The 71,403-nt window shown below is 47.3% G+C and overlaps 1 protein-coding gene across 4 annotated transcripts; it reads right to left on the bottom strand.

Annotated features, from left to right (window-relative positions):
• Positions 1-42,285: 42,285 nt before the first annotated feature.
• POSTN (periostin) lies at positions 42,286-70,751 on the bottom strand. 4 transcript variants are annotated; one of them, XM_090258041.1, is made up of 23 exons: positions 70,614-70,751; positions 69,271-69,369; positions 67,231-67,295; positions 65,456-65,613; positions 63,697-63,861; positions 62,738-62,884; positions 62,115-62,256; positions 60,828-61,040; positions 60,193-60,327; positions 58,914-59,062; positions 56,866-57,002; positions 56,153-56,283; positions 55,648-55,778; positions 55,439-55,541; positions 55,260-55,327; positions 54,514-54,559; positions 51,639-51,719; positions 49,412-49,501; positions 48,645-48,734; positions 47,947-48,024; positions 47,273-47,356; positions 43,725-43,766; positions 42,286-43,043 (listed from the first exon to the last, which is right to left on the bottom strand). In XM_090258041.1, the coding sequence occupies exons 1-23, from the start codon at positions 70,730-70,732 to the stop codon at positions 43,006-43,008; spliced, it is 2,511 nt and encodes an 836-aa protein (XP_090114167.1). In that variant the 5' UTR covers positions 70,733-70,751; the 3' UTR covers positions 42,286-43,005. The 4 variants fall into 4 exon arrangements, with proteins under 4 accessions (XP_090114167.1, XP_090114169.1, XP_090114168.1 ...); XM_090258043.1 differs by lacking the exon at positions 47,273-47,356; XM_090258042.1 differs by lacking the exons at positions 49,412-49,501; positions 51,639-51,719.
• Positions 70,752-71,403: the final 652 nt, after the last annotated feature.

The following is a 71,403-nucleotide window of genomic DNA, read 5'->3' as shown; positions in this document are numbered from 1 at the left end:
GTCAAAGGAAACTATCTGTGCCCAGGAGACGTGTCTGCAGCCCCTGCGGCCATGTTAGCGTGACTCTGGCCCCAGCAGCGTCTCGGTGGTGTGGTGGGAGACCGTGAGACCCCCGGGGAGGAATCCCGGGTTCCCGCCCCTGTCCTGTTAGTAACTGTGTGTTTGCTCACTGATGGTCACTGGGGCGCTGCTCATGTGATTCCTTTCGTATGCCTCTATATTTCTAGTGTCATATGATCTGAGTTGTATCGATTACACGTGAAAGAAACACAGGCCCAAACATGGATTATGCCCCATTTGGACAACGTGGAGAAATTGCTTCAGGCCGTTAAGCACAGAAGGGTAAACAGAGGCCTTCACCTTTCTGCCAATGCCGGCAAACCCGCGGTGAATAGAAGGCCCTCACTGCCTGCAGAGAGAACGCTGTAAACTTTGTTTCACCGACAGCCCTGTTCTCTTGACATGCGTTTTGTTTTTGCTGCTGAGGGTCTCTGGGGACTTTTGTGCTCCCCGGAGAGATGCGCCAGGTCCGGCAAAGCCCGCAAGGGGCGTGCGGCCGTGGGGTGACGCTGCCAGGGCTCTGCCCTCTCTGCCAAAGCCTGAGTGACGCCGTGGGTGCTGGAAGTGGGGCTGGGGGTTCACCTGCAGCGTTGACCTCAGACGACGGCATCGGGGTCATCTTAGCTGGGACCTCGTTTTGTAGTCTTCAACGTATAAACTCTTCTCGTACGGCGTTTACAACCCGTTTTATGACTGTGTTGGAAAACACTGGATAAAATAATAAGAATAATCTGAAATCTAGGTCTTCGGGCACAGTTGTAAAACCTGAGGTGGTTTTTGGGTGCTATGCTTTTTTATTTTTAGATAACTGGAAAGCAGATCGTGAACAAACACTGTTTCAAAATGCTTGCATTTCATGATATATGAGCCAGAAATGCAAAAGGGTTGTTTGATGTGCAAAGATCCATTTTAACATTACAGGGAAAAAACCCCTCTTTGATGTAGTACATCAGGAGCGTCCCTAAGTGTTTTCCTGTTGAAATAAGTAAGACTGTCACGGGCACTGGGCTGTAGTTCTTGGCTCTTCGGTGTGTGGGTATAATCGTGGTCTTTTTCTTCTGAAGCTTTAGAGAGTACTTCAGACATAGAAAGTATTAAGTGTTACTTTATACCCAGAGCTGTGAGAGCAGGCTTGGATAAGAAAAGTGAACTGCTGAGTAAGGTTGCCTTGAAGGAATTTACACTCTCATTGGGGTGCATTATTAACACAGATTAATCAAAAATATTCTCAAGAAGACAGTGTTAGGTGTGGACGACAGGGATTCTGGGCTATGAGGATTCAGTTAGGTCTCTACCCAGTTTCCTTTTAATCTACGTCCACTTTTGGAACATACAACATCTAATATAGGCGAAGGTCCCAAATAATTGAAATTTACCACTTTGACATTTTAAATTATTTTGATGAGATTTTCCCAAAACATAGAGCCTATTCTCTTCCTCAATAAAAATCTCTTCCTGACGTATCGAGCTCATCATTAGGGACATAGATATTTTGAACTGGAAATAAATTTAGAGCCCAAGTGGTCTAATCTCTTCGTTAGATACTCGCAGAAACGGAATCTCAGAGGATTTCCCCCAGGAAAACCGAATCTAAGTTCTGCTGACCGTTGAAACTTCACAATGACATCATAGTGTGCTTTTGATGTTACATCCAGAGTCTTTGCTGTAAGTGATCCTTGACTGTTATGCTTTTATTTTTTTCCTCTTCATGACTTATGGTTTTTATTAGAGTTTTCTCCACTGTCAGCCCGACAGCAGTCACTCTCTGGGACAGTCAATACGCCCGGTTTGGACCGGGAAATGGATTCTAATTGTCTCCAACTTAAAACCGGTCATAAACATGAACAAAGGAATACATTTTATTCCAGGGTCGTTGGGAAGATTTTGGCACGTGACTTCCTGTTTTCCTCTTCACTTCGACCGCCCTTTCGACATTAACTTTGACCCCTGCACCCACTTCTCTTTCTTTGTCTGTGGTAGGAACCCTGAACGAAGCCGGCGGCCTCCGGTAAGTCTCCGCCGGAAAGGCGTCGGAAGGGTGTGCGGTCCTAAGACCTGTGCTGCCGTAACTGTAAAGTCTTCAGACTCATATGGCATTTTAACATACACAGGATTTTGGACTTTAAATACTTGTTAACTTGTTAATTACAACTGACATACAATATTGTGTTTCATGTATGCGACCCAGTGCTTAGGCATCATGTAACCCGCTAAGCGGTCGCCCCAGTAAGTCTAGCGCCCACCTGCCGCTGTGCGTAGTCCTTACACGTTACCGACCACCTTCCCTGTGCTGTGCTCTGCGTCCCCGCGGCTCTTCCATGACGACCACTTAGTGCTTCTGACCCCCTTCGTCGTTTTCACTCAGGCCCCCCACACCCCCCGACCCTCCTGGCAACCGTTAAAGTGTTCCCTGTGTCTGTGATTCTGCTTTTGCTCTGCCTGTTGCCTTGGTTTCTGTTTCGGATTCCCACATCCAAGCAAAACCAGACGGCGCGGCCTTCGGCTCTGCTGCGCGTCACTGAGGACATCTCCCCCCAGGCCCGTCCACGCCGCGGGCTGAGCCGTATTCCCCGCACGTGTGCGCTGCTTCTGCACCCATGTACACGTGGGTGGGCGCTCACAGTGCTTCCACGTGTTGGCGGTTGCAGACGATGCCGCTGTAAACCTGGGATGCACGTGTGCGCTGCTTCTGCACCCATGTACACGTGGGTGGGCGCTCACAGTGCTTCCACGTGTTGGCGGTTGCAGACGATGCCGCCGTAAACCTGGGATGCACGTGTGCGCTGCTTCTGCACCCATGTACACGTGGGTGGGCGCTCACAGTGCTTCCACGTGTTGGCGGTTGCAGACGATGCCGCCGTAAACCTGGGATGCACGTGTCTTTTCAATTTAGTGCTTTGGGTTTCCTCGGATAAATACCCAGAAGTGAAACCGCTGGGTCCTTTTTTGTCTCTTGTTCTGTAGCTTTTGTTTTAAAGTCTTTTTTGTCTGGTGTAAGTACCACTACCGCGGCTTTTTTGTTTCCATTTTCATTAAATATCTTTTCCCATCCCTTTCCTCTCAGTCTGTGCGTGTCTTTGGATCTGAAGTGAGTTTTTATAGACAGTATATGTACGGGTCTTATTCTATTATTCATTCAGCTTCTATATGCCTTTTGATTGGAGCATTTAACCCATTAACATCGAAGGTAATTGTTGATAGATGTGTAGTTATTGTCATTTTATTATTTATATACTTTTCATTTTTTCTTCTTTTTAAAAAGATCCTTTCACCTATCTTGCAATACAGGTTTGAATGGACTCTTGTAGCTTTTTCTGGTCTGGGAAGTTCTTTATCTGTCTAATTCTAAATGACAGCTTTGCTGGGTAGCATAATCTTGGTTATAGGTCTTTGCTTTTCTTCATTTTGAATATTTCGTGCCAATCCCTTTTGGCCTGCAAAGTTTCTGTTGAGAAATCAGCTGACAGTCTTATGGGAGCTCCCTTGTAGGTAACTACCTGCTTTTCTCTCACTGCTTTTTAAGATTCTCTCTGTCTTTATTTAAGCCTTGGCATTTTAATTATAATAGGTCTTGGTGTGGGCCTCTTTGGGTTAATCTTGTTTGGGACTCTCTGAGCCCCCCGGACTTGTGTGTCTGTTTCCTTCACCAGGTGAGGGAACTTGTCCATCACAATTCTTTTACATAGGTTGTCAATCCTCTGCTCTCTCTTTTCCCAGCACCCCCATGACGTGAATGTTGGTGTGCATGCAGGTGTCCCAGAGGTGCCTTACACTATCTCTGTTTTTTGAATTCTTTTTTTCTTTTCATTCTACTGTTTGTGTGTTTTTTACTTCCTTATTTTCCCAAACTATGATTTGATCCTCTGCTTCATCTACTCCACTATTGATTCCCTGTGATACATTCTTCATTTTGGTTAACGTATCATTCATTTCTGGATGGTTCTTTTTGATCTTTCCTATCTCCATTTTTATGTTTCTTATCTCTGTGTTGAAGTTTCTATTAAGTTTATCTACCCTTCCCCCCAGTTCCTGGAGTATCCTTATAACCAGTGTCTTGAACTCTGCACCCAGTAGATTGCTGGTCGCATTTTGTTTAATTCTTTTTCCAGAGTTTTGTTCTGCTCTTTCATTTGGGCCACGTTTCCCTGTCTCCTCGTTTTGACAGCCTCCCTGTGTTTGTTTCTATGTATTAGGTAGAGCTGGCCTCGGTGGCATGGCCTAATGTAGTAGGCGTCCTGCAGGGCCCCATGGCCCTCATTGATCACCTTAGCTGGGCACTCCAGCTGCACCGCCCCCACCACGTGGGCTGTGTATACCTTCCTGTTGTAGCTGAGCCTTGATTGCTGTTGGCACAGCGGTGGGAGGGATTTACCCCCAGGCTGATTGCCTGTGGAGACTGACTGCAGCCACTGCGGAGGATCAGCTATGCAGGGACCCACCCCGGGGACAGTACTGGGCCCACTCAGTCCACCTCTTGAGTGTGTTGCTCGTGGAGGTGGCTTGGTGGTGCTTCAGCGTGGTCTGACAGTGTCCCTCAGGTGTGCTGGCTCTGGGGTCTCTGGGGACGTGCAGGCCAAGATCAGCTGCCACCTCTGCCCTGCTCTGGGGCACCGGGCATGAAGTACAAAGCAATCTGCAGATGTTACTGCTTGTGCTGGGCTTGGAGGTGCCCAGGAGAGGCAAAGCTGCAAGCCAAGCCTGGCTGCCACTGGTGCCGGGCCTGGGGCCACTTAGCAAGGGGTATGGGGCCTGCCAAGGCCAGACGCTGTTTGAGAGATTTTAGGAAAGTCTGAAGCATGAGCCAGGACAGGCCATTTGTATGGAAAAGCCACTGGAAACTGTGTGGATGGGCCCACAAGCGGGTGGGGTAGAGTCTCAGACAATCACCAGGGCAGGGAAAACACTGATAGAAAGGTTCATGGAGACTGAGATATAGCAGCTGCCCGGTAGATCCGTGCTGGGAGGGCTCAGCAAAGGAACAGTGGCCTCTGCCAACACTTCTGTCTGCGATAAAGCTGCCCCTCCAGCTGTCACCCTGATGCCAGATAATTCGGTTCCTCTCCATGTGTCCCTAGTATCTCTATAGCTGCTGACCCAGCGCTGGAGCTCAGAACTAGTGAGTCTGAGTATGTGTGTATGTGCTGTAGGTGGGCCCTTTGAGAGAAATGCCTGGGACTCCTGAAGCCTCTGTCCCCCTCACCACAATCCCTGTGATTTTTACATTAGAAGTTGTGGAGAGCCCTGGCTGCTGTGGCTCAGTGGACTGAGCGCCGGCCTGCGAACCAAAGGGTCGCCGGTTCGATTCCCAGTCAGGGCACAGGCCTGGGTTGCGGGCCAGGTCCTCAGTTAGGGACATGCGAGAGACAACCACACAGGGATGTTTTCTCTCCCTCTCTTTCTCCCTCCCTTCCCCTCTCTCTAAAAATAAATAAATTAAAAAAAAAAGTTGTGGAGACTCTCTTCCTGGCACTGGAACCCCGGGGTAGGGCACCTGGTGATGAAGATGATGGCAATAAACTAGTCTGGTACTTATTTATAAATAAAAACATTAAGTCAAACTGCAGTTCTGCTTACTTGACATTCTCAAGTATGGCATACTAGAATTTTTTTTTTAACCTTGGCTTCAGCTAACACTTTTTCTTCTGAATTCTAGCAGGAAGCCTTTGCCAGGAAACAGATTCCACTGTCCAACTTCTAATGAGTTACTCTAATCTGTGAGCCAGTTTCTCTTTAGCCTAGGTAATATTTTACTAGTAACATTTTATAAGCATAAAATGTTTAAATTACTTCTTCTCCATTTAACCAGACCTAATAAATTTACCTCAGATTATAAACTAGTTTAAGAGTAGTTTCACAACAAACTTCTCACTTTAGAAGTTGCCCGTGGGTGTGACATGCACTGGAATGAGGGGAAGCACCACAGCAGGTATGTTTTGCTTAGTTAGTAATAATCATTATAATTGATTACTAGTATTTGTTTCCTTAACGAGATTGTCTTGCACTTGACTTTGGGTAAGTGAAAAGTGTCTGTAGAAATTTCGTTTTGATAAATCACAGAACATTTCATAATTTGATATAAAATTGGGAGCTGGTGGTGGGAAGAGAGGTAAAACGGAGAGAGAATGAAAATTTTTATTAAAATGGCTATTTCTGCAGAGGCTGAGATGAAAAAAAACAACTTGAGTGCATGAAAATAGGTCACATACGTGGGTTTTTTTAAAGGTAGAAAACCCCAGAAACCCGGAGAGTCACTAACTCAGTTATTTCTTCCCGCTGCCTTTGTCAATGTCTGACTGAAAACAATCCCGGGAATATTTAACTTCAGTATAAATGTTTGTGTCTTCCTTTACCCACATTCTACATCCTGTCCCCCGCTGGTCCTGTGGGACGTTGCTTTATGGATTATTGTCTCTATTCTATATCTGAAACAGCTTTCTTTCTACAACTTGTTCCTCCCAGATCATAGGTACACTCAAAGTGCTCTTTCAAAAATCAAAACTCTGTATCTCCAAATCTGATTTTGTTTCTTCTTCTAACTTTCTGTACCATCAGTTGAGCTATCTCTTCCTTTTTTTAAATTTCTGTTTCCAAGTCCATACGTGTTTTATTTTCTTTTTCTTGTCTTATTGCATTAGCTAGGATTTCCAGTAGCCTGTTGATGTGATGGGTGACCTTAGTGATGTTCAAATGTTGAACCAAGACTATATCCCTGGGCTGCCATGGCATATAATATTTTGTATATGTTGTTATATTGAGGGGATTACATTTATGTTCTTGAGAGATATTGGTCTGTGGCTTACCTTTATTGTAATGCCATTGCTTTTGGTATTAGGATATTTCTGGCCTCCGAGGATGAGTTAGGAAGTATTTCCTCTGCTTTTCTGGAAGAGATTGTCAAAAATTGACATAATTCATTTCTTAAATGTTTGCTAGAATTCCCATGTGAACCCATCAGGGCCTGGTGACTTTTGTTTTCAAATATTATTAATTATAGGTTCAATTTCTGTAATAGATATAAGCCTACTTCTTTCTGTGTAAGGTTTGGTAGATTATCTCTCTCAAGAAATTGGTTGATTTCATGTAGGTTATCAAATCTGTGAGCATAGTATTGTTCACAATGATCCCATATTGTTCTTTTAATGTCTCCTTTTTCTGATATTAGTAATTTGTGTCTGCTCTCTTTTTTCTTAGTTAACCTGGCTAGAGGTTTATCAACTTTATTATTTTTAAAGAATCAGCTTTTAACCAAATTTTCTCTATTGATTTTTTATTTTGAGTTTTATTCATGAGTGCTTTAATTTGTATTATTTATTTTATTCTGTTTACTCTGAGTTAGATGGTTAATGTTGCCCCCCCATACATGCATTCAATGACATAAATTTCCCTCTAAACCTGACTCTGCTGTATTCCACACATTTCAAGTTTTAGTTTTATTTTAATTTCATTTAAAACATTAACATCTCTTGAGACTTCTTCTCTGACTCATGTATTATTTAAAAGTGTATGTAGTTTTCTGTTGTTTGTTTTGTGAATTTGACTTTTTCCCCATGGATTATAATGATTCCCAGTGAAGAGCTCCTATTTCCTGAGAAAGCAAAGAAAACTTCTGGGGAGAGAGAAGTCATCCTCCAATCTGTGTCAAATCCTTGAGCACAGAAATGTTCTTGAAATTGAAAAATAAACCATCACATCTCTTTCAGCTGGCAGGAGAAATGCCAGACAGGGAGAGGTTTTCAGTGGAAACATTTCAGGATACTAACTGGAAAGTAACCAACCTGGTTCCTGAATTCCTGAGAATTTATCGACATGCTTAGTTTCCTCTTCTTTGGAAAAACGCTGTTGCGTGCTCTCCAAACTGGACTCGACCGCTCACGTTGTTTGGAAGTTACTCAAGTTAAGTAAATGGAGCCGGCGTTGGCTTGTTTGTTCACGAGAAGGCTACCTGTAGGGAGAAGGACCCCCGTGTACAGAGCTAGAGACGCCCCTTCCCCTCCAAGGAGGGGCCTGTCTGACGCTCTCACTCACGGACGTGTGACCCAGAGCAAGTAAGTAAACACCCAGTAGTTAGATGAAGGCTGTTTGACTTCCTGGGCTGCCCGTTATTCACGTGTGTGTCCCCGATAAGGCAGAAAGGAGGTTATTTTGATACTAAATGACCAGAACAATTTTCAGTATCTAATAGTTAAAAACCCCATATCTCAGTTGTATAATCACTTAAACCTTTTTTTTCTGAGAGAAAAGCCAGTTGCCTGTTTAATCTTAGCTTTTAACGCCTTGCGGATTTTGAGTGAAAGATAAAAATGCAGTCTGCACCGCAGATTTTTAGAAAAATCAAAACAGAAGAGGAGGAGAAGATGGCCGCAGAGTAGGGAGACGCCACACTCACTTCCTCCCAGAACTGAGCTGGAATTACAACTAAATGACAGACAATCGACCTGAATCACCCACTGAAGACCAGCTGAATGGGAGTTTTATAACCAGGGGTTTAGAGACGTCACCCCGAGGCTGGTAGGAGGGGCAGAGATGAGGCCAGGGCTCGCCCTGCACCCACGAGGGGCAGCTGGGACTCTGGAAGGATATGTCAGCTGCAGAAGTGCCCCCCTATGGAACGTGGGGGCCTGACCCCAATGCTGAGCTTTTCAGCCCCGGGCAACAGAGCCAGGAAGAAGCACCCGCGTGACATCTGGCTGGGGTAATGCCTGCCAGGGAGAGGTGGGAGTCTGCTAGAAACCCAGGGGCCCTTTCAAAGGGCCAGCACACAAAATCTCATCGGCAGCCACTCGCCCTGGGCTCCGGCAGAGGGTGGGCAGCGTGCAGCAGACGAGAGTCTAGTGAGGACACATTGGGCTGTATGGCTTTGGGAAGAGAGATGGAGGGACAGCCACCAGGGTCCCTTTCCCACGTCACCCACAGACGCCACCTTTCCTAGGTTGAGCACCCCCTCCAAACTGCGTAAGACTGGGGGACGGCACACGCCCCAGGTGACCAGGGACACTGCGTCTCTGACCCCACAGGACACCTGCAGCATAAGGCCACCCTGCCAAGGCCCGGCAGCTCTACCTCGTACACAGAAACCCAACAGAGGCAGCCAAGATGCGGAGGCAAAGAGCCAGGCCCCAACGGAAAGAACAGGAGAAACCCCCAGAAAAAGAACTACATGAAATGGAGGCAAGCAAGCTCCCAGACACAGAGTTCAAAGCCAGGGTCCCAGGGACGCTCCGGGACCCCCGCGAGACCGCCAACGGCCCGACGCGTCCGCTCCCAACGGCCTCGTGCAGAGTTTGAGACACGCACTGACCTCAAGGCGTGAAAACTGCTTTGAATCACTAAGTAAGAAAATAACCGTTCTGCCTGGGAAAGCAAGAAGGCTGATAAAATCACCACGACGTGACTATAGTCTGGAGCCGGGGTCTGCAGGCCCGTCCAGGGCAGAGGAGCAAGCCCAGGGCACAACCAACCCACACTGTCAAAGCGCTGTTTCCCGCAGCAGCCCAGGGCCTCCCAACAGGGAGAGAAAGTCCCCTGGAGAAAGGTCGGGGCTACACATCCTCAGCGAGGTGCTCTGTGGCCAAGCAGGGAAAACGAGGAGTTTAAGGAGAGCACAGCTGAGAAATATGAAGTTAATAAATTAACAAAATGTGGCCCGTGGCTATGAGTCACGTGGCGGCGCTTTCCTCCCTGAGCGGCAGGAAACCGGGCGGCAGCTGCACCGTCCCGAGGAGCCCGGGGAGCAGCTGCAGAACTGGCAGCCGCGGAGGGGCTGGGAAGCCGGCCCAGGGCTGAGACTCCCGGGAGCGGCCGTGGGAGCACGCGATCACGGGCCTCTTTGTCTTGACATGAACATGAAAGTGACTTTAATGCTTTATTTTCAATCAGCAAATGATTATGATGCGTCTTAAATATGAATATAATGTTAAAGATCCTTTACGTTATAAAAGTGTATTTGAAAAATGCAGATAAGCAAAAAAGAAGAAAATCACTTTCCACCGCACTACGAAGATATAATCACTAACAAAATTTAGTAGATATCTTTTCCAAATACTTTTCACTCAGAAGCCAACTTTTACCCAGATACAGGCATGACTGCACAGTGTCCGATTTTCCCTTTTTTACCTCTGGACATCAGGCCGTCCTTTAAGGACAGGCTAAAACGTTGCCGATGTAACGTGTTACCAGAACAGTATCGATGGCTTATTTGTGAGGTGATCTGCCTTGTTCTTCTTAAGAGACACCTTTAATTTTTATTCTTTTTGGGAAGAAACATAGTGTTAGCCAAACCTAATACAAGATTTCTTTGTGATTTGTAACTACAACTAAGCTTATAGTCAGCGCAGACTCGTCATACATCACTCCAGATGAGGGGGAGAGTCTGAGGCATTTGTGGCATCTATTTTATCTGAATATGATACAAATAGCTTATTATTTGCTCACCTTATTAACCCAATTAAAATAATCTCTGCTCCTTAGTGGGGTCAATTGGAGAAGGGTTTCTTTCATCTGAAAATAAAATTTATATATATTATTAAGAACTTAGGGGTGTGTTTTATAGACTCCCAAATGATGTTTTACTCTAAGAAACATGTTGCCCTGGCCAGGTGACTCAGTTGCCTGGAATGTCCCATAAACCGAAAGGTTGTGGGTTCGATTCCCTGTCAGGGCACATGCCTAGGTTGTGGGTTTGGCCCAGCTGAGGCGTGTATGAGAGGCAACAGGCTGATGTTTCTCTCCTTCTCTGTCTCTCCTCCCTTTCCACAAATGATTGTTAGAATGGCACCTTAATTTTCATGGAGAGAGAGCTGGGGACATAGGCAAGAGTCACAGATGGAGCCAAGTTACAGTATTCTGTGCTTTGAGTCATAACTCTGTGAACTTGGAAAGGAAGTAAAAAAAATTTCCTCAAGAGAACCAAAGGATTTCTTCCTCGGTTATGGCGTGCTGAGAAGGTTGAATAAATGTAACCCCCAATTTTTCCCATTACTAACATCCAAATTTCTCGGACTTTCTTGGTCCACAATCACATTTAAGTAACCAAAATTAACTGCACATAATACAAAGCCCTGAAGAACTGGTTTCTATCTTAGGTGAAGTTGAGCAAGTGAAATAAGGTTTAATATGTAAACTATTTTTTACACCGAATACCCACAAGCGCTTACACCCCTTGACGTGAGCGGTGGAATTGTGGAGCGCCTAGTCCACGCTGAGCAATTAAAGCAAAGACAAGAAGCAGCGGTGAGTTCGGAGCCATACATGCGGAACTCAAAAAAACACAGAAAGCAAAGGGAAAGAAACAGCTCCCCACGCAGGTATTTGAGCTATTGATGAAATACAATTAGGCATTTCAAAAACCAGAGTATTGACAAACTTTTCATCTTTTGTCAGACGGGTACAGGTCTCTCCAGACCGCGCTGGGAAGCCCCCCTTAAAACCAGCCCCGAGGAAAACGGCATTTGCAGCCGCGCGCAGCCACCCCCGCACGCAGGGCGGAGTCTCGGCAGCAGGGGAGGCTGCGGGGTCCAAAGTGCTAGCCACGCACTGGGAACATCAGTGCTCATCTAGAATTTCCCTTCAGTCAGGCCTTTTCTTTACGGATGGACTGGCGTCCAAGGGCGTGTGGGCATGACAGGCAGCCGGAGCCCAGACCGAGGCGTGCTGGGGGGCCACTCCCACGCCAGGCGGGTCGCCCTCTTTGCCAGCGCACGCTGCTGCCGTCTCTGACTCTGCGGCACTGTGCCTTGCCTCCATGCGTGTCCTTCCCACAGCCCCCACCGTGCCCACAACGCCCCTCCTGCACCTCCCACCCAAGCCACTGCGGGAAGAACTCATGATCACCCTGAAAACAGACTCAGATGCGGAAGCCAGCGGGGCCTCATCTGTTCCCATGTTTTGGCCAACTCTTCAAACTGAAGGGGAGCACTTGTCTTGGAAATAACAAGCAACGTGAGATCCCCTGGGAATCTAGGTCATTTCTTGGTCCTTAATGGGAGCTCGGTCAATGATCAGTTGGTGGTCATATTTATTTCTACGAGTTGGATTTAAAATCATGTTATTCAGAAAACCGGGTTCAAGCTCCTCCTGGGAAATACATAATTAAAGCTTTCAGCTGGAGGAGAAATCTTTGTCTCTCAGAAAGGAATAAAAGTGTGCTTTCGCTTAAAGTTATACTGAAAAGTCAGTTTTATGAACATTTGCTGTATTTGTTATCAAATGTATTTTTCAAAAATGACCTATATAATAAAGGAAAAAATTGTCAGTGTCTAAGTTAACCACCACAGCCAGACTTTAAAACTGCTGCGTAAGTATGTTAATTGCAGGCTTGAATTGATAGAACTACCAAACACAGCACAATTTAGTTACATGGGCCAGAACTTACTGATAAAAATGGCAGGAAACAAAGACAGGACAGGCAGGATGCAGGGCAGAGAGACCAGTCATGCGGTCCAAGTGTGAAGCTCTGAACCCCCAAATCCACATGGGAATCATACAGACGGGGGTGAGTGTCTGAAAGCGTAAGGTCGTTACCTGCCATTCCAGCTTCCAGTGTGTAAGTCCCAGGCTTAGAAACACATATTCTTTTTCACACCCGGTGAAGTTATTTAGCACATGGGCTTGTAGTCACTTTGCCCGGCCATGTCTCAGCGCATCTCTTGGTGCCAGAATTCTGCAGCAAGGGGGTGACGGCCTCATGGTGCAGCGCCCTCTGGAGTGAACATGGCTCTCTGGGCGCGCTGAGCTCCCGGACTGGCCCTGCGTGGAACGGAAATCGGTGCCGTGGAATGTCCGTCGCTTCTCTCCAAGACTCGAGCTAGAAGAGGGGCCGATGTGCAAGAAGACCACACTGATCAGGTTTCGCGCTGAGAAGAAAGGGAAGTAGAAAAAGCGGGGAGGCCATCTCCACACTTGCCCCAGCCTCCTGCGCCAGCTGCATGCCCCTCCTTCGTCCACCTCGGTAAGTTCTGAGCCCGGGCACTTGGCCTGGCCTTGGCCCAGGAGCTGAAGAAGGAGCGGAGTATGAAAGGAAGACCCCACTCCCCCAGGCGCTGCCGGCCTTCCACTAGGGTCATCTTCTGCGTGACACCAAACGTCACCTGGGTGCCCGTGGGACCTACTGCAGGCACAGTCTCTTTCCTCAGGGGTGATGGCAGAAGGGGACGGACTGCTGGGGAATGCGCCCGAGCTTTGAGGATGAACCTGTGTGTGTGTCGAGAGCATGTCCTGGTACAAAGCTGGGTCCCTTCCCATGGGCCCGCGTGTCAGCTTGGGCTAGAAGTTTTATAAGCTTCAAAACAGAACTGACCCGTGACACATAAAAAGTCATGGCAAAGGGGTGAGGTTATTAGCAAGTCACTTAGGAACAGAGTGTCCTATTCCTTTCTGGGGAATGAGAGTCATTCTTAAAATGACTGTGAGTGAATGATACCCCTAAAGAAGCCCTGGAGGCTCTCTGGGTGGAGTCAGAGGCCACGAGCCTGCGCAGGACAGATGCTGGGGGCAGAGAGAAGACGAGGAGCAGTTTGTGGAATCGAACCCCCTCCGAACCACTCAGACTTTTATTTTTTTAAAAGAACACTATGCAGGCTAAACTTAGCCCCAAAGCTGCCAAATTACAGCCTCTGCCATGGTGTTAGGGAAAACCAAGCTCTTTAAATTACAAAAATGATCATCATCATCATCGTCATTATTAGCCATGGAGTATTATTAGTGCACACCCCATATTTTCGCCACTGAGAACCCGGTCGCCCTTACCTAAGCCTAACCTGTCTTCCCTTCTGGACAGCCACGCTGTTCTGTGTCTTCTGACCACGTGCCCGGAATGGGCCCCTCCCTCCCAGGACGAGGTGAAGTGGTGACCTGGCGTGACCCAGTCGAAGCATCGTAAGTGCCCAGGAAAGGTGACTGGTTTTGTGATGAGAACATCATCCAATTAGACCGAATGAGCTTCAAAAACCTCTTCTTCCCACTGTCTGTGGAGCCCAGGCTTCTGTTCCTCATTTGTGTGCAAAACTGAGGTGGGGTGAGGGCCCTGGGGCATTGGGTCCCCTCGTCATCAGACCGTGAAGATATTTAGTGTGAATGCTCAGTATTTGCCGGGCAACTGAACGAGCAGCATCACCACCCGCAAATCTGGGTTGCCGTGGCAACTTAGCATCTTCATGGCGCGATTTCCTACACTCTAAAGTAAAAGGCATGGTCTGGATCCGTGATTCAAGCCGTTTGCAGAAAAGAATAAATACCCTCCCGGGACAGAAAGGGTATAAACAACCAGAAACAGTCTCTCACCAGTGGGAATTTATGTTTTATTTTAAATATAGACACCCTTTTATTTTCATACTGTTTAGTTTAATATAAAAACGGTTCTCAAGTAAAAATTGATGTTCCAGGAAGACGGGCATCTTTATTCTCTAGTTTCAAGTAACGCTTGGACCGTCACCCCCGCCCTGGAGGTGCTGACGAACGCAGACGGGACTGTCCGTGGAGAGACAGCCGTTTAAAGCCTGTCCGTTTGTACTTCCGAATACTTGACCTGCGAGACACTCTCTTAACCATCTGTGAGTAAAGCGATATGATTGAGTTAAGGAAACATCACCAAAGGAGCGCTTCTTGAGAATTCGGCGAAGCCCTGCTTCTTCCCTCCCTGCTTCTCATTCACCCCCTTCACAGACCCAACCGCTGTTCTCACGCTGTTTGGGCTATTCAAATTATAATATGCATTTCTTTATGCTTAACATATTTTCATTAAATGTATGGGGGTGACCCTGGTTAATAAAATCCGACAGGTTTCCGGGGTACAGTCTATAACACATCACCTGTGTGTTGTATCGTGTGCTCACCACCCCAAGTCAGTCCCCTCCCATCACCACTCACCTGCCCCGGTACCTTCCTCTACCTCTCCGCCCCCTTCCCTCTGGTGATCACCACACCGTCAGCCGGTAGGAATATTTCTCTCTCCATCCAAGAAACAAATACAGGTATTGTGTTTTTAAAAAACAAGCTCTGTAAGCTTTTACAAGTCAATAGATTGTTTTGCCCACCATTCAACCAAAGAAGGTTAAAAAATGGAGATGGGGCGGGCATGAACGTTCTTACCTGCCAGGAGCTTTATTTTAATGGGCCCACCTTGTAGGAGGCAGTACAAGACCCGCAGGGCACAGCGCCCCCCCAAATCCTGAGGCCATTCTGCCAACTTGAGCTGCCATTGGGGAGACCGCACGTCAGAGACGTTGGAAACTAACCCTGGACTTCCCAGTGTAACATGCGTGTGCTGGAACGTCCAAACCTCCCCAGGCAGGAGGCAGAATGTTTATAGGTTTCAGCCTCACTGTTTGTAAATGGGAAGCCAAGCTCGGAATTTGTAATCACTGATGAAGCTGCTGTTCTTAACCAGCACCGGGGCGTGGGTTCTCTTGTGCTGAGCCATAAACACGGGTTCCGTTATGTGTAATGATTCCCCCAACGTCGCACTTCTTTTGAAGGGGAGGATGAGGGGTTTTGAGCCAAAAACTAAGAGCCTGTCTAGTTGGCATGTCGAGTTATAAGTTAAAAGCCATTTCCAGAAGTAGTGGGCGATTACGCGTTCCGTGATTTCAGTTGTTAGCGTTCGTGCCGTGGCATGAAGCTAGAATAGCCTTAGGGATCATCTAAGCCAATCCCTTCGTTACCAAAGAGAAAACTGAGAGCCGCTGAAGCGGGGACTCAGTCACCGAGTGTCGACACGGAGAAGAGACCCGCGTCTCTCGAGGTCTAAGCCAGCAACCCTTCAGCGCACGAGGGATCGGGCACCCGCTCGGTGTGTTAACCACTGACCAGCGCCCACTCTGAGGGGACCGAGGTGTCATTGTCCTGTGTACAATGCTGCTTGTAGCTTGTCTCTTCTTCCATAAATGTCTCCATTTCTCATAGGACGTGGCTGGGGACTTTCTGACAGGCCTTGTGACTTTGGTGCCCTCCTGCTCATGGGGGAGGGCTGCCTTAAAATTGCACCTGAACAGCTTCCTCTTGGGTACACAGCTTAATAAGTCACACGTGGGCCCTTGGACATTCCTAGACACAGACTCACCGTGTGGCTTTCCCACGACCAGGGCCCCAGTCCCGTCCACAGCAAAATGTCAAAATAGCCGCCGCGTCATCTTCCGGCAGCTTCCTCTCCCTCTTCCCAAATCCCAGCCCGGACCCCCACAAAGAGCCTCCGTGATTCCTCGTTTCTTCCTCAGTTGAGCATCAGTCCTCGCTGTTCCACTGACGTCCCCTGACGGCGTCCCCAGCCCACCCCGCAGCCTCGTGGTCGCCACGGTCTGGCTCAGCGAAGGCGCGTTCTGTTCCCGGCGTGTTTTCTCCGCGCGCAGAACCACCCCATTGGTGGAATCAACAAAGGCTTTAAAAATAATTTTACAGATTTTTACAATACTGGCTCTCAACAAACCGTGCTCTTGGAACTTTGTGGTCTTTCTCTGATTCTACAATGTAATCAATAATAGCCGCGTGACAGACGCTTACGCAGGTGAAATGAGATGATGCGTCGCGACCTCAGCGCAGTTTGGGTGTGAATCAACACTACGTAACTGCAGCCCTTTTGCTGTTACTAACCTTGAAGTTGTGGATGAAAAGGGGCCACACAGCAACCTGAGAAGCTCAGGGGGGGCCTGGGCAGTGGCCTTACGGACTCAGACACCGAAAGGAACCCCCTAGGATGGTCTGAAATGAAAACTTTGTAACTAACAGCGGGTCATGGCGGGTCGTCACGCCCTAGGCTGCACTCTTCCCTCACGAAAGCCAGGCTTCACCTGTCTGCTGTCTTTTTACATCTGTGACGGCACACCTTTGGGGTGTCAGGGTAAATTCCTTTCTCTGGACCCCTCAAAGCGCAGGCACCACACCAGGGGGAGACCACAGATCCCCCCACTGTTTTTATTTTTTATTTTATTGTTGTCCAATCACAGCTGTCCCAGTGCCGCCCCCTGCTCTCCCCTGCCCCACCCACCCCTCCCGCAGGCAACCCCCACCCTGTGGCCCGTGTCCCCTCCTAGTTATTGTCATTGTGTTAACAGTTGATGTTAACCCTCCTGTGCCCGCCTGTGTGAAAGAAGTACGTGTCAATCATTTACCTTTGATCCAATCCCAGGGACTCCCTGCCCTTCCGCTTTTGTCGCCCGCCCTCCTCCCTAACCTGTCACCAATGGAGTGCACGGGACTCACATCTGCCCTTAAACCCTAATTATAAAATGAAGGGCAAACTGAGCATTTTCTCAGTGCGTTGAGATATTCCTTCCCGGCAATTGTCATCAGTTTGGTTCCAAAGACTCAGAACAATCCTTAGAGGCCTGGACGTTCCTTCCGTGGACAAGCGCGCACCCCGGGGATGGAGGGGTGCTCACGAGGTGGGGCGGGCCGAGGCCCCTAACGGGAGCTCCGTGAGAGGCGGGGGTGCCGTCCGGCAGGCAGCAGACAGCGCGGCTGGTGCTCCTGGTGTTCGGCAGGTGAGTGAGGGAACCTGCAAACTTGGGGCTCAGGAAGCAGTGGGACCTCGTCCCTGGTGGGGTCAGAGGGCGGGAGTGGCGAGCTCCGGGGGGAACGGCACCCCGGGAAGGCGGCAGGGCGGGGCGCTCCGGTTACAGGCCTCACGGGGTCGCCCACGGGGGGAGACGAACAGCGGAGAGGGCGTTATTTCAGAAGCAAGACAGGAGAGGCCCGTTAACAAGTGGCGAGGCCCACGTAGGTCTGTCGCTGGGTGACTGAGGGAATTAGGGTCCCTGAGCTTCTCCATGCGCGTCTGAGGTCGGATGGGTGGCAGGTCCCGGACGGGTACTGGGTCTGCGGGACGGGGCGCGTTCCGTGGGGGACGTCCTGGTAACGTGGCACTGGGCCAGCCAGCCAGGCAAGGAGGACAGAGCCCAGATTCCGGCAGGGGAGACGGGGCGTGAACTCTCTGCAGAGAAGCAAAGGCAGGGGGTGCTGTCAGCACTGGAGCTACTGGGAAAGTTCTGGAAGGTGCTGGGGGAGGTCGGTCTCTGTGCTTGGGCCGCCGGTGTTTGGTGACCGGTGCTCGCTGAAGGCAGCCTGTCCACCGGTCCCCTCCCCGATGCCTGGCCGCCACCACCTTTGCCCTCTCTCCCCGGCTCCCCTTCCCTAGACGGTCACGTGGTGGGAATCACAGGTCGCCTTTTCGGGCCGGCTTCTTTCACGCGTCCTGTGCACTCGCTGGTTTCCGTGTCTCGTCATGGCTTCATAGCGCATTTCTTTGTGGCGCTGGCTACTGTCCCGTTGTCCGCGCGTCACAGCCCGCTGACCCAGCCGCCCAGCGCGGGGTGTCTTGGTTGCTTCCGAGGTGTGACCATGATGCATCAAGCTGCTAGGAACATCCTTGTGCAGGTTCTGGTGTGGACAGAAGTGTTCCGTTCCTTTGGGCAAATGCTGCCAAGTGTGACCGCCGGACGGTGTGGGAAGAAAACGCGCTGAGTCTCGTAAGAAACTGCCCGGCTGCCTCCCGAAGGAGCTGCACCATTTTCTATTTCCGCCCGTGACCCGCGTGAGGGCTCCTGCCGCTCCGCAACCCCCAGCAATGGGTCTTGTCCGTCGTCCGGGCTCAGCCTCTGTGACAGGTGCGTCGTCGTAGCTCGCTGTTCTGACTTGCAGTCCCCCGAGGACGTGCGGCGTGGGGCGGCTCCGCACGAGCCCGTCCGCCCTCCGTGGCTCTCCCGTGGCGAGGCGGCTGTGCAGCACCTGGGCGCGTTTCCGAATCAGATGATTTGTTTTCTTATTGTTGGGGTTTCAGAGGTCTTTGCACGTGTGGGATAACAGTCCTTGCTCAGACAGGCGCTTGCAAACGTTTTCTCTCAGCCTGTGACTTGTCTTCCGGTTTTCAGCTTTCCAATGACGCGTGATGGTGAGCTCCTGTCCCGGTACCTGCTGTCTGTCCGTGTGTCTTCTTTTAATGAGGATGTTTAGGGTCTTTTTTAATTTGCTGTTGACCTCTTAAAACTTCTGAATTTCAAAAACCACCAGTTTTGCTTTCTCATCTAATTATACTGATAGGTACTTATATTTATCAGCCTCTATTACATTTTTAAGAAACAATTCTAGGCAGTATCCGTTCACCTTATTCATGGTACACAGGGATTATTTCTGAGGGCTTAAAAAATCGGCCTTTATCAACACATGGGGACATGTCATCGGATCATTCAGGATGCTTTAAGAAAGTTTGAAAATTTTCAGCCCAAAGATCTGAAAAAAGGAGACTATGATTTCAACTGGGAAAAATGCTACCATGCCCTCATCTGCGTCTCGTTCCAAGCCGGTTTGGACATTCGGTGAAGACCGCCCCCAGCGGTGCCGCGCCCCGAGGGCCCCTCACAGCAGGGTCTCAGGCAAGGACTTCTGATTACAGCCACAGGCATCACGGCTGAGAGAGTCCTGACGTCTGTCCTTCTTCGTACAACACCGCTCTCGCCTTTCACGGGGCAAATGAAAAAACATGTGGCCAACATGAAGAGAAATTGGCTACCAGTGCTCTGGAATAAACTGTTGGCACATTTTCATTTTGACCTTCTACGGTTCTTTAAACAGAAATAAAGTGGGGAAGAGAAGACGTTACAATAATCCCACGTCAGGTCTCATTTGTATTGCGGTGTTGCTTCGGCAAAATATAACCAGGCCTGGTCGTCTCTGTCCAGATGCGCTGTCCTCTTTTTCCCTTTTAACCGCTGACTTTTCCATAGAAGACATTTAATCAAAGCTGACATACAACATGGTATTAGTGTCACGTGCACGACCCCATGACCAGGCATTTACATGGCATACGAAGCGACCGCGCTGATGAGTCCAGCACGTGTCTGACGCCACCCGCACTGACCACAGTCGCGTTGGCTGCGTGCCCTGAGCCCTGCGGCGCGTCCCTGTGGCTCCTCCGTGACTGCCCACACGACTTCGTAACCCTTGACCCTTTCGCCCAGCCCTCCAGCGCCCCTCCCGTCTGGCACCCGCGGAATGTTCTCCGTGTCCGTGAATTTGCTTCTGTTGTGCGTGTTCATTTATTTTGTTTTTGGATCCCACACACACGTCAAACCATCTGGCACTGGTCCTCCTCTGCCGGACACCCCCCGTGTCCCGGAAGGCTGGGCGCTGGGGCAGTCTGGCTGCCCGAGAAGCTGCCCTGTTTCGGGCTGGCTCCTGCGTGGGCCTCACCCAGGCCCCTGGGTCAGGTTCATGGTCCACCGGGTGAGTGCTCCTGAAATCCCCGGCCCTACGCGCGAGGCTCTGAACTGCGTGAAACACGTCACCGGGGTTAGCTAGCAGCTGCGCAGACGCCGGGAAGGCTGCATCGGGGCCTGTCCACCATTCCCTCCCAGGTGGGGTGCGGCTTGAGTCTCCTCACCAGCCCCAGTCGAGTATCAGCTCTGCTGCTGTCTCATGTCCTGCACTCATATATTGTTTCATAATTGTCAGTTTCCACATCCTCGTTTCCTTCTAATCACACTCGTCCTGTGTGACAGATACAATCTCCTGCAAAGCTCGACCCTGGAGGTCACAGGCTCCTGCGAGGCTGTGACCTCTGCCACCTGGCGGCCCGCGCGCATCTGTGGCCGGCCCCGTTTTGGGGGGTCAATGGTGACTTGCTGACGGGACAAGGACATGAGGGGTCATTAGCTCAGGGTCCTGCCGTTGGGAAGGGACCACATGGTGTTTTCTCAGTGACCAGTTGTTATTTAACTTCTGCTCGTGTCCGTGATGAGCAGTTCATAACCCTCCCCAGTAACTGTGGTGCAGTCGTTTTTATTTTATTTTACTTGTCACCCCATATTTTACTTTGTTCTCGGGCCTGCTGGTTGTATTTGGCCTGCACAGCTCCCTGGTGCCCACGCTCCTCCTCATGGCAATCCTGCTCCTGTCGGTCAAGGCTGCTGGGCGCCCCGGAGGAGACACTGTCCCCAGGTAGGTCTCTCACAGCGTCCACCCCTGCTCATGGTGACGGGTCCAAGAAATGACCGTCTCGGAGGCCAAGTGCACCCACCCGCCGTTCTCTGTGAACGCGTAAGAAGGGACGGTGATGGCCAGCGTGATTTATTATTCAAGGGGCTTGGGAGGAGAGAGATGAGTATTCAAACCAAGTCTTTCAGGAGAATTTCATAAGGGAACGTCTGTAAAGACATGGACAGGCTAGTGAAATCAATGAGGGGGTGAAGGTACCCCGGGAGCCATCATCACAAGACCTGAAAGCAAAGAGGGTCGGTGTAGCCACCAAAACGTGGAACATGGACGGACGGGACGGACCGGTATGAGCTCTGTAGACGCGGGAACCAAGTCCTATCTCCTTCCTACACTAACTCGGCGGGGTGATGCCCACTTACACGGGCTCCAGAATACTCCAACGTGGGGTCTCAAATGCTCTTCATGCACGTTGGCAAGGAAGGGAAGGGAGGGGGAAAATCAAGTCGTTAACCAGCACAAACGGAGTAGTTTTAGACCTGCTTCTGTAGCTGTTTGTGAGGCTTCCGTGGATACTTGTACTTGGAGTTTTTAATCTAATGCTGGATTCCAAACCTTCAATTTGACTAGATCTGAATACTTGGTGATCTTAATCTTCGCTGTGGTACCCACTTTTTCATTGACTATGATGGTTGGTCAAGGGATGCCGCAGCGGATCGCTGGGTTCTAGAGACGGCGTTCTGGTTTTTTTCTTCCCACAGTCTCTCAACTGCAGTTGGGATCCATCAACCCAGCGAGTACACTCCCCCTTCCCACGTGCTGAACGGCACTGGACAGTGGGGTGGGAAGTCCCTCGTGGTCAGAGCAGCGTTAGCATCGATCTAACACATCCGTGAGCGTGTTTGACTGTTCCCTTCTGGCACAAGGGCCCCCAAGTCACTGATTCCAAGCCCATGGCAACAGAGAGAATGTTGGTTGCTCCTTGGGTCCCAGACCACTGCCCTCTGGCTAAGGGGCGCTAGCTCTCTGTGCTCGCTGCTGTTTTCGGGTTCTTACCGCCTCCACTAGGACGGCACTCGACCCTCCGGGAATCTTACGTCTCCATCGGTGCTGTCATTACGTCTTCAGAAGGTGTTTTCTGTGTCATGAAGCCGTCTTCTTCTGGGAGATGGGACTTGTGGGAAGACGAGTGAATTCAATGAGCAGGGCTTTGTTGTCTCCTTTTGTTCCAAGGTGATTTCTGTGCAGGTAGCTGTGAATCAGACAGACCCGGGTTACAGCGTAGCCTCTGTCAGTTACTGAACGTGACTTGGGGCGACTGACAGTGTTCCTCTGCGTGAACTCACGATGCCTTCGTCACGAGGCCGTCCGTCTGTCTGAGCGTAGCAGCGGATCGGTTCCCAGTGGGTGCTCAGCCGGTCAGGAGTGTCTGGGCTGACTGCTGTTTCCGTGGAAGCTACGGGAACAATGAGATTTCTTTTCTTTTTCCCTCTGGTGGCATGTCATGAGAAGTGTAGTCACCTTTGAAGACACAGAAATATTCTCTGCAATAAACCTTGTTTCCCAGACATGTTTACCCAACCTCAGCTCTTCCCGGGACAGAGCATGGACACTTTGCCCTGCTTCTGATTTCCCATGATTTCCCATGTGCGTCTCTCAGTGTGGGGCTTTCCACACAGTTCATATCTGGCAGCCGGAGTGCTTGGGAAACATGACATTGTTTCTTTTTGTTGTTGTTGTTTGTTGTTATGCATAGTTTTAGCACGGAGAGCAGAGAGGACTCATAGCCTCATGAGACCAAATCACTAATGTCCTTTTCTTTTTCAATCGCTCCCCTCCTTTTCAAACTAGCGGTGGGCTCCCTGTGTGTGAACACAGCTTTGTGTTGACTTTCGGATCCACAGGACTTTCTCTGCGCACCACATCCACTTTAAATAAAGGGCCCTGTTCTGCACTATAGTCACGGATGTCATTTTTACCAGCTGGAGAACAAAGCCCTTCTGTCTTACTTACGTTATCCTAGGATGCCTGGCACCTGTGCCCTGACTGAGAATCGAACCGGCGACCTTTTGGTTCACACGTGCACTCAGTCCACTGAGCCGCACCAGCCAAGACCCAACAGCAGTTCTTTATTGTGGGTCTTCCTCTTGCTGTGCTCCTACTCACCAGGAAATCTGAGACCAAAGCAGAATGAGCCATCAAGAAAATGGGGGTGATGAACGCAGGCCCTAAGACGGGGAGCCCAATGCCAAAACTTTCAGGCTCTTTACGCTCAGCAGGATATTTTGGTCCTTTTTGCTAAAAAGGAACTACATAATTCTGAATCCTCAAGATCCCTGGGCAGCAGAAGTCTAACAGCTTTATTGTTTGTTCTGCGGGACGGAGCTGATACCGAGTAAAGAAGGTTCAGTCTGGCTTGCCAGGAAAGTGAGGCCTTGTTGGGCATAACCACGTGGACCTAAAACACGGGAAGTTTCCAATTAAAACAGTGGAGCTGACCGTGCGGACGCTTAGATGCGCACAGAGACGCGAGGGGGCAGCAACGAGGAACGGGGAAGATGTGGCAACTAGCACATTAGACAGCGTCCCGCGTGGCTGTGACAAAACTAAACAAAGCCCACGCCTGGGTCACAGTGAAACGAAGTCAAAACGAAACAAGGGTGAGTTTTAGGTTTTAATGTAACATTTAATTTTAAGTTTATGTAACTTATTTTTATTCATGCCTATGTTTAAAAACCAGCTCTTAAGATTCTTGAAAATCGAGCGGTTGGTACCCACCCGTTGTCCTGGGCCACCAGCCCCGGCGCGCTTCCTCATTCCCACCAACCGTGGGACAGTGAAGGGTGAATTAATCCTTTACATTTAATATGCTCAGGACTTATTAACTTACCAAACTTTTCAACTGCCTAACTTGAAGACTACGTGTAAGAAACATATGGGGGCCTAATTATTTTAAGACCACAATATTTTTCAAAAAGGGGAAAAAGTTATCTGTGCAAATAAATTACAGGGACAAATGAGCCACCATGGGGCCCGCAGATCAGGACCTTGTTTCATGTAGGAGCAGCCACAGGAGCACAGATTCTGTAAAATGTCGCACATGAGCTGTTGCATGCCTGTCAGCTAAACATAAAATATAAAATAGCATCTGGCTCACAGGTCACTTTCATTCACTCACTGAAACCTTTGAAGATACGTACTGTATCTCAAGTCCTCTGCTTAGAAGGACTATAGGAGCTGGTAGGGGAAATGTTTACTAAGCAGATGGACGACTAAGAGCCCTTTGATGGAGGCATGTGGGCGCAATAGGGGCAGAAGGGCCCCGAACCCCGTCCTCGCCCCACAGGCTCAGCCTTGACGTTAGCACCAGCAGAAAGCCGACGGCGGGAATGAGACCAGAGTAGCAGAGGCAGACAGACCATAAGCCAGAGAAAGGAGAGCGCTTCAAACAACCCGAGTTCCAGCGGGGGCCAGGCAGGAAATGCCCCCCAAGAGGGGGTCTTCCGCTGTATGTGGCAGACAGCTCTAGAGCCCAGGGTGATTGGATCACCGGCGAAAAAAAGCCGTCGTAGGAATATAGCCGTCCTTGCTTGATGACGGGGAACCAGTGTGTCATTTAATGTTTATTTATTTATGTCACAGTTTTATTTCTTCAGAACGACAGTTCTTTCTGTTCCAGTACAAAGTTTGATTCTGCCGTTTAACAGTTTCCCTGAAATCCTCGATTTTCCTTTTTTTATTGCTTTTACACAGCTCCTCAGACGGGCTCCTCATTTGAAATGTTTTTCCAATTTGCATGGTCTTCGTTATCGATCTGCACTTGAAATTACCATCAAAACAGTTCAAATCCAACCATTTTGTATCTGTTGAATGAATCTGATCTCATGGTTTAAAACTTAGAACGATCTGTAGATATTTAAGTACATAAAGATTTTCAACATTAAAAATGTCCCTCATGAAAATATCTGATACTAATGACTGATTCTCTGTCCTTGCCCAATTCTTACTGTGGTTTTCCTTCCTTTTCTGCAAGCAGACAAATTGTCAAGCCAAGAACCTTCCCAAATTAGAAGCACAAAATACCATCCAGATAAGTCCATTTACATCATGCTCTGCCAAGTAGGTTGGGCTTTCTCACACTCAGTGAAATCTATCACTTAGAGATGTGGGAAGATATCTGGTACTTTTGAAACTCACTAGAAGTGTAATTTATTTTAATTTAGACTCAACCTGAACACTCTGGTATATTCATATTTTTCCTGACATTTTTTCTCCTTAAGGGAAAAACATAAAAATTTAGTTCAGCTGAAACTCTTGACCACTTAGCAGTTGTTAAAACTGGGCATAAATGTAATCACATATTGATTGAATATTGTGATTCAGTGGAGAATACTTTGATCTTGACCTCACTCTTTAAAAGTTGGCTCCCTAGCCCTGGCTGGTGTGGCTCAGCTGGTTGGAGCGTGGTCCTGTAGACCAAAACGCTGTGGACTTGTTTCCAGGTCAGAGCACATGCCTGGGTTGCGGGTTTGGTCCCCGTCAGGGCAGGTAGGAGGTAGACCAGTTATCTCTGAGTGAAAACCAGAAGTTTTGCCTAAGGCTGAGGGTGCTAATGGAATGCCCTAGACCAATGCTTCTCAAGGTTGAATGTTCATAGTGCCCTCCAGGCCCACCTAAGCGGTCACCGAGGGTAAAGTTTTCTTTTTTTTGGCCAAGTAGTATTCCACTGTGTGAATGCACCACAGCTTCTTACCCACTGAGCTGCGGATGGGCCCTCGGGCTGCCTCCAAATCTTGGCTACCGTAAGGAACTCTGCAATGAACATAAGGATGCATATATTCTTTCAAATTAGTGTTTGGGTTTCTTTGGATAGTATTTTTTTAAGACAGAAAATAAGGATTTAGTTTTTATAGCCCAGTTTTCCTCCTTCTCTCATGTCTGTACTTTTTCTAAGTCCCGTGGTCAGAAAAAGTCTCATTCTAATTTTTATTAGATGGGCATTCATAGTTAGTAATGTTATGAATATCTAACTGGAATTCGTGGTTAAACTGTTGATCACCATTACTTGTTTTGAACAAAAATATGTGTTCCGTGAAATGGTTGCTTTTCTTAGGATTGTCTGTACAGAATTAACCTGCACGGTTTCTGGCGGACGTGTGGCCCGCCCTGCCGTCTCCCGGCCTGGGAAGCAGTTCATTGATTTCATCCTTTCCGAGAACAGCCCCCGCGTCCAGCCCTAGCAGTGACCCTCACATGCGCGATGTCACTGAGCCTCTCCAATGACGTCAGGGCGTCGCACGGGCGCACGGGGAGCTTCATGGGCTCACCGTGGGAAAGGACGTGCCAGGACCTGCGTGCGGACCCCTTTCCCGAAGGACCAGAATAAGGGGGCGCCGGCGCACGAGGAAGTGCGGTATCCGGGGCGCAAAGCTGAAGCCCCGGCTCTGCTCTGCGGCGCTTTGTGCGTCGGTCCCTGGTTCCAGCGCGGTGAGAGCGCCTAAGCCCCAGACCCGCCGCCTCCTCGCTTCGCTGAATGGCCACATGTCTGTCCCACGGACAGACCGCCCCCAGTCCTGTCTGTGAAAGGCTTCAGTACGCGCTCACTTTGCTCTACCGCAGGCGTATCTCCGTGGGGCCCCAGGAGCGGGAGGCCAGGGGCTGCGTCCATCAGACAACCGGTTATCACTTCCCCGGGTCCCTCCAAGTCACTGCGCACGGGACGAACCCCCGGGGCCAGCCACCCACCGGGGAGGTGCTGTTTCCTGGGAGAAACTTGTACGGGGCAGGAAAAGAAAAGTCACGCAATGGAAGATCATGAGACCAGCCAGGCAGCAAATGCCTGTGCCCTCGTTCTGGAGCAATGGCGATGTTGGAGGACAGGGACCAGAGTGCTTTGTGAAGGGCGGAGCCGCTGGAAAAGGCCCCCTCGCTGCGCACGGGGCTCTGGAGGCCAGCGCGGCGTGGCACGGCTGACCGAGGACTGTCACCAGACGCCCGCGGACATCTGGTAAACACTTGCGGCCGGCGGGCCGGGCTTCCCCACCGAGGGAGGCGCTCCGGGGCGGGTGCCCGCGGGTGAGCCCTTCCCCTGAGGTTTCAAGTGCCGCGCACAATTTTCCAGGGACTCTCCCAGCAGCAAAATCCATAAGCAAGAGAATCGAGTTTAAAAAGCAACCGTCAGTAAATATTTAAGCTGTATGAATTTAGGGTTGTCTGAGTTTCTTCCTGCAGGGCACGTGAAGCAAGGGAGGCCTGGAAAAAATCCCACTTCCCCAAGTTCTTGAATGATCAGTTATTTCTAGTTTTTACACTCAGTGTATTGATTATTTGGCCAGGTGTATTCTTATTTTCCTTTTTTGTTTTGGAATTTTTATTATGATGTTAATACAAAAAATAAAATATGATTTCCAATGGCTATAAACAGATTACATGTGTTTTGAGTCAACAGCCAGAACACAACTTTTGGCCTCTCCTCCTGCTGTAGTTAGTCCTGAGTCTGTGTTTTGTTTTGTTTTGAGGGGTGGAGGGTTGGTGGCAGGAAAAACATTCTGATTTCAAATTAGAAAGAAAAAATTACCTATGATCTGCTCCAGCAAAAATTACTGGGAACATTTGTATAAAGATTTTGAAAACCTCTCAAAACATGATTAATTCATGTAGACACATAGAAAATAGGAAAACAAGGATTTTGTTCAAAGAGGATATGCGATACTATTGCCATCTTGACTGTTGTGTACCACACTGTGATTAATCAGAAATAACAGGGACCAAAAGCTACATATTAAATATGGAACTTTTGAAAGGTATAAAAATAAAATTATAATATTAATCATAAGCAGAAAAGTTGTTAAGTGACCCCGGCTGGTTGACACCTCAGTGAAAATGTAAGTGACTTCGAAACCTTAGTGGAAATTCAAATGACCTCTGTCTTCCCGTCCCAAGATGACAATGTGGGTCCCACCTCCTTAGACTTCAGTCTGCTTGGCTGTCGGGGTCCGCGACTCCTCACGAACGTCCAAGTTTATCTATTGCAGTTTCCATGATGCTAAGAAGACAAAACAATGAAAAATGCAATGTTTGGAAATATTTTAAAGACAAATGATACGAAATGTGTGCATTACAAAGTGCGTGACTCAAACAGATGTGAGAAAAGCACACACACGGGAGGCAGGGGACAGGGACAGTCTCCTCCTCAGGGCTGCGTGGGGGACAGAGATTCCAGGCCACCATTGGCTTTAAGTTCATTCTGTTGCCAGAGACGCTCACATGGGAAGACTATGTCACCTTGGAAGTGAGGACCTGTGGCAAGTCTCTGTTCGTGCTGGTTCCACAGTTTGGCTTCCCTATTGAATGTGACTTCTGTGTCAGTGGCTATTTTCAGAGCTTGATTGAGCTACCACTTAGCATAAAGTTTGCTCATTGAAAATCCAGAGGTTTTGGTACATGTACAGATTTGTACACCCCCTTGTGCGGCCGTCACTATAGCCTCATTTTAGAACCTTTTCATCAGAAGTCCTCAGACCTCTTACCAATCGCCCCCACTCCCCAACGCCATCTAGTTAATAACTAGTCTTAAGTATTTTAATTTGTTTTTATGTGTCCATTTGTTTATGTTTTACCTTTGCCTGTTTTTTAGAATAACTTATTGCTTAAAAGTAAACCAACTTTTGCTGTTCCTAAGTTCTCATCGAAGCTCCTCTGTTCCCACTTGAGACGCTCCGCTGGCTTTCTCTCTCAGCATTAGCTTGTGCATCCCACGTTGGGGGGCTGGGTGCACAAAGGCCTACTTTGCATGATAAGTCGTCCACCTCGCCCCGCCCCCCAGTTTCTTGGAGCTCATCCTTATCTCTCTATGTCCTTAGAATGTATTCTTTATTGCCAGCTTCCTGCCCCGCCTGGAAGTGAGGCTGAAGGACGTGCCGGAGACCCAGGGGCTGACTCGGGGGGGTGGGCTGGCCCCGGCCTGGCTCACGGGACGCCTTTGCTGCCTCTGGTTCAGCAGACACGTAGGCTGACTTGTGTCCTGGTCCTCGGAACATCTAGTCCCTTTGTTCAGCCCCTTCCTTTGGAGAAGGGGGCCTTATTTCAGACCCTGGTATCAGACACCGGATTTGATGCTCGGGGCAGGTTCAGCCCTGGCAACCCAAAGACAAGGAAGCCCCGTCAGCTCCCGCCCTCCGACCCAGCCCGGGGCTCACCGGTCGTGGCGGCAGCTTTGCCTGCCGTCTTAAGTTTCCATTCCATCTCTGGTCAGGATGATGGTGTAATATTTTTAAGGGCATTGATATCTTTTCGGATTTTTCCATGTTACCTGTTAACACGGCGGGCGCTCTCTCTCACCGAGCGCTGCGCTGACAGGTGGGCAGACGGGGCCACTCGGCGTGGGTCACTGTCTCGACTCTCAGCCAGAGAGGCTGTAAAGTGTCCCGTGAGCCCTGAGCGACAACCACCTGTCCGATGACCTCTGGGACGCTGTAGATCTGCTGTCCTGTGTTCACACACTCAGACCCTGGGAAGGACCCAGGACCTGAAACCGCCCCGCGTGAGCGTGGGCAGGAGAGAGGAAGAAAGGGGGCGGGGGCGCTGCAGCCTGGCCCCGAGCAGCGGTCACTGGGGAACCCCCACACCAGGCGTGTCTGGGCGGCCCCTGCGCCCCGTGGCAGGTGCCGGAGAGTCAGGCGGAGTGGAGCGCAGGACGGTCGCAGGGGCTATTGAACAGCGAGATGTATAACTCTATCCTTTAATGGCAGCAATAAGGACCATTCTGCGTGAAAAGGAAGTCAGGGGGGGCAGCGCGTGACCGCTTCCAGCTGCTGACCCGGGGGCGCGGCTGCGCTCGGTTGTCACCGCTGCGCTGCACGCTGGGGCGGGGGTGGGGGGGCCATTAATCCTCTCTCTTCTGTTCAGGCGCCAAGTAAGCTGAGAAACAGACACGAAGTCAGAGTGGGATGGAGAGCAGCTGCGACACGGGTCAGGGTCGCCGGGTGTGCGGCTTCGGCCCGCGGTGACACGCAGCCCTGCGGTGGGCGCCCCGTCCGTCCAGTGTCTGGGGAGCCCCCAGCACCACGGCAGGGGTGCGGGGCGCGTGGGGAGGGCAGGCTAGGGCCCGCTCGAGCCCGGAGCTTCGCTGGCACCAGTGGAGGCGCCGCCTTTGGGGGCAGGAGCGACCCTGCGGTGGAGACAGGGGTGCCGGCTTCTGCCCCCAACGAGACGGGCTGCAGGGGAGGAGCGTCCCCCTCCCACGCGCGTCACCTGGGCGGGGACCCGCCGCCGGTTGCTGTGTCCGCCGTCTGTGCGGAAGGACCAGGGACCCTCTGGCCGAGCGTAGGAACTTGTCCCCAGCGCCCCGAGCCAGTGACCTTTGCCTCCGTAGTTCAGTGTGTGAATATGTGAAGCAGTTTGGTTTGCTTTTAAATAAATAATTTCTTTTTAAAAAAAGAAATTATTTTAAAAATAGTGTAACTTTAAAAAACTATTGCATATAATTCGTCGTCGGCTGCCGTCCGTCTCGAGAGACGATGGTGTAGCTTCTTAAGAGTCTATCTGCACCGCCGAGAATGGCTGTGCAGTCCGACTCGGGAGTGACACGGTATCTGTCTCCTCCCGTGTTGAATCGACATCTTGCGATGACGCTGGAGTGTCCTCTCCAGTGACGCTGAAGCTACAGAGCCTGGGCAGGGTGATATGGAGGGTCTGCTGTTGCCCATGCAGCAGACCCCCCCCTCTCTTCGCAGCTGAAGGGTCCAAGGGAAAGACGGAGTCGATACAGCTTGGGTTCAGGTGCACCGCAGGAGTTGCCGGTGTTGACTACGACGTCAAACCGCCTTAGGGACTCCGGCTCCGGATTTTCTGTCGGGGTTTACTCCCTTAGCCTTTCCCCTGAAGAGGTATGCCGCAAGGCAGCGGAGGTTTTTTGGAGTCAGAGTTTCCCTTCTCTGATGTGTCCTGACTGGAAGATCGAACCAGCGACACTTAGCTCGCAGGCCGACGCTCAATCCACTGAGCCAAACCAGCCAGTGCATATAATTAAAACTGTACTATTAACTTTAAAACTAAAGGTAGTCTAATATATTACTAGATTTATATTTTATTGTATATAAATTATGTATTGGGTTTTTATTACATTCTATTTATTACATTACTTTTTAGTTTATTACTGGCTAAAGGGACAAGAAGTAAATATCCTGAATCTGAACGCATACTTTCCTACTGTGACATTCAGATACGTCCATAATTAACAAGTTCTGAGCGACCCCTTTTGAAACCAGTCCTTTGACATGGTGCAGAGACTGACAGTCACGTTCTACAAAAGTAACGTGAACTGTTTGGAATTTAGAAGATCAAAATCTTAAAAAAGAACACTGAGACCCCTTTTTATAAAATAAGAGGGTCGTTACTATAATAGAGAGAAATCTTACAACCAGGTCCTTCATTTTAACATGGGTATCACATATATAAATATTTTAAAAATTACTTAAATTTTTTCCCTTCAATCCTTAGCCTTCAATTTAAATCAGTCTCAGTTGCAACACTGCCCAGATTCCTTCCTCAATATATGAAATTATCTAAATATTTCTCTAAAAAAACCATTTCCACTAAAGCAATTAATTAGAGGCTCGCAAGATCTAACATGCGCCAATATTTACTAGTCTAGGTGTCTACCTGTGTGGACGAAAAGCCCAGGGGGGGCCTGGGTGGCAAGTAACCCCCCAGGATGGTCTGAAGTTAGAACTGTCTACTAACAGAGGGTCATGGTGGGTAGTCACGCCCTAGGCTGGACTCTTCCCTCACGAAAGCCAGGCTTCACCTTACCTGAGCCTTCTGCTGTCTTTTTACATCTATGACAGCACAGCTTTGGGGTGTCAGGATAATTTCCTTTCTCTGGACCCCTCAAAGCGCAGGCACCGCACCAGGGGGAGACCACAGATCCCCCCATTGTTACCTGTACCCACCTGTGTAAAAGAACTATGTGTCTATCATCTTACCTCTCATCCAATCCCAGGTTCCCCTGCTTTGCTTTCTCCCGTCTCCCTCATCCATCCCCAGTGGATTCCACGGAACCCAGTTTCTGCCTTCTCTTTTGATTGTAGTATATAAAATGAGGTGCGAAACTGCCATTTTCTGGAACATTTTCTCAATCTGGTAAGGTTTTGCTTCCCGGAAATTGTCGTCAGTTTGGCTCCAATAAACTCATAAAAATTCTTACAGGTTTGGACATTTCTTACGGTGACACACTGAAACCATGAATCATGTATGGCTGATGGAAAAGGCCTGGTGTATGAATGATGCATCCAGTGAATGTAATTGCAATTACATTATGACTACAGTTACTATTGTACCTCTCTCCCCCGCAGTATAGACATCACCTCTAAGATTAACTTTCTCTAAAGGTTCTTCAGTGACCTCCAAATTTCATAAATACTATATCATGTCATCTTAGCAGAGCTTGTATATTGTTTTTATCTTTCGTAAGGGCAACGAACAGAAAAATCACCTCCGTAGTCTTCCTTTCCCCAGTTAGATGCCTCTTGGGAGCAGAAGCCACTGTTCCCCTTGCTTTGAATCACTTCAAACAACCCCGTCTGGGTGTGGAAACCAGAGTGAGGGAGCTGATGAGCAAAGATCATAAACTGACTTTGCTAATGATATTCTTTCTTATTTTTTTAGTTACCATGTCTTTTGTTCTATAAGACGCACTTTTTTTCCCCAAAAAAGTTGGAGGAAAATGTCTGTGTGTCTTATGAATGAAATACTGTGTCACAGACCATGATGTGCATGACCTGACCTGTCAGCGAAGGACGAAACCGTTGATGGTCGTTCAGAAGCTGTGGCATTAGCAGGGCCTTAGATGGAACTGAAGATGGTGTCACATATGAAGAGAGCGAAGGAAGTGACATCAGTGACTGTGAGCAACTGAGCTTCATAGCTTCTGACACCAGCGATGATGAGTTCTTGGGGTTCCCAGGAAACTAGAAGAGCACTTGAACCTTCAAGTCTCTCCCCATTTGTTAATGACAGTGATGATAGTTCTTAATGCCGCTGTTGAGTGCTGTTCACTTGACGTGGCTGAAATATTATTGTTATGTTTTATTAAATATTTTAGTGCACCATTTGGTTCAGAATGTTCTTTTCTTGTTTTCCTCCTCTAAACCTAGGTGCATCTTACGGTCAGGTGCGTCTTATAGTGCGAAAAATACAGTAATTAATATTTAAATTGCACAACTTCAGCTTGAGCGGGAGTTCACAGAATCTGACAGAACACACCCAAGACTCCTCCTAGGGTCGCGTTTCCCTCCTCTAGTGCAGGCACAGGGGTCCGGAGGTCTTTGTCTCCACGGGTAACTGTCTTGGAAGGGTGACTGTTTAGTTGGAGGCTCTCTCTTCAGGAATCCGTGCTTGTCAGCTTCCCAAACTGGTCAAGTCAGAAACCAAAGCCCCGTGAGACTGTGCACGCATGCAAATGACATTTGGAAAGGCTCTGGGAATTGGGACTTGTGACATTTATAGCACCCTTTATCTGGGGAACTGGCCTTCTGGAGGGATGTCACTTTTAACCCAGTAATTATTTCTCAAGATTTCTCCCAACTCTCCAGAGAGCAGAGTATTTTCAAAACTGGAAGACAGCCATCCATTATTCGAAATCGTGTTTCTCAAACTTTCGAATTAATAAAGTGCAACTAAAGAACATCCTGCTGATTTTGAAAATGTTGATTGTTTTATAGGGTAAACAGGAAAGGAAGTCCGTTCTGGGAAGATTTAAGATACTGACCCATAGCTAAACAAGTGTATTTTTTAATGTCCTTCTTGAATAAAAACTGAGTATTAACTCACAAGCTCTGGTGCCAGCTTCCAAGAAGAAAGCTTCGACAGAACTGAGGAGACTTTAAAAAGCATGAAGCAGCCCTGTAAATGCCAACGTGACGGATCTTCAGATACATCACTGTTTCAAAAAAGCATTGGCACAGGAAATAGTGTTACTATGCGACCTTTGGTGTAAAGAACGGACGAATGAAGACATGTGGGTGAGTAAGTATGTGGGTAGATACACAGACAGACAGATGGTAGGCAGGTTAGAGAAAGAAGGGCTCATATATGCATCGTCTATACTTTTCAGACAACACAAGAAGTTTAAAAGAGTAGCTAAGGGCAGCAAGGGATCTTCTTTATAAAAATGCCATCTGTCCTTTGTATTTTATGCCCTGCATGTTCATTACCTCCGCAAAGCCTTTGAGAAAACCCAGAATACTCTCTACGGTACCAAACCTAAAACCCTTGGTTCAAATATTGAAATCTGGCTTCCTAATGAAGTTTTCTTTCAGTTTTATCAGACTGCCAGTTAAGGCCTCAAGCCTTCCATGACTCACTTCTCTTGGTTTCTTCTCTACTGCTTTTCTAGTTAAATGTTAATTAGGGTCTTGAGCAATCACTCATGAGCTCATAGCAAAGGACAATACATCAATCATCTAATTAGCTTATACTCTTCACTTACATATTGTATCGCACAAAGAAGTGGTATGCATTTCCACATCTGGATTATTTCACGGTAGTACTTTAGGGTTTTTTATTAAAGAGTTTATTTATTTATTTATTTTTAGAGAGAGAGGAAGGGAGGGCCAAAGAGAGGGAAAGAAACATCAGTGTGTGTTTGCCTCTCGCATGCCTCCAGCTGGGGACCTGGCCCACAACCCAGGCATGTGCTCTGACTGGGATTTGAACCAGTGATCCTTTGGTTCACAGGCTGGTGCTCAATCCACTGAGCCACACCCGCCAGGGCAGAAACTCTGGTTCTTGATGCTTGGTATTCTGCTTTGTAAGATACCTGGTTTTAAACACTCAATCTTACTTCTAGCAAAGATTATATTTACTATTTCTGGACTATTTTTGTATAACCCAAAGAAGATTCAATTAAAAAAAAATAACCCAAGCAAAAAAACTAAAATTTCAAAGGTCATTAAAGTGAAAAATAATCATAACAGGTGTTTATATGAATTTTAACATAATTCTAGTTTCAAGAAATTAGTACCAAATACTAGAGACTATATTTTTAACAAATGCACTCTCTCAAGTTTATGATACTATTTTTTTATTCTCTCTAGGCTCAAGGAGATTATAGTTAATGACCTTCAACTTAACCGGATATTTCTGAAGAATTACCTGCTATCTGTGTCACACCTGCTCTCCAACCTTACGCCACGCTGTTTCTCTGCCTGCTCTCCCGTCCCTTTTGTGAAGCTTCCTTTGCCACGTCCCTGAGACGTCCTTTTCTTGTTGGCCCCTCCTGCGGCTTTTCATTGTCCACTGATGCCATACAGTGTTGGATATTGCTTCTGTAGCACTTCCAACTCTCCAACCTACTAATTTTCTCTCTTCGTGCTATCTTTATTCCTAAAATCACACCGTAAACTAATTTTGTCCCTCTGTTTGGCTGCTATGAGCTGATGACAATCACAAGAGCAGGAGGCCATTTCCAGGGTAAATGAGTGCAGGGGGTGGGGGTGGGGCAGCCGTGTAAGGCGAACATGTGAGAGGCCCGAAGGCTGGTGCGGCATATTTGATAAAATGTATTTCGCTACACAGAACACTAAAATAAAATCCCAACTTCTTATCAGCTTGTTTTGGTAATACGAATCAGAGCCAATCAGCACAAAATTTTAAAGCTTAAAAAACAGAGAACATTTTTACTGTTGGGTAAGAAGCAGTTCATGGAGGAAACACGTTTCCATTAACATAAGAAAAGCTGGGTAAGTCACTCAAATCATAGTTCCCAGGAAGCTTCAGAAAGAATGACTAGGAGACGGCCCTGTGGAAAAGCTAATGATTGGGCTTCGTCTGTTTTTCCTTTATTTTTACTGTTGACATTCTTAGAGTCAACAATAACAGGCAAAGTCTCTATTTGGATAAATGGAGGCGAACACAATGTTTTATCAGGGGCAATGATGTTGAAAAGGAAATGTAAAACACGGACGAGGCGAAAGAAAAGAGGTACCGGGGTTGGCCTGTCTCCATGTCAGGCGACCCCCGACCCACAGGAGAAAGTTCCAGACGCCAGCCCAGCGAGCAGCGTTTACGCAGGTAGGGGTAAGGGCAGAGGCCAGGGGCCGGGCTGCCAAAGGAACAAACGCAGGAGGCCCAGGGGCGTGGGCCCACTTGGCAGTGAGCAGCGCAAGCGGTCAGTTCTTGCGACTTTCTGTGCTTGGGGGTGGGGGCGTCTCTAAGTTTTGTGGTGCCAAATACTGGCTCCACTTTCTGTTTCTGAAATGGCCCCTCCTGGGGGTGTCATGGTGCTAGCCCCCCTCCGCCCCTCTTCTACTTGGGATGTCTGTTTTCTTTCTCCTGATGGTATGAGGGGCTTTGGAGCGGTGCCTGGTGAGCGTCACCTCTGATCTGGGCTTAGTCAGGCCTTCCCTGGGTTTCGTTATCTGCGCCCCTGGCCGCGGTGATTGGAACCAGCGGTCTCAGGCCTGGGCGGTCAGGGAGGGCAGGTCCTGGGGCTCGTTAGCTGGGGGTTCACTCCTCAGCCTCGCCTGCCGTTACGTGTCTCAGCTTCCTCGTTCCACGGGCCGGGGAGTTTTCTTCGTGTCCCACTAACCTGCCTCCAAAACCATGTATCTCAAAGAGATATTTAAAGTGCACTCGTGATTAGCGGACATTGCTTAGGAAAATTATTTTCTGAATTTAATCTGAATCATTTGTATCTCCCTCGTTTCTCCTAGTAATATTAAAACATGAATTCCATAGATTTCCTGGGTTTCTTGCCGGGCAAATCACATTCTTGGAAGGAAGCTGTGTCTGGGGTTGTTTATGAAATAGCGTGTCTTGAACAGGACCAAGATGGCAAAGCTGCTTGGAGGGGCCTCGGAAGGTGGGTCCCTCAGTTCCGTCCTTGGCGAGCCATCAGCCTGGCTGAGGAATGGGGTGGAAACTGAGTCTGTGATGTGCGAGGCGGGAAGGCTTAGATGCTGTTATGAGCACGACAGAAGGAACATGGGCAAGCCCACTGGGGGGCCCACGGGCGCCGACAAGACCAGGCCCGGGCGCGGCCGGCGTTTCAGGAGCGGAAGGCAGGAGGCAGAAGGAAGTCGGCTTTACGCGGAGCATTTAACTCTAGGGTCGTACTGTCTGAGAAGCGCCAAGTCTTCTAAGTTTTTTTACTGTGGTTTTATTCCAAGTTTCTCTATGGCAGGATGACATGTCCGTTCAAACCCAACTATGCAGCAAGCGTATATCATTATCATAAATAATTCTGAAAGGGACAATCAAGGTCTGGAAGCTGGGGACCTCCCTATAAACTCATCAGAAGATGACAGAGTGAGAAGTGAGATCCACTCTTTCCCCTGCCCTCTCGTGGCGCTCCGAGTGGGAGGAGCACATTCCGCGTTTCTTGGCAGAGGGCGGATTGCCTTGTTATCTGTTATGTGCTGGGAGAAAAGGTATGAACAGGTTCTTCAGTAGGGAAAAGAGGTGAAGAGAGTAGGTATTTTGAAGGCCTACTCAGTTTTAAAGACATATACGTAAGATTACATCAAAGGATATTTTTGTTATTTTGACATGTTTTTATTTTACCTATTTATTATTATAATAATACATGTGTATTTTATTTTATTTTAACTTTATTTTTCTATCATAGTTGTCTCGTTTTCCCCTTATTGCTACCCACCCCGCACCCTCCCCCTCCCACAGCCAATCCCCACCCTGTTGTCGGTGTCCATGGGTCGTGTATACCCGTTCCTTGTTATTTTACCCTATTTTTAAAGGGTAAAGAGCTTTTAAACATTTTTTAAAATGTTTAATAGTAAGACCAAAGAACACGCCACGTCAAAAAGCTTGCAGTGGTTAGCCAAACCATAAAGAGTAGCAGTTTTCTTCAAAAAAATGTGCAGCCCATTTTGAAGAAAATATGGTTATCATTAAATGTTACTTTTTATTTTCCTCCAATCGTCTGTCTGGTTCAAGTAATGAACTTTAAATTTTTGTTTGGTAAGTGTATTGCACATGTGCCAAAATTTGACATCTGCAGCTCTTAGTATATGCTCTGGTCAGAAAAACAAAGTGTCCTAATTAGGTGTGCTTCGGCGCCACGAGCAAACAATGAAGTCATTTTCCCTGCGCTTCCCAGGAACGGTGCGCGCCCGGGGCCGCAGTCCGCAGCGGCTGGCGTGTTGGAGCTGAGGGTCGGCGGGGAAGGTCTGCCAAGGGCAAGTCCCCTCGCCTTCTCCCCGGGGTGCCCTTCCCACTCTCCTGCGCGCTGTTTGCTGCACCCTCCGCTCAGGACAGCGGGCAGGCTTCGCGCTGCGCCCTGGCCCGCCAGGTTCCTGCAGCTTTGCGCTCGCCTTCGAGGACCGTCCCTTTTCCCCGAACACCGACATGAGAGCCCGTGATACGGGACGGGAGAAGCACGCATTCGGGGTCTGAAACAAGCTGGCAGGGGACGAGACACTGGCCGGCAGGGGAGGCGCGTGAGCCCGGAGCCGCGAGGTGGCCGGGTGTTCCGGGGTGCGCAGCGACGCTGGTGCCCGAGGGTGCCCGCACCTACGGGCAGGGGTGAGCGCCAGGCGGCTGCCGAGAACGGCCTGAGCCAATGCGCGCGCTAAGCCTATGCCCACGTGTGACGGGCAGTCAGACACGCCCGCCGGGCCATCGTGGGCCGGGGAGGTCGGGCCCGATGGACGACGTGGCAGAAGACGCCCAGGAGGCCGCGCAGGGGTGGGGAGCTCAGGGACGGAGCCCAGCCTCCGGCCCGCAAGCTTAGGGACGACGGGGAGCCGTGGTGAGACACGACTGCCCTTGGAATCTGGAAAGTTCCTGATAACGGAGCAGCCAGAGAGGGGCGATGAGAGGCTGAAGAGGCAGTAAGCAATCCAAATGAAAAATTATGGTAGAAAAAACATCATAGGAATAGTAATGGGCACAACGTTCTGGAAACAAAAGGTCGAATCCCTGTTTACCTCCAATATATGAATTTTTGGCAAAGGTTTAAAGGCAAATGAATAGACGAAGGCTAGTCTTTTCCAAAAATGGTGCTGGAATTACTGACTGTCCCTAGTGGGGGAAAACCTGTATCATAAACAAAAATTAATTGAAAATGAATCATACACTTCAATGTCAAACTTAAGTCTAATAAGACTTCTAAAAGAAAACAGATTAGAATATTTGTTGCCCTTTGATTAATAAAAGATTTCATAACTATGGCCCAAAATGCCCAATTCATAGAAGGAAACAATAGGATAAATGTGACTTTGGTACCTTGAAAATCACTGCTAAGAGAGTGAAAAGTCACATACCAGGAGAAAATACTGACCACTTCTGTCACTGATAAACAACCTGAATCCAAAATTTAAAAATGAACCCCGTTAAAAATTGGCAGAATATTTGAACAGATCCTTTCCCAGAGAAGACATACAAATGTCATACAAACACATGGAAATCATATACTAGGGAAATGCAGCTTACATGTCGTAATGAGACATCACTACCCACTTACTAGAATCGCTAAAATTAAAAAGATTGACCATGTCAAGTATTGGCAAGAGGAGTTGGAACGCTCATATACTTCTGCTGGAAATGCAAAACAGAACTCCTTTGTAATATGATTTGAGTTTCTGAAATTTTAATCACGTACCTGCCATCTCACGTCTACATATTAATTAATCCAAGGGCCAGGCCAGAGGACGAGGCCACGCGTGCTCTGTGGCTCACGACATATAACAATCGAGAACTTGCTGCTCCATCTAGCGCAGCGGTTCTCAACCTGTAGGTCACGACCTCTTTGGGGGTCGAACGACCCTTTCACAGGGGTCGCCTAAGATCATCGGAAAACACATATGTAATTACATATTATTTTTGTGATTAATCACTAGGCTTTAATTATGTTCAATTTGTAACCATGAAAATACATCCTGCGTATCAGATATTTACATTACGATTCATAACAGTAGCAAAATCACAGTTATGAAGTAGCAACGAAGATAATGTTATGGTTGGGGGTCCCCACCACACGAGGAACTGCATTAAAGGGCCGCGGCCTTAGGAAGGTCGAGAACCGCTGCTCTAGTGGCAGGAAGCCGAGCGGTGGCCGCCGGGAGCCCTGCGGTGGCGGCGGAAACCTCTCCAGAGCAACGTCTCCAGGTTAGTGCCATGGGCCCGGCGCACCAGCAGCAACCTAGGGGGCTTGTTTTAAAATACAGACTCAAGGTCGTTGTACTCGGACCTACTCTGTGCTGCTCCTGCAGAGGACGGTCCGTGAGAAAAAGAGCTGCAATCGGGCGGTGCGGAGCCAGCACAGGTGTGGACCGTCTGCCCCGGTCACGTCGGCACCTGCCGGCGGAGGGCGCGCGTGTGTTGGTTACCTGACTTAAGAGTACAGGGCGAGACCGGAGAGAAAGTTACGTGAACTCACCGAGCCTCACTCTTTTCATATAAAACTGGAGCTAATAAAAACTTTCCGAATTTGTAAAGGATTAAATATTCTGTGTAAAAGCACGTACTGCTCTGCCTCTTTAATGCGTAGAAAGTAGGATTGCTATTTATGTACATATATTTCAAATTCTTATTCTGTGGTTTTAAGTTAGTCTTCAGTTTTGTGTATTTTAATATTCTTTGTATTATTTTATTTATTTTATTAATAATCCTTCTTTAATTTAAAAATATACTTATACATGTCACTTCAAAGACCATACTTTACAGAAAGATGTGCTAGATTTTGTTTATTATTAGGAAGAAGGGAAGGGAGGGAGAGAGAGGGAGAGAAACATCAAGGTGTGGTTGCCTCTCACGCGCCCCCAACTGGGGACCTGGCCCGCCACCCAGGCCTGCGCCCCGCCTGGGAATCGAACCAGCGACCCTTTGGTTTGCAGGCCGGCGCTCAATGCACTGAGCCGCACCAGCCAGGGCTAGATGTTGTATGTGTACGAGCCCATACTGGTTTCTTTTTCCTTCCATGGTTAAAAAAAGTGTGTCTGTAAGTCAGAAGTCTTTAAAAGACTCTCAGTCTCATTTTCACTGGATTGCGATTTCCCAAGTCCAACTCTGTCTCATCATCAAATGAAAACCCTGCAGATGGCTGAACGAATACATGTATTTACCATTTGTCTATTCGGTTAACTGTAAGTTTCTAGGGGACCATGACCAGCGTGTTATGTGTTTGGATGGCCGCCAGCTCCGTTGATAACAGTTTAGTATTTTCTACCATTACCCCCATGTGCCCACCTCCCCTGAATTATTTTGCAATCAGGACACACCCCGTCCAGTGGAGATAAAAGTCCCGAGATTGTCCACAGCTGGGACAACACTTTGTTACCTGGGAGAGGCTCTAAATGCCAGTCATTGACCTCCCCACGGGCCCAGCCCGAAAATCCTTCTGGAAAGCAGGGCTCCCAGACGCGTGCCCACCAAGCAGTGCCATCGGAACTGTGTGTCCTGCTTCCTCACCCCGATTGCTCCTCAGACGAAGAACCAATATTTGCAGTTACCCAAAAAGGGTTCCAGGTCCTTCAGTGGCGCTTTAAGTTTTCTAAAAAGATTTTATCTATTTATTTTTAGAGAGAGGGGAAGGGAGGAAGAGAGGGAGAGACACATCGGTGTGTGGTTGCCTCTCGTGCGCCCCCAACTGGGAACCTGGCCCACAACCCAGGCTGTGCCCTGACTGGGAATCGAACCAGCGACCCTTTGGTTTGCAGGCCGGCGCTCAGTCCGCTGAGCCGCACCAGCCAGGGCCAGTGGTACTTTAGACTGAGCCTCTGATCCGAGCTGGCTAAGTATGGTCAGGATGGTCCCTTCCGTCTGGCCTTCCTCGGTTGTACACTCTTCCAGTGACTGACTTCCAACGCACGGCTTAATTTTATTACCCAATCACCTATCAGCTTCTTATCGGTATGAACTCTGTTTCTTAAATGCTCTTATGTCAACTAGCCCAGGCAAGGATCGCTCTTGTTGAGATCTGAGTAGCTCAATCTGATACCTTTATCGTTCTCAGCAAACAGCTCTCTTCCCCTTCTTTGCCATGCAGGGGACTCTGACTTTACTCCCGTCTCAGTGAAGAGCATCTCCGCGGCTCCCCCCGCGCCCAGCCCATCTCAGGCAGATGCACCGATGCGTCCGTGCTGGTGTGGGGCTGACTGAGACCACGGTGCGTGGCGGGCTGCTGGTGAGCTGCCCCTGCCCTCTGAAGACTGTAACTAACTCACCTTGGGTCTCCCCAGCTTAGTGCAGTTCTGGGCTTACAGTGGGTGCTCAGTTCCTGTTCAATGATTGACTTATGGTATAATGATTCTTTTTTAACACAGTCGTTTTAAAAACTCAAGAAACACTACATTCATTCAACTTCCTTTAATGAGTATTTGATATAAAAGAGGAATAAAGTCCTGGTCCCTTGTTCAATCCACGTATTAACCTAAACCTTGAGTTTTCTGAATTACCCAACGTCAAGTAATTCTCTTCATAACTGAAAAACGGCTTTATTGAAACGTTCGAGATAACAGTATGCATTGCAATAAGCGTATGACAAACATCTCAAGGGCACAGATGAGTCGTGGAAATAGCACAGTTTACCAGCACACCCACGCCGCGTTGGAAACGCGCAAACCCTCTGGTGTAAAAGTCTCGTTGGCTGGCTTCGTCCGGAGCGCCCTTGCCCACAACTTAGCTTCCTGGGGAGAAATGGCTGGTCGCATGCAGCTTGCCCGTCCACTAAGGAAACTCAGGGCTCCCCCTTCTGAATGGGGGTACAGTGCAGCGCTAGGAGGGCTGGACTGTAATGAAGCCTGGGAGAGGATTTTCGTTCGTTGGCCAGAACTTTTAATGCCAAACGCAAAAGCCTGAAATGCGTTCTAGTTCCCTCAGTCCCGCGCCCAGGAGGCTAACCCCGCCGCTGCCCTCGGGTCTCCCGTTCCAACAGAAATCGAGTTTGCATTCAGCGGGGGTCAGGGATTGCTCCTCCGTGGTGCTGGTTCATTTCCTGAAGTCAGGGTGGCTCTCGGGGTCTTCCTGTAAGGTCGGCGGGAGGTTGTCAGACGGCTCATCTGGTCTGGGTTTTCACTGAGCACGGCCTTCCCTCGATCTCCTTCTAGACCCTGATGAGGAAGAAGGGAGAACATTCTATTGCAAGGGCAATGCATCTTTAGAGTTTAAAATGTGATATTCTACGCATAACTGTATCTACAAAAGACCGTATTTCTTATTGCAATGAACTTCAGATTATACTTTCTTAATAATGTCCTGCATTTATGGTGATGACATAAAGGCTATCCTTTGTTTACAGGTGCATGAAAATGATCATTTAAAGTAATCACTTCATTTTAGTTCTTTAGAAAACTTAAATAAATAGGGATATTTAGAAGAAATTCCTGATAAATTCTTTATTAAAAATTCATTATTTCATTTCAAATGTCTGTATTGGATTAGCTTAAAGTCAGCTATGCCCAAAATGCACTTTGAAGACTTGCAACTTCTTTAGACTGTTAGTATGTAATTATTTAAAAAATTCTAAATTTGTAACTTATTCTCAGTTCCCCAAGGGGAGTCTTTGATTTTTGAATGTATCAGAATGTAAGGTAGCCTAATTAGAAGTTTAGAAAATGCACACAAACATAGTGATGAAGAATACTATAGCGCATGGGTGGTAGGTACTTATATATTATGTACACCTTGTATCATAATTTTGCACATCACTACCTTAACCATTTCCTGTATGTGTACAGTGTGCGTGCTTCCAACTGTGGACCCAATAGTGACAGCTGCCAGCGTACATTTACCTTGAACTCTTTTGTTGGCTTGGACCTTCTTCACAGGTGTGTCTGGAATTAAACAGTTGCAGTTAGAGAAACTGTGACATTATGGCCCACATCAAATAGGAGGCCACGGTTAAGCAGAAAAGCATAAAGTTTTAAGTAAACAGCACTTAAATGTGTCGATCTGCTTTTGGACTAGTGAATTTCACACGCAGGAGACTTCTGCGTTGGGGACAGACGACCCAGAAACTTGTTTCCACGTATCCCCATGAAGGTTCGCTGTGTGCAAAGTGTCGTATGTCCCTGCGGCGTTGGAGCCGAGATCATGCTCCATGTTCGCACGGAGCAAATCACGGACCTGATTTTTTGACCCTTTTGTGGAAAGCATGCCTGTTTGATGAAGGGATGTTTCACATTATATAAGGTTTAGCAGAAGTATCTTCCCAGAGATACTTCCCACTCATTCCTATTTGTGATGTCATCAGACCTCTGTCTCCGTGATTATCCTTGTAAATTAATTCATGATTTCCTCATAGTACCCAAGGGCAGCGCGCTAGCATGGGCCTAATAACTCCAGAAACATAATAATAAGCAAGTCAGGAAATGTGTGCCAACATATCCCCAGGTCTCATTCCAGTCCTACAAGACCATTAAAAAATTAACTAGGTAAAATAATAAAAACTTGCATTTTTAAGAATTTCAAGTATCTAACAGAGCAGTTGGGGCCATTAAAGTTGCCTGACGTGCTCAAGTTCCGTTGTTTCTCTTTTATTCACCAATAAACTCTACTTGGGAGGCCTGAGGTCTCATTTCCACTCTGCTGGGGGCATTGGAGAGGAAAGAGGTTCCTACAGCTTCTTCATCTTTCGTTTGCCTTATTTTTCTCCGAAGTTCAACTTCTTGCTTTTTATAAATCATCTATTTTAGATAATTAAGTCAAAATTCTTCTATTATGTATATGTTTTTTCAAGTCTCTGCTATTCCATGAAACATGCAAAATGTGTCAGCTCAGTTATTTGCAAGATTTTACTTTTTTATGTGACCATTACTTTGGAAATTTAAAGTAGGGTGTAAAATATTACTGTATCGATCAGGTTAGTATTAACTGATAATAGTTAACATTATTGGGAGCTTCTATGTGCTGAGCTTATTCCAAACACTTCCGTATATTAACTCATCTAGATGTAAGTAGCATTGCTATCTCCAACTTTCGGAAGAAGGAACCAAGGCCAAAAAGGACCAGCTTACTTCCGTTAGTTTGAGTTGGAGGCCAGACTGGGAGTCAGACCGACAAGCTGACCCCTGTTCTCTAAAGAGGCCATAAATCATTACGAGTTATCCAGGCAGATCTGTCAGAACCTCTATGACTTTCTTTGGGACCCTTCTTCATAGTTTGATATTCTTCCTTAATTACTTGAGTAGTTTGGTAAATGCAGATCTTCCTAAGATAAGAATGAAAAGCTTGAGGCATTTTGGGAGGACATTTGTTAGTTGAGGGCTCTGAAGTATTTTAGTGACAAGTTACAATATTAGTACCAGAAGCACCTCTTAGTCATGACTTCACTGATGGAGGAAGGCTCTCAGCTCCTCAAAATATACTGGATGTCCCACAGTGTGGGCTGTTCAGATAGAAAAGGCCAAGCTTAGAGACGAAAACCATAGTTGGGATAGACATCGATTGTCGATACTGTCCGAGAGAAAAGAAGTCCATCTCGCATGATGTGATTTTTGTTCTCATCAGCTTTGTAAATGAGTGTCTTTAAGGTCTAGGCGAGAAGACGCAGGGCTCAGGCAGGAGCAGTGAGTTTACGGGATGGAAGACATGCTCACGTGTCCAGTCCGTGGCTGGGCACCGGCAGCCACAGGGATTATCCTGTGAGGAAGAAAGCCCTTGGCAACATTTTGATGAAAAGTCGCGGTGGACACAGTGAAAAGTGATGGCTCAGAGGCAGGCAGAGGAACTGTGCGCTGGGGACGGGAGGAGACGCCCCTGCGGCAAGCGGCAACGCAAGCTTGGGAAGACTCCATTCACTAAAAATGGAGTGTCGTAGCCTTAACCTGTAGCAGGCCTGTCGTCTTCTCTCGGCCGAAGCGACTCCTAAGAACTTAAGTCATCATTTCTCACGGACTTGGTAACAGGAGTTTCTTAAGGGGAAGAAAACACACTTACCTGAAGTTTAAGCTTAAATAAATTAAAGCCACACATACACACAGGCGTAGCTACTAATCGAGGCATTCTCTAAAAGCACGGCTGTTCTACGAAGCTGCTTAGGGTGGCAAGGACTGAAAAAAAGAATTCAATTTCATCTTCATACCGTCTTTGCCTCTTCCCTCAAATTTCTAGTTCTTCACAGATTAGCAAGCATTTGGAGGCGGATGAGTGAATTCTGTACTAGATCTTAAGGAAGGAAACCTTGGGTTCCATTCAAGCTTTGGCTGAGTCACGGACTCCTGGCCGTGCGAAAGGCAGTCTGGTGTATTTCAGGCACATATCTTTCTGTTCAGGGGAAATTCAATCATTGGTTGAATAAAAATTATTTATTGTTACTACTGCTGAACAGTTTTAGCACTCTACAAGAGATTTTCTCTGTGTTAAAATAAGGAATAAAGAAACAATGACTATACATGGTCCCAAGATAATAACTTATATTTTCTTGGACAGAATGATACAATTTTTAAAATTTTAAGTAGAAAAACCATCTGGACCATACTTTGGATAAATACCAAACTTCAGTTGTGTTTTCTCAATTCACAGTATATTAAAGAAGAATATTTAATTCTATGTAATTTAAATATTTGTTTCTCTAAAACAACTTGTCATCTAAATAATTTTGTCATTAATAAAACAACTAGAAATTCATATGTTCAGATAAAAATTATTCAAATTATATTTATAACATTCACTGTTTCTTCAAATAATTACCATTTAGTTTGAATATGATTTTGAATTCTTTTTTTTCTTTTGCCTTTAAAAGTAGGTCCTTTTAATGCCATAGACAAAGACCATTCCAGAGAACATTCCCTATTTTAAAGATTAAGATTAACTTCAAATGCAAAATAATTTACGTTTCCACGTATAGATTATCACTCCAACTGTTAGAAGAAACAAATACCCATTCCTAAGAATGTAGTTTTAGAAAAGAAAATTAATAAATGCACCATATTTTCTACATCTATGAGCTTAAAGAGTCCATAAACATGCCTTTTATTATTGTTGTGGGGGCAGTGAATACATTTTTTAAAATATAAAAAGTATGTCAATTTGGGTTCATTTAAATAACTACCAGCTTAAAAAGTCGTCCCCTTTCACATTCTTAAAATATCCTTACAATTACGTGTATCAAAGCAAAAAATATTCAGTGCCCCCCAAGCGTTATACCATACTTTTTAAAGACTGTTTAAACTAGTAATCTTTCTTTGTAAACGTTAATGAAACACCACCAACCAAAGCTGTCTGTGGAGACAACACATGACGCCGACTTAAGAAAAAGCCATGGACGCTCAGTCTTTAAAAAGCTGAAGAACTCGGTCACCAGATGGGTTAACGGGTTAGTTAGTTCCCTTTTACTGACCTCCCTGAAGCAGTCTTTTAATGTCTTCGTCTTCAAACAAGTGACCATCACCACCTTCAATGAATTTGGTGACTTTGGTGACCTCTGAGAGGATACATGTTTACAGCAGAAATTGGTTTATGTCACAAAAGACAGGAGACGTGATGGGATACATAGCACATCTGCCCAGCAAGGAAAAGTTCCAGACCAACGCCTGGTTCTTTCTCAGCTTATAGTGCTTTTTAACAAATCCTCAGCTGAGGATATGTGTGTTGATTTTAGAGGGAAAGGAAGCAGTGGGGAAGGGAAAGAGGGAGAGGAAGAGCGAGCAAGAGAGAAACATGGATTGGGGGCCTCTCATTCGTGCCCCGACCGGGGACCAAACCCGCAACCTTTCGGTGCACAGGATGACGCTCCACCCAGCGGAGCCACCCGGCCAGGGCTAGTGCTGCTTTCTGATAAACCGATTTTCTTATAAAGCTGCTGAACAATATATAACAAACCTATAGCATAACCATCAATATGACGGTCATTTAAGTTCCATTCTATATGTTTGGATGTTTTCCTCATGTTGGTGTGGAACTTAAACAAAGAGATGACCTAGAATAGAAAGCGTGTATGAGGCCTCCAAGGCCCTTTAGACCTTGAAACAGAGCTTAGGGAAAGTCACGTTCTTATTTTTTTAGGATGCTGACCTTCTTGCAACAATTTCTTCAGCGTTTCCTCTGTTTCTCCCCCAGCAGCGGAAATCCTGGTGTATTTTATTTCAGGACCTAAAGGAAAGACCATTAAAAAAGGCCTAAAACAGGGGTCAGCAAACTTCCTCTGTAAAGAGCCAGACAGTGAGCCTTTTAGGGGATATGGCAGGTGTTACAGCCATCAGCTTTGTCACTGTGGAGTGAGAACATTATACAGCTGAGTGGACGCTCTGCCTGCCAATAAAACTTTATTACCTAAGCAAGTGACGTGGGTCATAGCTGCTCATTGCTCATTTAAACAAATATTTATAGAATAGCTGTATTCAGGATTTTAGGCTAATTTATTGGGGGGGGGGCGACTATATACAAAGGTTTACTGGAATTATTGATTAATTGTTTTGTATAAACGTGCATATATTTTGGAATATAGATCTGGAGCCCTAAAGATTAGTGGAAAACCAAAGGAAGGAATGGGTTTGATCCTAGGATATAATAGTGTATTATATGTGTATGATACACACAATGAAACAAATGCCTATAGATTTGTCTATAAATTTCCAGCTCAGAGAAGAAACATGGATTACATCATTAGGGTAACATTATATCTGAGAGAAAAGAAGGAAAGTTCCTTCAACGACCACCACCGTCTGATTTTAGAACCCAGGCGTGGCTGCGTGTTTGGGATCAAAGGTCACCTGTAATGATCCGCTCTTCCCGCGTCTCCTTTTCAGTTATTTCCACGGGCACGCCATCGATGATTTTGGTGTATCTTTTAATAATTGGCTCTGAAAGTGGGGGAAGAAAAATGCATTTCATTTATCCCCAATGGTGTCTAAACTGCCACAGCTAGACATTTTAACAAGAAAATGTATTTCTCAGAACAACAGCATTTAGAGTTTAATTGTAATCATTTGGGGGACACATCTCAGATCAATTCAGATCATCAGAGATCTAGATGCTAGTCATTGCGCCCTGAATCGTGGGTCAAGGCCGGGGCCAGCTGACAAGCTAACTCTAGGGCATGTTTGTGTCCCAACCGGGGGCTGAGTATCTAGTGAGAATCCGGGGAGCTCTGCAGGGTTAGAGTAGAACCCTGCGAGGATCCTACCAGTGGCTTACTTGCTGGTCTAACACAATGGCCATTTTTTCTTCTACATCTAACATATCCTTTTGTTGACATTATTGTTACCATTATATTTCATAATCATCACTGCATATGAGGAAATAATGACATTTTTGCTGGACCTGGTGACTTAATAGTTCATTCCAATCAGATCCATTAAAGGGAAACTACATTTTATTTGACAGGTCAATAAGACCCCATAACTGAGAAAAGTACCCCCACAGTTTCTATGAAACAAAAGATGAGGGAAAGCATCAGATGCTGAATATATCTAAACCAGCACTATTTTAAAACAATCACAGGAATCCCAACCGGGCACCAGGAAACCGCATGACGCACCTCCGTGGATGACTTTGGTCACCGTCTCACCTTCCGTGATCAGCCTAAATTCGGGCTCCCCTTCAAGGGTCCCCTGGGCTACTGTAGGTCCTGAGACATTTTTGTGGGGGACAAAGGATCGTGTTAAGGCGCTCCGTTACATTTACCGGAACAGGGAACCCATTTCCACGTTTGATGGTACTCAGACATGAGAGTGGTTTGGGGTTTTACGGATTCAGTTGCAAACATTTCCCATTTTCTGCAGATCAGGGGGCATTTATGAGAAAACAATGACTCAGTCCGCTGGCGTCTCACTTAAATGACGTTCTTCCGCACTGGCGTTTGCATGGATGCGTAAATCCACCCACTCATTCACAGCTGCTAAGTATGATTGCACAAGGCATGAGTAGCTCTACTTTGAGCATCATACACTATGTACAGATTCAAGCTGCTCTAATGATAGCTGGGGTACAGCTCATGTCCCCATGCTGAGATTGTCTATTACTTCTTCCTGATTAAAATTATAATTTCATTTTAGTTACTCAGTATCTTACACTTTTTAATTTAATGGGCATAAGATTGAACATTTAAAAATCCCAGCTTTATGCCTCGTTTTAAGATACTGAATTTCAGGTTTTATGGGAAAATGAATTTGAGCACTTACCTTCTATAAGCAAATGATGCAGACAATTGACTAAGTAATAGACAGTCCTTCAAATGCAAACATTTGATGTGTTGCATTTGACTTGCAAAATGATTTTGCTCCCATAGAAAATCATTTTGAATGTTAGAAAGCTGATTATCACATTAGTTAATCAGGACTATTTCGTAGAGGAAAAGGAAAATCAAGTTCAGTACATTTAACTCATATTGCAACGCCCTGCAACGTGGCAGTCAGCTCTGCTCACCTCGGAGAGGGTGTCTTTGCCCGCTCAGAACAGTCTGTTACCCAGGGCTAAATAGTCCAGAACAATTTAGAATAATGAAAACAAAAATAGAGTTCTTTCAAACAATAAATATTTCACGCCATGTTTGACCTCCAGGGCTGGGGATACCGAGTATAAAAGTGTAAGGCCAGGTTTTTAAGAAGCTGATATTTCGAAAGGAAAGTCTACTTACAAAGTGTAAGCGCAGGAAATTACCCCAAATCAACATTTCTTTAAAAGAACCTAAACTGATATTTCAGAACTATCCTCCTTAGTTAAGCTCTAGGAAGGTGAGGTCTTTTATCAAAAAAAAAAAGTATTTCCCTACTGACTGCCAGCATCTGGGAGAGTAACCAGCACCAGAAATGCTCAGTAAGCACGTGCTGAATTGAATGTCAGTTGATTTATTCTTCATTCAAAAATTCGGTGAAATATTATTTTTTTAAACCAGAAACATCTCACAATTGCGCCTTGCCGTCTAATTTAGTGAGAAGTCGGGCATCGTCAATAAATCTGCAAAAATGAAAACACCAGTGACATCTGAGAGCCGGACAATTGCCAACGGCTGCCGGATAAGTGTCGGTCAGGTCACCAGAGGAAGAAGTTTAGACATAGAAAGAAAACAGTTCTTGAGGTCTGACTCTCCGTGATAATTAAAGCAGATGAAACAAAAGCAGTGTCACGGATGCTGGCCTCGGCTGCCCCAGACAGTAAAGGCAGAGAGAAAAGGGAGGGTTTAATGAGTAATCAGGAGAGATGTTCCGCCCATTTTCCAGATGTAGTCTGTAAGAGCACGTATGTTCTCATATATGTAATTTCAGGGCTGGAATTAGGGTCGCTAACGTTGGACTCCCCGCACCGGCTCTTTGTTCCCGCTTCTGTTTCTGGGTGCCTGACTTCACACTACATCACGCGTGGTGGTCATGCTAAAAGCTTTCGCCCAGGGGCCGCTTCTGCGCTCTGTGAAGCTGGCGGGGAAGAACGCCCGCACTTTTGGGAAGAGCGTCGTGTAGCAGCACCAGAGAGACCCCCGTGGGGGCGGGGAAAGAGCTGCAGAAGCAGCGGCCTCTCTGAAAGAGCCCGGCTGCAGCGGGGGCCGTCGGGACCCCCGCTTCCTCGGGGCAGAGCAAGCAAATGTACTGAACGCCTCGGCGGCACCTGCTGCTCGGCCGGCGGCGTCGCCCTCTCCCGCAGCAGAAGCGTGCCATCGGGCGGGGTTTAGCGTGTTAGTGGCACTAGGAAGGTAGATACATTCGCAGCCATCAGTCTGTTATACGAACTGTTTCCCGACAAAAGGAACCGTGGGTAACATGGACTTTTACCTTCAGTTTTGATAATAGGCTGAAGACTGCCTTCAATCACCTTAATTTTTGGTTCCACAACTTTGGTTATAATTTTAGTTGCTGAAAGTATAGAAAGTGGAACATAAATGATGTTTACAGAAAAAAAATTCCGAACTGAACGGTCCTTTTTGGGTCCTTGCTGAGAACTGCGTGTCAGATGCGGTGACATGTAATATGTTCAGGCAGCAGATACAGGCAAGGCTCATGGTACATCAGCCAGTCGTGTCCCCTCCTGTCCACGTGGGGAATCTGAGGCCCAGTGACTGGGGTTTGCTCCAGTGAAGTACAGACTCACTGAGTGAGGAATGCTGCCTAGAGACCTATCGCTCTGAACTGTCCTCTAAAGCTCTTTCCTGGCTTTTGTGCGTCTTGAAAATATCCGCTGCATAGCAACAGAAGACAAATGAACACGGTTAATCTCACGCGATTCATAATGTCTGAAATTGCATTGTTGAATTCTTTCTCAATGAGAAAAAATTAAAAGAAGAAGACAAAATAGTTTTCATGCATTTTATAACCGTCATCTAGACAGGAAAATATGAAAAATAGTTCAGTGGACTGAAAAGTAAAAAGGAAAAAATCTCAGCCAGCCAGATGTGAGCGCTATGCAACAAACATAATATGATTGACACTTAAGTTACAGTTTGTCTTTAATTTGTAGCCTTATCATCATGTTTTTTAAAAAAGTTAAAGGCATGGGTTTTGCATGTATGTCACGCACCCGCCTAAGATGGCGGTCGGCTGTCTGCTCGGCTTTTGCTTGTACACACTGAATGGCAACGGGGCCATAGAAGCAGAGCTCCTGGCTCCTCGTCACGTCTAAGGAGAGGCCGTTAAAAATGGCTGCAGGAGAGAGCAGGCTGCACTACAGCTGCCTGTGCCATCGTGACCGGTGGCGGGGACCCTTTAGAGGTGACAGGTTAGCACAGTTGGGGTTTCTGTCACAGGCTCACCTCAGGTTTCCAAGATGTTTCGTTGTATCGGCTTTGGCATTAACACGGGTTCTAGGCCTTAATGGTGACCGTGTTTCAGTGACATCAGATTTTCTCTCTTGAAATCTCCAGTGAAAGAGCCCTAAAGTGTGTCAGTCTGCGGCCAGCGATGGACCTCGCGGGTGGTCTTACCACAGAGAAACCTTTCCATGAAGGCCCAATCCACTGGTGCTATCAAAATGGGTTAATTACTTTTCTCTTAAATTTTTACTTTGTGTTAAGGAATTTGAAGTTTAGGGTGTTTATTAGTTTTGTTTCAATTCTGCTCTTCTGAAGACTTAAATAGTTTTGACAGGTCACAAGCGAAGGATTCAACAGCGATATTTTTCCTCCGCACCGCAGATGGTACACATGTGACAATACTGCTAAAGAGCATGCCGCCCAATTTTTTTAATGTATGGTATTTGGGGGACAAGAATAGTACGTAGCAAGGAAATTAAAGAAATTGTATAGACCAGTCAATAAAGAAACATAAAAATGAAATCTTTGGTCTCACGAGCCTCTGCCTCTATCTGAAGTGGGCTTCTGACCACAGCGCACACGCCCAGGGCGGAGTTAAAGGACACTCGGCATCACCAAGGAAACCTCAGGCGTGTCTCAGAGCCCTGACCAGGAAGGGGACGTTCCCTAGACGTGCGTGATGTCATAAAGCGCACTGTTCTCTGCGAGCGAGGACCCCATTTCAGCAGAGGAAAATGAAGGGATCCCAGGCGTTGGCTTTTTGTAAGCAAAATGTGGCACGGACGTGTATGGCAGGGGAGGGAAAGGACGGAAACGGAGGACAGAGAGGTGGACATCCTCCGTGGGGACGATGACGTTACATGTGTGGTGGACAGAGCCCATGAGGGTGCTTGTTTCTCACGCTGTGTAAGAACGCTGCGTGCTTCCTCACTGAACCCTGCACTGTGGGGGGTCGCAGCTACGCCAACCACGTCTTTAAGACGAGGCCGAGCCGGCCTTGCTACGGGGTTTGCGTAAGAGCAGCAGCATTTCGTTCTGCTCCTTGTATTGTCTTCACTTCTTTTCCACGTCTAGTGTGGATCTTAAGGAAGATTTCCTTAATCAAATAACAGATGCCCGTGGTATAAAGTAAATAAGTTTTCTAGCCAGGGTAAATGGGGGATTGCCCTCGTGCTTTGGCTACTGTTACACTTTGAGCATTTCATTGTAGAGTCAAAACAGAGTGAAAAGAATTTCTGCTTGGAAAGCTACAAGAAAGAAAGAAAAACCACACAGGAAGGAAAGTCACGTTGAAAAGAAGGGCCCCAGTTGTGCTCGGGAGAATGACACACCTTTGCCGTCGGTGAGTCGTGGAGGGCTCTTTTGGATGACCTGGCAGGGTCTTTACTCCCCTGCCCAGTTTTGGACGGAGGGTTTTTAACCACCAGCTCATACACAGTAGGGTCCTGTGGGCCACTGTGTCCCTCCTGTCCCTAGAGGCTGCAGGGCTGGAGGGTGGGACAGGCGAGAAATCCTTCGGCAGTGTTACTTCCGTGTCCCCCAAGTCTCCGTTTTCGGCTAGCCCTGGGGTGCCTCTGAGTTGTCCCTTCCCTTTGTATGTTCGTAGGCCCTTCTTCCACTGCTTCGCCGGGCTGGCTATTACATGTCACTGCCGCTCTTCTAGCCTGTCCCTCCGGCTTTGGGGTGAGTGGGCATTGCAGTGGGGCTGGCGGTACGGCTGAGGCCGGGGGTCTCATTTTGACCTCAGCCTTGTTTCAAGCGGGATTAACTTTGCCATGGATTGGAATCCTACATGCCAGATTATCAAGAGTCTCCGTTTGTAAATGCAAAAAATTACCACTATTGTTATTATTTAAGTTTGCCGCTTCCATGCGGCAACTACGCACTCATGGGGTACTTACTGTAGACGGTCACGGGGATTTCTTTGAAGGTGCTGCCGCGAACAAACTGAAAACACACGTCTAGACTTAGTAACAGGAAATGCGGCAGGTGTAGTAACAAAACCACGGCCCCACTTTCATTCCTACTCAGGTAAACAAAGCAAAGCTACCGTTACACTTAACAGCAATGGAGGGTTCATGGAAGTCATCTTCCGATTCCCTGCTATGCGTCAGAGGGCCTAAACGTTGTTGGATTTGTTATTCAGTCTCAAAAGTTACCGAATAAGTTACCCAAAGCTGACTAGATTTACAGAGTAATACCTCACATGTTTTCTGACACTTTGACCCTATCATAATAAGGAAGCAAAATATTCCTTTGCCTTTATCTATTGTGACTAGTGACAACGTTTTATAAATAAATACTTTATCCTTTTTTTATACTTAGTAGCGAAGACATTTAAGGATAGAAAAATTATATAATTTTTATATCCATGTCTTATCTGCCCCATTGGACTGTAAATGTTTTGAAAAACAGCCGTATCTGATTCAACTTAATATTTCATGTAACATTTAATACACTTCTTGGCCCCAAGGAGTTTTAGTAGATGTTTGTGGAGTAAAATGATAAAGAATTTATGTCATTCTTTACGGATGCTGCATAATCAACAGAGAGCAATCCAGTCCTGGTGTCCATCTGCACATGAATGCATACAATTCTAGTCTCCTATGTTCAACACATTATAAACAAATCCAGTAATAGTTCATACCTTAATCTGGATGTACTTGATCAGTTTATTAAGTATTTCCAGCAGCTGATCATTCCCAATAGGTATGTCTATGAAAAGGAACATAAAATAAATGTTGGCAAGAATGTGTGAAATAAACATCTAGGTTTCTATAAGTAAAAAAAAGATGTAATCTATTAATGCATTCAGCAATTACCAACCTGCTGGATAGAGGAGTTTATCCACAACATGAATGACTCCGTTGGTTGTCATGATGTCCGATTCCTTTGATTTCACTTCATTCACCAGAAGTGTGTCATTTACCTGTCAAAACAGGGGACCGTGCTGATGCGAGAACCAATGAAAAGCGAGCACCACAATAAGCCAGTGATGAACGAACACCATCGTAAACTCTTGCCCGAGAACTCACTCCCTTCAGGTAGATCTTGCTTCCTTGTATGGTCTTTAGAATGTTAGTAACACCAGGCTCGAACCCTTTTCCGATGAAGACCCCGGGAGTCACGTGGTAAAGGATGATGTTCTGAAGAGCATTTTTGTTGCCTGAGGGGGGGAAAGATATTTGTCTCATGCAGTATCCTCTTTCTTTTTGACATTTCGACACTCAGAAGACGACAGAGAAAAAGATGGGTCTCTGGCTGTTTCCCACACTCTCATTTCTCAGGCCATTGCTCGCTCACGTCACCATCAATAAATAACCTAAGTGGACGTCGGGCCCAACAGCATGACAGCAAGCAGTTAAAGAAGAATATTGATGAGCGACCCTCCACGGATCCTAAGCAAAATGGAGAAAACTGAGGCCAGGAGAGAATGTGAAAAAGGAGACATTTCTGAGGCTGATGCCCGGGCAGAAGCCCGCGAGGAAGACACGAGACCCCGAAACGGGGGGGCAGGTGCCCGGATCCACTTCTACTCACGAATCAGAAATTCCTTTTCTTCACTTGTCATTCCCTTAAAGGCATCATTGGTTGGGACAAATATAGTCCAGTCCCCAGGACGCGTCAGGATGTCTTTCAAATCTGCAGCTTCTAGAAGGCTGAGGAAGATGCTGAACAGAAAGGACACGTGTTTACTTTGTTAGGTTCTGATTTAGGTACGGCACGTGCACCCATAAGGCGCGGGACAGGAAATCAGCCGCGCAGAGCAGAAAACACGAGGAAAGGGCGCATACACTTTCATGTTTCAAATGCCACTCACCTGTTCAGAAAGTTTTATTATAAGGAGATAAGCTAAATACACATACTGCTTTTAAAAATTTCCTAAACTCTTTTTATCCTCTAAAACTTGACAAGGTCACACATCATAACAAATAAAAAGCATGTTTTTTAAATTTAATACTCCACAAAATAGCCTTTATATTTTATCATTTAAAAAATTAATTACACAAAACTTGCGAAGAGTCGTTCAGTTCACAAGACTGTTTTTTCCACTCATTAAGTGATATTACGGTGCACCAGGAAGCAAAACAGTGTTGAGAATGTGTTTTCATTTTGAACACATGTTCCTGGACTTCTTATCCTAAATTCCGTTCTCAGCAGTACTGAACCCTGAGAGCTTTTGGGGACCCTGACGGTGAAAGCGCAGATGCGGGCAGCGCGCGTCCCCCCGCGGGGGCACCCCTCCGACTTACCTGAAGCGCTTCTCTTTCTGTAACCGCTCGTGGAGGGACTGCTCCGCGGGTTTGATGATCTCCCGGAATATGTGGATGGCGCCGTTCCTGCCCTGCTTGCTGCCTCTCACCATGCACGAGTTCTCGATGCAGACCGCCTGGCCGGGGGGGAAAGACAAGGCCCTCCATTTCCTCGCTGCAAGTTTCCTACGTGGACATCGCTGCGCCATTAAACGGCTAGACTGACTCTTTGAAGAGGAAAGCCAGCCTCTGTGGCCAGAGGAAGCAGCTTCGCTCCTCTGCTGAAGACCTTGCAGAATCGGACGTCAGGCTTCTCACCCGCCCCGACCCCCGGCTCTCTGCTATCGGTCAGGCTGCCCTGCGTGTCCTGCAGGTGGTTTGGCGAGTCTGTGACCAGAGAGGCAGAGAATATTCCATTTCGGCGTTTCCTGCCACTGCTCGTCACCCCCCGCCATTTCTCCAACCCTCTGAGGGGACTTGAACCCTCGGACCCTCAGGCCCTGCTTTGGCCAGAGGTGTCCTGACTTCCGTGCCTCTCGTGCTCTGCAGAAACACTTACTATATTCCCTTGACTGTAGGATCCCATCGATTAGAAATGAAGTCATTGATCTAGTTACAGTATTTTTAAACAAACGAAGCTATTGGTGTAATTTAGGGTGCAGCCCACGCTCTCCTTCCTTTAACATGCGTGTCGTGGGTGGTGGGACGAGAATGAGGGGCTTCCGCGCCGCGTTCAGTCCGAGGCAGCGCTGGACCTTCGGGGCAACGCGTGACCTGGCGCTGCGTGCGATTCCCGGGCAGAAGCCCAGCAACCGCTGGGCACACTGGGGCTTCGGTCAGCGACATTTTCTAAAGCTTTCTCCTCAGATAAAGTACATTAGAACCATTTTGTACAGTTCAGAAACCTGTATGTGACTCTCAAAGTTTATCTTGAAAGTCATTCGAAAGAGATTCCGTTGCTCACTGCGATCTTGCTGTAAAAGGCCATCCTACAAATTTGATTCTATATAAAAATTGCCCTGTCAACTGTAACGAGCCCTAGAAACCGACGTGCACACGGCCGACAGACGCGGGAAAGGATGCTCGGCAGCACTAGTCACCAGGCAAGTGCGGGTCAGAACCACAATGAGATAGCGCCTCACCGCAGTCCAGTGGCTGCTATCGAAAACTCAAAAAATTAAGAATAGACATATCATGTGACCCAGCAGCCCCTCTTCGGAGCATCTAACCCAAAGAATTTGAAAACACTTATTCACAAAGCTATGTGCACCTTTGTGTTCCCTGCAGCATTAGTCACGGTGGCCAAGGCAGGGGGACAGCCCAGGTGTCCTTCGGCACAGGACGGGGGAAAGAAGACGTGGTGCATAGACACAATGGAATGTCACTCAGCTCTAAGAAAGTGAAATCCCGCATTTGCGACAGCGTGGATGGACCCTGAGAATCCTGTGCTAAGGGACATGGTCAGACAGAAGAAGCTAAGAACCCTATGATTTCACTCTTCTGTGGGATATAAAACAAAACAGAACAAAGACTCATAGAGACAAGGATCAAACTGATGGCTTCCAGAGGGCACGGGGGTGGGGGCGGCTGAAGGAGATACAGCCAACGATGCTGTGACCAGCTTGCACCGTGATGGACGGGCACTAGACTGAGTGTGGCGGTCACATTGCAAGGCATGTACATGTCGAATCACCAGATCGTACATCTGAAACTGATTTGTACACAACGAAACCTAAATCAAAAATTATAAGCTTATTTTAGAGTAGTTTTCGTGATCTCTGGAACTGAAATAACTAATGCTTTACAGCATAAAGTTATTTATCATTAAACAAATGCAAATTTCCTGAGCTGTTAACACACGGCCGTTTTTGCGTAATTTTCTGCTTTCACACACGTTACGCAGTTCCCTGACCTCCAGAGGCACACCAACCATTACCACCTCATAAAGGATTGTGGGACACTTTCGTTGTAACGATGTCCTTGGACAAATGCATGTCACCTGACATTCAGGCCAGTGGAGAGGCTTTGCGTTGCTCGGATCCGCTTACCGTTCGATACACGAAGACGCGGAGGTGTTTGCCTCCGATGGTCTCGAGCACCTGTCCGTTGTACAGTTCACTGAGGCCGACCTTCACCTTCAGGATGTGGTTCTGCAGGATTAACTTCAGAAGACGCTGGTCCATGCGCAAGGTGTCATCTGCAGGGCGGTTGTTCCGGAGAAAAGATGACTTTATTTAGAAAGTATTCAAGTTTCTCCTGGTAGGAGAAACTCATGAAAACGGACCATTCCTATTCCTGGTATTACGGCTCCTACACTCATATCGTATGTGAGTCAATTAAAAGCTTAAGGCAATGAATTTTAGGCACCCACAGAAATTCTATGAGCCGCTCCCTCAGGCGACGGTAACAGATTCCACGCAGTCCATGTGGCCAGCTTCGTTTCTGTGAGGGCCACGTAGTTTTACGTGGCTTCTGGCAAAAGTTAAACTCTAACGCTGGCCAGGAATTTTTCTGAGAATTTGATATCGATTATTCACATGAAAGACTACTGATGAATCATTGGTAGATTTATCTTTATTAATGAAGAGGAAAATCAAAGCACACAGCCTCATAGGTGGGTAAATATCAACACATGCAGACATCATTATTACAGAGAGAAAAATATTGCTAGGAATTTGAATTTTTAATTAATGATTTCTACGTCACAATTTGGTATTTAGAAAGTTGTAAAGCAGGGCGCTTATTTGTTTTTATAATTATTAAATTATGCCTAACGATTTAAATACGTCTTTATGAAATCACTTTTCTGGGCATTGTAGCAGGTCACACTAATCTGAACACTGTCCCTGAGGAGCAGCTACTCGGGTAAAGCACTGACAATAATAGTCCACATCATAACGTGGAAGTGCGTCATGTTCTCTTGTTTTTATTTACTTGTAACTTAACATCTTACTGTCAAATTCTGAGATGCAAACTCTACCTGTTTATTTTCAGCTATTATGTTGGTATTAAATAAGAGAATTAATTTTTCTTAATGTCCATTATGTGTGCTGGTAATGTGGTCTTATTGGGGAATAAGTGACTCTCCCTTGTCACAAACTTGCCCTTCCTGTACGCTATTACCTGCTAAAATAAAAGGTTTTGAAAAGAAGGACATTTTAATAGAGCTTCTGTCGTGCTGACACACTGCACGGGTGGCCAACGCAGAAGCGAATAACACCGTGTAAAACAGATATTATTTCTTGTTGCCAACCATCGTGGTAAAGAGGAATGGTGGGGCTCTGTTGGGGGCAGGGGAGCAGGAGGGACAGGGACCAGAGTACGTACCGGAAAATGCGTTGTTCACGGGTGCCAGCAACGTGTACTCGCCTTCGGGCCTCAGCGCAGACGCCAGACCTAACTGGGCCACCAGGTCGGTGAACGTGGTCTGCTGGTTCCCAGCCAGCTCCAGAACTTGTTTGGCTGTAACATAAATCATCGCCATTCCAAAACTGTCATCGCTGTCATTACCATCGCGGGAAATTAGTAAATCGGTTCTCGGCTGTTTTCTGGAAGTTTTTCGGCTTCCCTTTTGGGGGTTCGTAATCACACGGCATTTCAGAAGGAAAGTATCCTCCTTCGTACTTGCCACTTGAATTCCCTATTGCTCACGTCTCAACTCTACTCCCGTGAGTACCGTGATCCTTCCTTTGTTCAAGGGTGGCCACTGGACGTATCTCCCCTTGCGTTTTTAAGAACCCTTTGGCATTGCAGGCACCTGGAAACCCTAGAAACCAGCATTTCCTGCACGGGTGCCGCGACCTCACAGGCTACCGACAGAGCCCCCAGCTCACTCTCTGCGTCCCGCGTGTTTGTTTCACGTGCCGTTCCTTACACGACACGCCCGCCGCTCTCCGACCTGCTGTGCAGGTGTCCCGACTCACACACAAGAGCAAGCAGGAGCGTGTGGTACTGTGACTCACCGGAGTCAGGAATCAGGACCTGGTCGATCAGGTGAATGACACCGTTGTTTGTCACAATATCTTTTTTGTTCACCATTTTGATGCCATTTATGGTGATGCCAGCGCCGTCACACCCGATCTCGATCGTGTTCCCTTCCAGCGTCTCAAAGACGGCGCCTCCCATGATCGCCTCGGAGCACTGGAGCGTGTTCAGGATGTGGTACTTCATGAGAGCTGCGGGAGAGACCCAGTCACAGCGTGTCGTGCCGCGGGCAGGAGCGCGGGCCCTCAAGCGCGCTTCCCCGTGACACTATTCCTTGAAAACACAATACATGTCTTATCTAAGGGTCGACCGAAGGTTTTTATTCCTTTTTTTTTTTTTTTAACGAATGGTTTTTTAAAATCTGTGTAAGTTCTTGGAATGTTTTTACATCAACTACAGCACAGAAAAAGGTGAACCCAGTAGACCCTTGGCATGAAATGGTTTGTGTGGTACTGGAAAGAAATGTTAGGTCAAGTTCTCACTATTACAAGAAAGTAATTTCTGATGGGCAGGCAAAAAAAAAATTGTTCCATTCAGAAGGCCTGTGAAGTCCTCTGTCCCCGGAGCCCCGAGCAGTAGCTCCCATTAGCACTCTGACGGGGTGGCTGCACATGATTTGTCAGGAGGGTCACGGAGGCTGAAGGGAAGGCCAGCCATTCTCTGTAGCCAGAGAAAGACGCTCTCTTTCTTGAAGGACATCTCACGGGTTCTGCGCCTCAGTCTGTCATACCTGCACCTTCAAAATGTCTCATCGGAAGGTGGGCAAGCGTATTTCGGAACAGGGCGCGTAAGTGAAAGATACTAGTCACAGCGTGAAGCCTCCTTGGAAATAGGGAGACTGGGAAGAAGCCAAATTTTGGGTGACAGTAATGGCCCCGGAGAACCATCCCATTGTCTCAGCTCAATCACATTGTTTAGCGTAAACTGAGAATTAAAGAGCATTTCGTAATGTGTACAATACTAAAATTTGATCATCTAATATTTCTTTTTCATATTGGTAATCCTTTTTAATGTTGCTACTGATTTACTTGAAAGTAGTACAAAAATGTAATCTTTAGAATATTATGATTTTAATTATTAAGTGAGTTCAAGACTGCATATTCTTTCCAAGACTTTGTTTTTTAAGATTTTTATGGTCCAACTCAAAAAAACCCTTTCGGTCTTTGCTTATGAAAACTGACACTGTTGGCATGGCAATCTCTTTTTGCTTTTTCTTTTCTTTTTGAAATTCTGGAAGCTTCTCCCAGAGGAAACCATTCTCCTACCTTCAGAAGCCACCTTGTCTCCCATGATCCTCTCCAGGACTCCGCGTGGAAGTTTCTCAAAGGCCTCGTTGGTGGGAGCAAAGAGAGTGAAGTGGCCGCCTCGTCCCAGCGTCTCCAGCACGTCAGACATGATGGTCGCCGCCTGGAACACAGGCGCGCATTCAGAGGCTGGGCCATCCGAGGCCCAATGACAATGACAGGCTGCCGAGCCTAGGCTGACACGGGTCTCCTTCCACAGACACTAGAGAAGGGCGCCCTTGGCGGCACACCGACCCCGTCCCCGCCAACCTCCCCCGATCTACGCTGGTCACCGTGACAGTTCTGCATTGTCCGCGTGAACGTAGCAGTATCCCCAGCGCCTGTAATAACCACGAAGGGCACGTTCTGAATGCACTAAATGTACCGGCCGCAGAACTAACCATTCTGGTCTGTGCGGCCCACCTACGATTCATTTCACGTGAGGTGGTTTCTTCTATGTGCAGTGACAGTCTTTGTGTTTCAGGAAATATACTTGTCACCTTCCTGCCAGGTTTGTGTAACAGCATTTGTGTCCGTTTTCCGTTTGCGCAGGAAGAAGGGATGTCAGTGACCCAAGACAGGCCTCCGCTGCTTCTCATACGTACCCTAAACGACGAGAGGTCGTCCTCGACCTCAATGAAGTCCTGAATGGAGGCACCGATCTGCGTGAGGACCCGGTCGATGACATGCACGACCCCGTTCGTCGCAATCTGGTTCCCATGGATGATGCGGGCGCAGTTCACGGTGACGACCTATGATGATTTGGGAAAATCAAAGGGCAGGAGTGGGAACTACCCATCAACAGCTGAGGCTGCAAGCCCACACGCTACTTTTATTTTATGCTCGTAAAATGCACATGGAGGCCGGGGCGCTCTGAATATAAACGCTGAGCGGGGGGACTTACATGCTGCTATGTACAAACGAAATAGGAGAAAACAGGAGAGAACGCAAGTACAGTTACACTTAACGTATCACAAAGCATAAGACAAAGGCATTTTTTCGTTTGAACTATTGCCTTTATTCTTTGCTTTCTTAATAGAGGTAGTAATCGACTTTCTAATGGAGAGCAGTAACTCACATGAACAGTTTACATAGCCTTAAAATAAGTTCTGAGAGAGGAAAACTCACAATTATTGCATAAATATAACAAATTGTATTCTAATAATGCCCTAAATATTGCCTCATCGGTGACCCTTTTTGCCTCTGGAAATCTGACTGTTAAAAGAGCCCTATGAACTTGTAAATTTCACACAAAGATTCTTATCTAAATACACAAGACCCTACATCAGTGGATAGCCAGAGGCTGAAGAAAGAAATCCTCATTCTGTGATTTTTCTTTGATAAATTCTTATTATTTTTCTCTCATTATTATTTTTTCAAACGCATCCAGTACAGAATGTCCTGCTTTGGAACATCCAGGCCTCCTGCCCGTGTGATGGCTCACAATCACGCTTTAGCAGAAATCAGTCCCTGGATCAATGATGTACCTGCCATCTCATATAAAGAGCACAGAGAAAATTAAGTGCAATTACTTAGAAACGTGCTGTTTGCTGACGAGACTCACCCCGTTGGGATAGTGGTTAATGAAAAGCCCCAGATCGTTGTACATCGAAGGGACGATCATGCCGTTCTTTAGGTCCTTGGTCAGCATTCTCTTGCCAACCATGTGGCTGTGTAACGCATTCAGCAACTCAACATTTACGTTGTTCTCCAAACCTCTACGGATATCCTGGGAAAAATGACAGTGGTAGAAACTTACTTTATTGTGGTTCATTATGACATTCTTGTCATTACACGGTTCCTCCGCTCGTTCCTTTCGCGCCGCATTGCCTGGCTGGGCAAACAAAGTTGACATAACTTACATTATCTCAAGTGATTAAGGAATTCTGTCAGGACAGGTGCTCAGTTAAGGGTCCTGAATCCAGTACAGGACTTGGGTGCTTTTAGAGACAAAGCAACGCTTTAAATGCATATTTGATAAAGTGACAGTTTTGATATAAAGGCTGAAGGGGACATACTGTTATCAGATACTTAAATTATACTGAGTAACAGAACAAGAAGCATTATATTTGTAGGCGATATTTGAATTTAAACAAGGGTTTTGTATTTATGCAAAAGCAACTTTAAAGATGCAAACATCCTGTGCTTTTTAATTTCTCCAAAGCAAGTGCCCGGCTCAGCACCAAGGGGAGCACAGTGATGAGAGAGGTGGAGTCCCTGAGCTACTGGTCATACGACAGCGCATGAACATGAGCACCGCACGGGAAAGGCCAGAGCAGGGAACCACGATTTTAGGGGTCAAACGAGGAAAGCCAGCTTCTCAAGGCCCACAGATGGGCCTCGGGGGGGCACGAGGACGGGAGACGCGTGGCCATGGTGCCGAGTCCCGCGGCTGAGACAGGAGCGCGGTAGGAGGCACACGTGGCCCGGGGGTGCGCACATACCTTTGCGTTCATCAGGCGTCCTAAGAAAGACCTTCAGAGCAGGATGGGGACAATCACACGCTAGGCTTTAATGCCTGAGGAATGTGTGGGTTCAGCTGGCCCCGGGGAGCCCCTGAAGGTGCTGTGGCGTCGGGGTGTAACCATCCACAGGCTTCGGAAGGGCCGATATGGCGGCGACGCGCGGCAGAAATGAGGGAAACTGGGGGGTCAGGGGTATGAGACGCGGGCTGTGGTGACTAACAGCAGTTTGCAAGGACGGGAGAGAGAGCAGGAAAGGGTGACTCAGAATCTTCAAGTCTGAACGCAGAGACGGTTACTGCCGGTTACGGGGGAAAGCCGGCAGCGAGCGGTTGTTTGTGGGGAGACGGTGGCGTAGGTGTTAGACACCTTTTTGTCGGAAGAGACAAAGATGTACCCGAGGAGCAACATTAAGAGAGATATTAGAAATATTCCCGTGGGGCTCCAAGGAGAGCAAATACAAGAAACCCAGATTTCGTGGTCATCTGCACTCAGGTGATAGCAGACGGCATCGGAAGTGTGTACCAAGAGCCAAGCCAGCCCCTGCGAGGACGTCGAGAAGACCCGTCCCTCAGGCAAGGAGGAAGAGGAGGAAGAGGAGGAAGAGGAGTCAGCAGAGGACGGCCCTGCGGTCAGAGCCGGCCGGAAGGGAGCGTTTGCGAGGCCCGCAGCCGGCCGCACGGTCAGTGCAGCAGGACGCTACCCGCGGGCACCCGCCTGCATTCTGCCACCCTGTATATATCTTCATGTGTGTCCAAAACAAATATATGAAACTTCTACTAACTTCCAGGTTCACAAAGCAATGCCAATAAAGTAACAATAACAGCTAAAATAATTATATTAATAAAAATGGTGAGTTACAGGGTCCAAGTTGTCCCACGCGTCATTACTGGGTGCGAAGAACGTGAAGGACCCTTTCCCTTCTATCTCTTCTCTCAGCTTTGAGACGTTGGAATAGTGCTGCGTGGTGGTGGCCCCGACGATGCCCAGGGTCCCGTACACGTGGTCGATCGGCATGACTGAAACGACAGGAAAGGAACGTGTGCTTCGGATTTTATTCCAACAATACTATTTCACGATCACTTCACTTTTACACTAACTCCCGCAATACCTTGAATTGATAATTTTAGTGAAAAAATTGGGAGTTATCAATTTTATAGGAAAGTTGCCTTTTGAGTGCTAAATAATGTAATACTATTGAAAACTATTATTTCACATGCCTTTTGTGTATACCCATGTGAGGAAAATGAATTTTAAATTATCGTCCTGGTTTAACATTTAATCTACTGACGTGCATGTCCATAATAGCTCAACTATAATTATCAGTAAATATTTCAGATTATTTCACGACAAAGGTAATATTTTCAGTCATGTTGCCTTAAAGTTCCTAAACAGTATAATATTTATAGGTATAGACATATAATTTTTATAGATTTGGGTCCCTAAAAACATATGTAAGCCTGCTCCTTTTAATCATAATTTCAGGGAAAAAAATAGGTCAGCGTGTCTAGCATGTCTACAAGCTGGTGCAACCAACTTATTTTTATAACTCCATCATATTTGAAAATTAGTCTGGTTTGTAAATAGCATTGCATAAGTGATTATTACCGTTGTGACTATAATAACACTAGGTGGCATAATTAATATATTAAAGTATAAAATCAGGAATTAAAAAGATCCCATCGGGATGGAGGAAAGGAGTCAAAATGAATCGGGTTTATGTAACGGAGCCGGGCCCCGTGCCAGTCCCGCGCTTACGCTGAGAACACAGACCCTAGGAAGGACCTGTCCTGAGAGTGTCCATGTGAAGAAGGCCTGTAATCTACCTTAATGGGCTGCAAATTCAATATGAGCTAATGACGGGACATGGTCACCGATTATATTAACCAACGGGCGGGGCCCCCGAAAGTGACGTATTGGTCTGCGTGTTCTCTCAGCAGCCAGGGCCCACGCGACTCAGAAACGCCTGTCCGGGGTCACAAGCAGGAAAAGGCGGCGGCACTAGAGGCGCTTTATGGGCCGACAGCACGAAGGTGAGAGACCAAAGGCTGCGCAACATCAGAGGGTGTGGGGGGGCTCCCCACCTCCCAGAAAAGAGGAGCTTCTGTTGGGAGGGGAGAGGGGCCACAGGAAGGGCGTGGTGGCCGGCGCTGCATGTGGGAACCGCTGTCGTCCCCAGGAGGGAAGAGGTGAGCCGCTGTCTCCGGCTGGCAGGGTCTTAGGAAACCAGCGTTGGGTCTGAGGACGTCAGAAAGCCAGGGCTGTTCGGTCAGAAGAGAGGGGGCTTTGCTGGGCCGTCGCTCCGCGTCTCTAGTCACGTTCCCAGAGAGGGGGTTCGTGGAGGGACTGTTTGTTCATGGAGGAAAGCTGACTGAACTCAAGCTTCTGTGGCCCTGTCTAGAGCCCAGTGCACGCAAAGCCTTTTTACTCCTTTGTCGCCATGGCGACAGTTCAGGATTGACCTAAGTATCAATGTACCCGTAGGGTGTAAACCTAAGATCTATCACGAGGCTACACACACGCACACACACACACACACACGCACACGCACACACGTGACTCCTCTAGCAGCCACCCCAGCCTCTTCTCCTCTCACAGGACAAGCGGCTCATTTAATTCAGCGACCGCAGCCTTACCTGCGGGGCAGCCCTGCATCCCTTCCATCCTCATGTAGCCGGGGCAGCACTCGTACAACACCGTCCTGCACGTTGGAAGAAAGTCGCCGTTACAATGGAGACTTGGCTCGGACTCGTGACCACACGAGACCGTGTCCGGGGGACGCATTGCGGACTCTACTCACCCCCCGCAAACCTCTAAAGCAATTGTTCCACCAGAAGGCAAGCGTTTCTGCCAGCTGGTACGCAAGGTCCTAAAGGTGTCACTGGAAATTTTAGCACCTGCCAGGGGGCAGCAAATCAGGCATTCTTCCTGTCAAAATTATTGATTTCTTTGGTTATTTGAAGCTGAACAGCAGCCAGCATTTACATATATTCCAGAGCACAGATGTAAATGTGTCTGTGAAAAAATGAAGCTACTTGGGAGAAAATATGCCAATATAATTAAACAAAGGAGACAGTGTTACGTTTCTGGCAAAAAGCCAGGCTTCAAAACAGAAAAAAAATTTTTTTTAATGGGAAGCAAGAAAGAATCTTGGCATATGCTCGGTACAAGCCTTGGCACTGCAAATATATTTATATGGTTAATATGAGATGACATCATACTTCTTAACTTCCAGGGGGAACATAGCTAAGATTTCCCCGGAACATTTTGGAGAACATGTCCTTTCTTACGTAGTTACCATGCAGCCCAAGGATGCCTCATGGTAACCAGGAACACAGAGAACAAATATATTTGGATCCAGAGCCTTGGCATTCCCAGCTGGGCCAAGGTCAGCGCCACTCCTGACTGGTCCCTGCAGCTGTAAATGTATGAACGGCTCCCCTGTCTGCAAACCGATAGCAATAACGTCCGGCTCAAAAAGTGGCATCTCCTGAAACACTGTGAAGCCAAGGAGGGGGGATGACTAGCAACGTCCTGTGGTACATGTGACACTTGTTTACACGGAACAGGTGACCCTTATGCGGAAACCAGAACAATCCTACACATGTTAAGTAGGCATCTGCCCACGACTCCTTTTCCCTTCTGCGTCTATACATTTTTAAAGAATAGTTAAAATGGAAGGACAACTGATGTCGTGAGTTACTGAGCCATTTCACTTAGTCCCTGCAATTGACCTTCAGAAACTCTGTACGAATTAAATCCACATTTCACAGGTAGAAGAAATGGAGACTCCAAGAGAGTAAGTGACTTCACACTTGCTATTTGTACTGATATTTGAAACGAAAGAATCAGTTTTGATAGCCCTCCGGCCCTGCCCCTCTATGATGTGCTCAGTAGCTCACGTCCCAACACCGCCCCTGTGCACGGGGAGCGAGGAGTCATTACCATGGTCTTCTCGGCTGGGGAGGACATTGCCAGCCTTTCTGGTGGAGTAACTTATCCCATGACTCTGCTCCTTCATTTTAAAGTGAACAGCGTGGACCACATGGGCCGCCCTCCACCTTCAAAGCCCAGGATTCAGCTTTTTCTGCTGATGTGTATTAATAGATTAAATGAATAAGCATGCCTACCAAGTAATAAAAAACGTTTTCCAATTTTAAGTTAATCCGTGAACTATACAGCCAAGTTACAGAGTCATTATTTCTTGGCTCCTGAAATAGTAAATATCATGGTGGGCTTTGGGGCCCCCTGGGAATCGGGGGGTTTGGAAGAAAATGGCTGAATGTGCTGAGGAGCTGACATTCAACCCCTCTGCAACTTTACATCTGAGGGAAACGGGCTTCGGGTGGAGCGCTTTAGGGACGCGTTTATTGGTGCCCCCGAAACCCCGGCGCTTCAGATGTTTTCATTCCTCGGGCACCGAGAGTGAGTGGACATGACATGGTCACGCCGATGCTACGCCCGTGGCCCTGCCTGGGACTTCCCGCCTGTGGACCTCCCGCCCCGCGGGCTTGGAACGCGACCTCCGCCAGCCATGGAGAAACGCAGGCAGGATGTCATCGTTCCTGTGTGGGACCCACTCTTTAGAAAAACCCCTCCCAGCTGGAGGGAGTGTTTCCGAGAAAAATGGAGCACGTGCCCCAGGGGAGGCGCCGGGACAGAAGGGGGAGACTCACGTTTTCTTCCCGCAGATCGCCCCCTGGTACCAGTTCCTACAGGTGCTGAAGTACTTCTTCTTGGTGCCTAGGATCTGCTGAAGGGCGCAGACGTTGGGGCTGGGGGCATGGGGGGAGAGAAGGAGAGTTGATGCGCCAATGACAACTCGTTCTTTAATATCTACAGGTGAAGTGGTTAAGAACCACATCGATGCGTGGATCTGATTTTCAAGGACGTGATGCTAGTGTTGCACAAACCTGACTTATGACCCAAACCTACTGAGTCACTGATAAAGGCTGAAGAGGGAAGCGGTGCTACAGCCTGAGAGTAAAATGCCAGCCTTCCAAAAGTTCATCTCCTGGAGTCAGAAAAGCAGCCTCCAGTTTAACGTCATTTCTTTTTCACGTGTCTTATTACTTTTAATCTTAAATAATCCGTCAACCCTTTTAAAACTAAACGTGCCCATTTGGGGGGCTGGGGGAGCCACCAGGGCTCCCCAGAACCATGACAGGTCAGAGGGCAGAAGAGACCACTGTTACTTTGTCTGCAGACACTATGATACACGGCAATTTTCTAATAAGTCATCACAGAAACAAATGAGGGAAAAATGCACTTCCATAACATGGCTGCATAAAAGAAAACTTATTTTTTGAATGGAGCTAATAGGTCAGAACATTCTCTGCAAGAACTTTAAGAGGGTTTTTCTTTTTTTCCTCTTAAAGAGACAGAAGTCTTACTTGTCCTGTAAGGCATCTGAGTATTATAAAAAATCCCTCTAAGACACAGGAGAAATTGCCAAGATCCCTTTCCAAAAAGTGTGGTTGAAATACTAAATTACAACTTAACTTTAAAAGTGCTAAATTGTAGTTGAATTTACTCTAAGAAATAGAAACCGTTTTGCATTTTTACTGAAGCTAAAATTTAAAAGCTTCTTAAATGCTTTCAGAAATTCAGAGAACTACATTGACAGTTATTTAATTTTTCTACAGAACTTAAATAAAAAACTTCCTAACATCATGTGAGATATTTCAAAGCTGTTTGCATAATGAGAGCCTCTAACCATAAATTCTTTAATTTTGAAAATCTCATTCCAGAGTTTTTGGAAGGAAATGGAAACACAAGGAAACTGTATCCTAAGTAAATGCCTTGTTAAATGTTAGGTTAGAATTCTACAACATTCCATAAAAGGCAATTAGACACAAGTTATTCTGAGAGTGCTTCTTCAAGTTTACAGCATCTAAAAAGCACAGACTGCATCCTTTTCCCTTTTCCCCGTCACTTTGCAATGAGGAGAAAACCCTGAAGTGCACGTGTGTGCACAGCCAGCGACAAGGACAAAGAGCGCTTCGTCCCCCCGACTCACCCCTGGTCGCGGCCCCGGATGCGGCTGTGGGCCAGAATCTTGTCATAGTGGCCGTTGGCGCCGGCGGGGTTAACCGCGGCCAGCAGGAGCAGAGGAAGCGCGGGGAAGAAAGGAAGCATGTCAGCCTCTTGCAGGTCCTCCGGCAGAACTGGCCGCGGCTCTGGGAGGGCTCGGGGTTTATATACATGTGGGGCCGGGGGAGGGACGCGGCCTCAGCCGGGGAATCGGGGCTCCGCGCGCTGCCAGCTGCAACCCGCTGCTGCGAGGCTCCCTGGACACGCTGGGCCTCTCTTGGACTCATTACGAAGAAGAGATTTACTTTAACATTATTTACAGTTCTCTTTATTTTCAATACCTTGCTCAGGGCATGTTCATACTTGAACGTTGTTCTTTAGTGTGAGTTAGAGGGGCCTTTCCGTGGAACATGCTTTCCTTTGGGTCCGAGGGAATCTCCTGCCATCCGCCCGCTTCAGAGCACGTGCCCCTGGGCTGGGTGAGGTCACGGTCTGACCTTACCGCTCTGTCACATTCGGCTCACATCAGAAGTGAAAAGGGCCTGCGTTTCCCCCCAGAAAACAAAGGAGGATGTAAGCCTGATGATCACAAAGGAGTCACGGCTGTGGATTAAAAACAAATGTTGGCTGGATCGCACACTTGCACGGAACATAAAATAAGAATTCTAACTTGCTGACCAAGCAGTAGGAGAGGCCGCACTCCCGGGCAACCCTACGGAGGAAACCCCTCCCGCTTCGCTGTTCCCTTTCACTATCAGGGAGCAGATGGGGTTAAC

Source organism: Furipterus horrens, unplaced genomic scaffold, assembly GCF_987537825.1.
Source record: "Furipterus horrens unplaced genomic scaffold, mFurHor1.1.pri manual_scaffold_12, whole genome shotgun sequence".
Classification (NCBI taxonomy): Eukaryota; Metazoa; Chordata; class Mammalia; order Chiroptera; family Furipteridae; genus Furipterus; species Furipterus horrens.
The sequence above is the reverse complement of the archived record's forward strand: the minus strand, read 5'-3'. Positions and strand labels throughout refer to the sequence as shown.

Excerpts from the sequence above, each read along its gene's own strand:
- POSTN (XM_090258041.1), bottom strand. The coding sequence starts at position 70,732 with ATGCTTCCTTTCTTCCCCGCGCTTCCTCTGCTCCTGCTGGCCGCGGTT. Across the intron at positions 65,614-67,230 it reads GATGCAGGGCTGCCCCGCAG|TCATGCCGATCGACCACGTG; the intron begins GTAAGGCTGCGG and ends CTGTCGTTTCAG. Across the intron at positions 43,767-47,272 it reads TAAAAGACTGCTTCAGGGAG|ACACACCTGTGAAGAAGGTC; the intron begins GTCAGTAAAAGG and ends GTTTAATTCCAG.